This window comes from Juglans regia, chromosome 8 (assembly GCF_001411555.2).
Source record: "Juglans regia cultivar Chandler chromosome 8, Walnut 2.0, whole genome shotgun sequence".
In the NCBI taxonomy this organism is placed as follows: domain Eukaryota; kingdom Viridiplantae; phylum Streptophyta; class Magnoliopsida; order Fagales; family Juglandaceae; genus Juglans; species Juglans regia.
Window position 1 is genome coordinate 12,809,657 of NC_049908.1, and position 72,089 is coordinate 12,881,745.

The 72,089-nt window shown below is 36.3% G+C and overlaps 1 protein-coding gene across 2 annotated transcripts; it reads left to right on the forward strand.

The window, feature by feature from the left end:
- The first annotated feature begins 19,677 nt into the window (after positions 1–19,677).
- LOC109009869 (protein HUA2-LIKE 3-like) lies at positions 19,678–48,783 on the forward strand. 2 transcript variants are annotated; one of them, XM_018990514.2, is made up of 11 exons: positions 19,678–20,119; positions 20,613–20,695; positions 37,139–39,274; positions 39,781–40,237; positions 45,374–45,482; positions 45,592–45,704; positions 45,822–46,009; positions 46,088–46,562; positions 46,678–47,104; positions 47,220–47,399; positions 48,261–48,783. In XM_018990514.2, exons 1-11 carry the CDS (start codon positions 19,997–19,999, stop codon positions 48,284–48,286), a joined length of 4,317 nt encoding a protein of 1,438 aa, XP_018846059.2. In that variant the 5' UTR covers positions 19,678–19,996; the 3' UTR covers positions 48,287–48,783. The 2 variants fall into 2 exon arrangements, with proteins under 2 accessions (XP_018846059.2, XP_018846062.2); XM_018990517.2 differs by having other exon boundaries at positions 47,220–47,393.
- Positions 48,784–72,089: the final 23,306 nt, after the last annotated feature.

Genomic DNA, 72,089 nt, shown 5'->3' on the forward strand with positions numbered 1-72,089 from the left:
CCCTTAAACCGAACCGTCATGCTTATGCATTTGTCGAGACCTTCAGGAGGGCAGGGATACCTCAAGTCTTCCCCGGCGCTCCCCCTCTGCCCCAGTAGTCGCTATTATATGGGCTTCAAGCCCCTTTGTTGCTTCTCCTCTCTTTTTTTTTTTTTTTTTTAATCTGGGCTCCCTTTTTATGATGTAACTCCGACTTTCATGTATATACTGGATTTTTTTTTGCTTGTGTACTTCCTTATTCTTTCATGCCCCTTTTTTTTTCAGAGACTTGAATTCGAGTCAGAGCTCGGGACACTCTGGACCTGGGCTTAATCCCACTGCGAGTCTAGCTCGGCCTTAACCCTACGGCGAGTCTAGGGACTCAGCTTCACTGGACACGAGGGTCGGCAAGTCTAGAGACTTGTATCCGAGTGTCCAAGTGGGCATTGCTAGGATGCTCTAGGCCCAGTCTTATCCCTGTGGCGAGTCTAGGGCTCGGTTGTGTTGGACACGAGGCTCGAAAAGTCTAGGGACTTGTATCAGAGAGGCCATGTGGGCAACTCCGTGGCAGGTCTAGGGACTTGGCTTTGTTGAACAAGAGGATCGGCAAGTCTAAGGACTTGTATTCGAGAGGCCATGTGGGCAACCCAGTTGCGAGTCTAGGGACTCGGCTTTGCTGGACAAGAGGCTTGTCAAGTCTAGGGACTTGTATCCGAGAGGCTATGTGGGCAACCCCGCGACGAGTCTAGAGACTTAGCTTTGCTGGACACGAGGCTCGACAAGTCTAGGGACTTGTATCCGAGTGGCCGTGTGGGCAATCACGCGGCGAGTCTAGGGACTCGGCTTTGCTGGACACAAGGCTTAGCAAGTCTGGGGACCTGTATCCCAGTGGCCATGTGGGCAACCCCACGACGAGTCTAGGGACTCGACTTTATTGGACATGAGCCTCAGCAAGTCTAAAGACTTGTATTTGAGAGGCCATGTGGGCAGAGCTCGGGATACTCTGGGTCCGACCTTAACCCCGTGATGAGTCTAGGGACTCGGCTTTGTTGCCCACATGGCCTCTCACTGTTGATGTCGTGTTTCACAACCCGAGCAACTTTACGGGGACCCAGTTCGTCCACCTACAACTATGATGAAATGAGAGCTTTGGGGTGGTGGGGGACACCTCTGATGCCAAAGTCAGTATTCAATTTCCTTATGAGGATTATGAAATCAGAGTATCAAACTGTCTGAATATACCTAGTCGGGGGAGATCCTTGGGAAAGAGATTGCGGATGTGTCGCTCCGTACTCGGGCCGTGTGTCCTTGCCAGCTCCCTGTTGTGCAACAAATTTGCCAGACTCTATCGTGGCCACCACTAACAACCTAGAATGCACGTCGTGGCGTGCCTAGCCTCAGGCTTCATTAAATGCGGCGTGGCTCCCTATCGTGGCATGCCCATTTTCACCCTTCATTAAATGCAGCGTGGCCCCGGTCAGATGTGTCCAGTCCTTAGGCCTATCCAGATGCCGGGGTTTAGGGACAGGGACTGTCCTTACCCTCGTGCACTGGGGCTGTCAGCCAGTAGTGGCATCAGACAACTCTACCTTCCAGCCACTGGCCAGCGTGTGTTGCCCGACTGCTTCTCCTCTCGGGCCTCCTGGGCCAACCTGGCCTGGCCCACCCCTTATCCTTTGGCCTTGTGGGTCAGGCCTGTTCATCCTGGCTCGACCCTGGGGATCACTCCCCTCACACCTCCAATCTTTCTGAGGATGAAGATTGTGATGGGTGTCATCAGTGATTGGAGTTATTTGCCACAAAGGTGAAGGAGCTTCCTTTGTTATAGCGTCTATAAATATTTGAGCATCGCCTGCCAGGAGGGATGGTCTTTTTTGCAGTAGTTTTGCCATTCGTGTTGCCAGAAAAGCTGTTGAAGCTTCTACAAAGGTCGGGGTTGGTGTTTGGGATCTTTGAGGTCCATACCTCCACAATTTATCCTTTTGAGTCTCGGCATATTACTAAAGAAGTTGAGAAAAAATCCCTACCTCCACAAAAAATCCCTTATTGCTACGTCAAATGAGAGCTCCATTGATTTTATTTTATTTTCTTGATAAAAATGAACTTCATACATTAATCAACCCATATAAATACAATACTTAGTCCATCCCAAATCAGAGTAAACATCAAAACATTTACAACAAATAAGAGTCTAGTAATATCCTAGAAGATATAAAATCCGAATAAGAGTGCCACCATTGATTGGTATTTACAATCCATTTAGCATGCTGAGGAAGAAGGGGTGCGGCGTCACTTCCTTGTCTTCCTACATGAAGGACTTCAACCATCTGAAAGCAGTGCAACATGCGTTGAATCTCCATGATCAAACGCCCTTGAGAAGTAAAATTTCCATTCTTTGATTTTATGGCATCAATAACAACCATAGAATCCCCTCCCAATTGTAATCTCGAGTACCCCAAGTGAAGGATCATCTGTAAACCTTTTAACGCTGTTAATGCTTGAATATCATCCATAGAAAAATCTCCAACCTCCTTCCTGCTTAAGACAAATAACACAGCCCCTTTATCCTCCCGAAGAATTGCCCCCACACCAATAGCTCAACTCTCTCTACAAAGAGCCCCATCAAAATTCAATTTAACATAACATATGGGAGGAGGTTTCGATACCAAGATCTTTCCTTGTGACATCTCTTCTCTAGATTGCTTAAAACTATTATAGCTTGCTACATAATCAATACAATTATCAACACACACTTCAAGTGAATCAGGTTTTTGCTCAAACAAATTTTGATTTCTAAATTTCCATACACCCCAAGCAATAGTAAGGAATAATAAAACCAATGACATATTAGCTCCCATCAAAACACAAACTAGCCCATCAAAGCAATTTGTACTATCACAAAAAGGTAATACTTTTCTACCTCGAGTTTCCCATATCTGGTTTACCTTTGAACATAGGCATAAGGCATGAAATTGGTCTTCAAGTTGCATATGGCAATTACCACACCATCCATCTGACAAAAAACCCCTCTTCAATAAATTCACCTTCTGTAATACCATGCTCATTCCTTCTTACGTACGCTTCTTCTTTCTAACGTATGTTTTGTCTTTATGACGTAAGCAAATCCCGAGGGCAGAGATTTTGTAAATTGTCTGCCCCTTCTATCCAGCGACTGCGAGACTCGTCATGCGTGTTGAACCATGATGGCGTGTTTCGAAAGATATTTTGTGACTTCTAGGGCACGCCCAGTGTTTTAAATATGCTGGAAATATTTATAAGAAGTATTTCTATTATTATTGAATTAAGATTTATCTTAAATACGACAATCATAATATTCTTGAAGAGCTCCAAAAATATTATAATCGTCGGAAATCATTTTAATATTATTATTAAAATGATTTCAATTATTTAAGATATTATGAGATTTAAATTATGTTGAAAGTTTTTATTAATTAAATGATTTTATTCTCTTTAATATGTTAAGTGAGACTTCATCATTTTATTAATGATGAAGGAATATTATTTTATAAACTAAAGTTAGTTTAAAATAATATTCTACCTTAATTCCTCTAAGCGCTTTTAATTAAGTTAATAGTTAATGTTTTACGCATTTTCAAATCAGTGTTTTAATCCATCGTCATTAGATCATTGTGTAGATCCCCAGACGAAGGGACTGGGTTAAATACCCAGACCCCCCTCACTTTTCCCCAGCCCTCTATCTCTCTTCTTCTCCCCTTCAGCGTACGCAGTACTCGGACTTCCCTCACCCGATCCTTCCGTAGCTCAGCCCAGCGCCGCCGTGCGTCGCCAACCCTCACCGTAGGCACCACCAGCTGCACCTCACGCCTGCGAGCTCAACCAGCCCAGCCTCTCTTCCTCACGCTCTCTCTTCCTCTCCGCTGGAAGTGAAAGCCCGAATGGGCTTGGTGAGTGTAGCGCCGCCGTGCGCCGTCCTCCGGCACCACCACTCCCTCGACAGCTTCCTCTACCACCGGCCACCACTCCCCAGTGAGCTTGGCCCCTCCCATGCAGCCACCTTCCCTCTCCATCGCACACATGCACGCACAAGGAAACCCACGCACGGCTTCACCGTGCACGGCCTCTAGCACCGCCGTACACGGCACCCACGACCACCATGCGACGCCATGGACCTCCTCTCCCCTTTCCCTTCCTCCTCCACGTGACCCATGGCTAGAAGCCTCCCTCCACCTCACGGCTTCTCCCTCTCTTCACAAGCACGGGTTGCACACCGTGCACCACCACCCACGACAGATGACTGCCACATTCGGCCTCCTCAAGCCACCACTAAGCCATCCCAACCACCTATGGCCCCGATCTGCCACCCATGCATGCACACTCTCTCTCACTCTCCCACGGCCTCTCATCCACTTCACGGCCTTGAACCGCCACCTTGAGCCACCGTAGCGCCACCTCGATGCCACCACGAGATCCACCGCACCTCCCTTAGCCGAGCCTTAGGTCCAAACCACCACTTTATATGGTGAGTAACCACTCCACGTGATGGACAGTCACTGCGCGTGACTAACCGCCACTGTACACGGCTAGATACGCTGTGTACCGCCTTTCACCGTCATCATAATGCCACCACGAGCCCTTCCAAGACCACACCTAGCTATCTAAACGCCTAAACAGTTAACGTACGTGGGTTAACCGACACGTACGACACTTCCGACATCATCGGCTATGACGATCAACAAGCAACGCACTGGTTATCCCGTCGATGGTATAACCCTCTATCCCTCGTAATTATGTTAGATATTGATTAGTTGACTAGGTTGTGGACTATGCTGTTGGTATTTGTGGAGTTGTGGTATTGTGATGTGGTGTTGTGTAATGGAGTGTTGGGCATTCTGTGTAGTGAAGTGTTGGGCATATCTGTGTTGTATGGAGATGCATTATGCCGTGTAGTGCGCTGTGAAGTGTTGGGCGTAATTGGGAAGTGTGCTGTGTTGTGTTGTGATTTGTGTTGTAATGGTGGCGTGGCGTATGTGGAAAGGAAACAGTACACGTTGAGTGTACTCTGTGTGTGTGTGGCGTAGTGTGAGATAAGGAGAGTATATGTAAAATATACCCTCCTAGCGTACTGTGGAGCGGGATGAGTACGAGTGGAGTGTACTCTGTGGCGTAATGCGTGTAAAAAGAGTACACGTGGAGTGTACTCCATGTGGTGAGTACACGATGAGTGTACTCCATGTAGTATAGTGATGCACCATATAGCGGGTACGTCATAATGGTGATGTGGCGTGATGTGTACGAAAGGAGTACAATGTACTCCGTATGGCGGAGTGATACACCATGTGGAGGTATGCCATAATGGTGATGTAGTGCGTGTAAAAGGAGTACACGTGGAGTCTACTCCATGTGGTGGATTGATGTACCATATGGCGAGTAAACCATAATGGTGATGTAGCGTATGTAAAGGGAGTACACGTGGAGTGTACTCCATGTGATGGAGTAATGCACCATATGGAGGATATACCATAGTGGTGATGTGGCGTATGTGAAGGAAACATATGTGGAGTGTACTCCACGTGGCAACGACATTCCGTGTGGCGTGTCGTAGAGATAAGGATGGTTATATGATTTATGGGCGTGGAACGTGATGGATAGTGTCGAGAACTGTAGAACAATGTCCCGAAATAGTTATGGCGTAGCCTGTAGTCTGAGGTGGCAAGTGTCACTGTGATGGACTTATGGCTAGGAATAGGCGTGAAGTAGCAGAACAAGTATAAGAGTGCGCAGTGGAAGCATGATTGAGGAATGTCACGAAATGACATGACTACAGACAGTCGTGCTTGTGACAGGCGAAGTAGTAGAACAAGTGTAAGAGTATGCAGCAGAAGCATGACTGGGCAACGTCACGAAGTGACGTGGTTATTGGAAGTCATGCTTATGATGGGTGAAGTGTTAAAGTGTAGAAATGGCGTAATGGAAACGTGAAGAGATGTCACGATGTGACGGGAGTACGTGAGGAACCGTACTCGTGATGAGTTAGGAGTTGACGTAGCAGAATATTGGGTAAAGCGACAAGGTCACAGTGTAGCTCTGGAGCAATCTCGGGCTATGTGGCGTGACATAAAACGTAGTTGTGAATGGAGACTTGTCGTGTTAAGCGTTGAGATGAACTGTCAAAAGGAACAGGTAACATGAAGAGTCATGATAGCCAGGTTAAGAGAAGATTGGTATCGGAGTATGGCCCTTGTCCCTACGAGCAGGTGATCAACGTGTCATACGTTGATCTTAAGTGATGAAGGGGCAAGGTACATGTGTAATCTGGGTAGACACATGTGTCGGACGGATTCACCATATGTAATGGGTAATCTGTCATGAGGATAGTTGCACGGTGCTTAAGCCTTAGAGTTGGCTTAGAGCCATGTGGCTTGTTTGGATGGGAATGAGAATTTAGTGTGGGCTAGGATGCATGAAGGTAGTGATGGGTGCATCTTTAGGATTAAGATGTGTGATTCCATAGGTCGGAATCATGCGTCGAATGTGGTTGTAAGAAGAGTAAGACGAATGTCTTAATATCTTAATCCTAAGGTGAATCATGGGTTTATTTTAGTGGATGAGCACTCGAGACAAGACTTTAAGTTGGAAGTTGTGGTGACCGTAAGTGGTCCCCGAAGGGTTTAACATAGTAAAGGGCACCTAAGTGCATGGGATAGAAGGAGAGTGTTCTAAGTGATGTGTAGCTCTGTTTATAGTTCAAGCTGCTTATGCATTAGATAGAGAATGACGCTAAGGTATGTGTATGCATGTAGGTTGCCATCTGACAAGCACATGAATGGACTGAATGACATGCAAGTAGCATGGAGTCCAGGTAAGTGTTACGTTCATACTCTTCTAGAGTTTTCTTAAATTAAAGAAACAAAGACGAAAGCTTTTCTTTTAAGAAACGAAAGACGCTTTAAGAAAGAAAATGCTAAGTGTTCCAAGGTATAAGTATGTACGGCCCCTCCTTGGCAGCCCCTGTTTACACACCCAAAGTATTAATTGTACGCATGTGAATGGATGACTATACGCTGTATCTATTGTATGTATTTTCTAAGAAAATCCATAAACTGATGAAAATGCATGAAAGGCATGACAACAGATGCTTTTATGGATCCTACAAACCGACACTCTCATGTGCGCCACGGGGTGATACTCGTGGACGCCATGATTGACGACGTTCAAGGTGATACTTATGGATGCCACGAAAGCTGACGTTTAAGCCCATGTATGTTCTTAAATGACGTTTTCACGAACGAACTGTTAAAGAAAGGATAGAACTGAAATGAATTGAAAAAGGAAAAGACCATTTTTGGGCTTACGCCCCAAACGATATTTATCCATGAAAAGAAATATTTTCTCATGAAAAGGAATGTTAAATGAAAGAATGAACTGAACGAAAGCTCTAGCTCTTTTGAGCTGACATGAACGAATGAATGAAAGAATGAAAAGCAAGAAAGAAAAAAATGAAAACATGAATGTATGAAGATATGTAACGGCTACATGAATGAATGAAAAGGGTATCAATGAATGGGCAGATTGCAATACCGGGTAAATAGTACTAGAAGTGCACCCAGTGCTGCCCCTATGAAAGGGATTCCCAACTCGTGGCCACGGGAGGAATCCGAGTCCAAAGGAAGACCGCTAACCCCAAACACACGGGGCGTAACAGTGTGTACTGGCCTATGAAAATGATAAGAACGAATGGATGTATGCATGTATGTAAGAACGCACGAATGCACGAATCTTTAAGAAATGAAGGCACTGACGGGAGAAACGTTTTACGAAAAGGAAGCCCATGTTTAAAAGAGAAAAATCTCGTCCAGTGACGTTTTCAAAAGAACGCACGTATGCATGAACTCTTGAAGAAAAGAAGGCACTGACGGGAGAAACATTTTACGAAAAGGATGCCCATGTTTAAAAGAGAAAAAAAAACCCCCGTCCAGTGAAGTTTTCAAACGAGCGCACGTATGACACGTATGCATGCACGTAGTAGTATGTATGAATGATGAATGCATGAATGAAAATCTATATTGTTATATTTTAACTGTATGAAGTAATGCTTACGAGTCTTCGACTCATTTTAGTTTTTATGCATGTCCCTCCCCCCACAGGAACTGCATGATCAGGACGGACACGGCCCATGGAGAAGAGCACAGAAGTCTAGGCACGAGTTTTAAACGTACGAGAGACCTTTTTATTATAAGATTTATGTTTTCCGCTGTAAACCTCTTTTATTGTCAAAGCATATTTTAAATTATAAACGTGGAGTCTCGCACCCTGGGTATGCAAGTGAAAAGATTTAAATCGGACGGTAATTCCCGTCGTCCTTTATAAAAATATTTTGTAAAAAGTCCCACCACAAGGATGGGCGTTACACCTTCGTTGGGAGGCTGTTTTTACTAGTCCTCCATTCAAAGTTTTGTACTTTTGGAGGTAACGCTAAATGCCATAATTTTTCCAGTAGAGTGGACCCCTGTTTGAGTCTGTATTTTTCTCCAGTGCAGCATTGTATTTTAATCTCAAACTAAAATGGTATCCAGATTTTACAGTATATTGCCCAATCTTATGTTTACCCCAAACCAACTTATTCACTGCCAGAAATTCAAAGGAGTTGTTAAAATTGCTGCTGCTACAGCATAGGGAAAAACTTTTTGAATCAAGTCACAATTCCATTGCCTTGTTTATGCATTAAACAACATACTTACAGTAACTTCTGGAGATAACAATTCAGAATTTTGCACCCCAATCGAATCTACACCTTTTGGAATCCATTTGTCAGACCACACATTTATACTCTCACCACTCCCTATCCTCCAACAACACCCCTTCTTTAAGATATGTTTTGCTGAACATAAACTTCTCCGAACATATGAGGAATTTTTAGGAATATTAGATTGTAGGAAGAAAGTATGTGGATAATACCTTGCTTTCAGCACCTTTGCCACCAACGAATCTAGGTTAGACATGAGTCTCCACCCTTGTTTTGCAAGAAGAGCAATGATGAATTGTTCCAAATCCCTAAAGCCCATTCCTCTACACAATTTAGAAACACACATTTTACTCCAATTGTTCCTGTGCATTTTGTGTTTAGATCCTCTTTGACCCCATCAAAAACGAGCAAACATATGTTCCAAATCTGTACACAACACTTTAGGCAATTTGAAACAGCTCATCATGAATGTAGGGATAGCTTGTGCCACAACTTTAATCAGTATCTCCCTCTCCACTTGCCATAACAACTTTTCTTTCCACCCTTGTAACTTGTTCCAAATACAATACTTCAACTCCTTAAAATTTTCTGTTTTTGAACACCCCTCAACAGATGGCAAACCCAAAAAGCGATAATGTGCTTGTATAGAGGCCACACTCCATAAATCTTTGATAGTTTCAACATCTCTTGGGTCCACATTACTACTTAATAGCAATTCTGTTTTTCTAAATGTAATGGTTGACCCGAAGCTTGTTCATAAATCTGTTACAACCTCTTTCTAGCCTCATTTTTAGACACAATGGCTTTGCAAACAATAAACTATCGTCAACAAATAACAAATGACTAATTACTAGTTCAACATTGCAGACTTTTATTCTCAAAAATAACTCTTCTATTTACTGCATCTTGGAGAAGGGCAGATAAGCCTTTAGTACACAAGACAAACAAATAGGATGATAAATGATCACCTTGTCGTATCCCCCGTGATGGTACAAAAGAAGAAGAAGAAGGCACACCATTTATTAAAATCTGATAAGAAACTGAGGATGTACTTGACAAAACCATTGCCACCCACTGTGGGTCAAATCCCAACTTTAACAAAATCGTTTCAAGAAATCTCCACCCAACCCTATCATGTCTAGTTTTATTGACATGACACCACATTTTCCCCTCTTTCTTAGTTTAATGGTATAAACAGCCTCATATGCAAGAATAATATTGTCAGTAATAATTCTTCCTGGTACGAAAGTGATTGGCTCTGTGATATAATGTTGGGCATAATAAGTCTTTTTGGAAAGCTCCATTGATTTGAAGGCGATATCCAGCTTAAATTTTGGAAAGCTTTTGCCTTTGTTCCCATGCTTGTTTATAAGCTTGGTGTGTAGTTTCTAGCTGGATTGAATCCTTCATGAGCGATAGGGTTGAGTGATTGTGAACAATATCATTCATTTTCCTCCATATGAAATCCATAGCTATCACTACAAATATTTGGAATGGGTATATTTCTGATGTTGTTAAGCCAAGTTGAGAAGCTGGATTGATTTCCAATTGAATCCATTCATACATGGTGTTGATTGGCAGTAATGCAAGGTTCAAAGGCTAGCTACTTTGTTTCCATATTATTTGCACCACTGGACATTGAACGAATAGATGAAACAAAGTTTCTTTTGCCTTGTTACACAAAGGACAACTTTCATGTTGGAGATTTGGGATGATATTACTTAGTCTAGCCTTCGTTGGAAGTATATCCCATATTATTTTCCAAAGCAGCAGCTTATATCGATCGTGAATTTTCAAACTCCAAAGATTTTTTGAAGTAGGATGTTAGGAAACTTTGGGGGAGCTGTAATGCCTAAATTTTTTCCCGCTAGGTTGTAGGCTGGTTTAGCTATGAATTTCCCATTCTGATTTGAGTGCTAGATCACGGTGTCATTTCTTTGGCTATTTTGAGGAAGATGAATTTTTTGGATTTGTCCAATGCTATCTTGTTCAAATAGTGAAAGCATTTTCTCTATATTCCAAGATCGGAGATTGTTTGTTATAATGTCAGAAACTTTTAAAAAAAGGTATACCTCGTTCATGTTATGGTGAGGTTGGCTTCAAATCTTCCATAGCTGGGGTCTAAGGTTCTGTCCATACATTAATTGATAATCCATGGAAGATTTGGTAGCATGAGCCTTTTAATATCAATTCCCTCATCGTCTTTAGAATTCCCTTCCATAATCATGAATCAGAAGCTTTGGGAGTTACGCTAGCAAAATTAGTTGAGCTGAGGTATTTCTTTTATAGAATCTCATGTCATAGACCATTGCTTACTTGACTCAATTCCTAACCCGTTTTTGTTAAAAGTGCTAAGTTCATGTTCACCATTTGTCAGAGACCCAATCCACCAGAGTTTTTTGTAGGTTTTATTTGGGTAAACATAAAGTTGTTGTCCACATCATTATATGATAAACATTGTCTTGCAGTGCTTGTAATTTACAAGACTTGCAACTACATGCAAAAATCAATTCAATGTTTGGATAGTTTGAATTCCACTTCGATAAAGTTTTTAAATCGTCATAAGAATGTCTTTATTTAAAATAGAGTTGTGAAAAAAATTGTAAAAAATATTGCATATGTGTCGTATATGATCAAACTTGGGCATAATCAAAGTACAAGCACGTTGGATAGTAAATTACTTATATCACACGATTGGACCCACACTACATTGACTTTGGATTAAGTTGATGTCTAACACGTTATATTGAAAGCTCATTAGGAGACTTCCCAATCTTTACCTCTTGAATAAGTGACAATGGCAAAAGAAAATTTATTTTTTTAAATTGATGTGTAGAGTACGCTTAAAATGTATATATATATATATATATATATATTATATAATTTAATTTTGAAGATAAATTTTAAAATTTGAATATTATAAATTATATCTTACTATTTAAATTATGTATAAATATACTTTACACACCGACTTGATAAAATGGAGAACAGTTCTAACACTTTGATTAGTTACGTGTTGGATGATGGATACCAAATTCTGATTTGATGTTGAAATTATTCCATCTTCTTGGGATATGCAGGCAGATGTAATTACGTCTTTTTCAATTTAAATCAAATAGAGAGTATCCGATAATTATAAAACATAAAGCGTTTGAGATTATTTATGTTTTTGAAACAATTACATTGACGAAATCAAACTACTAAAAAAATTCATATTTCACATTTGAGATGGAGACGATGTATTTTATCAGTCTTAACAGATCGACTTTAACTTTATTTTTCTAATCACAACGCTAATACGATATATTTTAAATAATTTTATATATTTACCATTTAAAGTTAACAATCATTTAATATGTCACATAAATATATTACAAAGGGATGTTAATACCAATCAATCATATGAGAACAAGTTTTTCTCTTTCTTATTGTCTAAATATCTTCCAAATTCAAATTTTAATTCTACACTTTATTTCATTTAAGTTATTTGAATAAATTTTTTTCAAGATATTTTTTATATTAAGTGCATGTTTGTGATTGCAGTGGAAAATATGACTTATAACTTTAGAACTTATAACTTAAATAATAAGTTTTACTATTAAAAGTTATTTACTGTTTAGTAACTATATATTTAAAGTATTTTTAAACATGTTACTTTTGTTTGGACATAAATTAAAAAAATGTTTTTGATATAAAATTTACGATTATTTGAATTTTTAAAGATTATGATCATACTCTTAAAAGTTTGAAAGTTGTAATTATCTGAAAATTGTATGAGCATTTAAGTCCATTGAATTCGAATTACATTTCACATTATCCGAAAAAATACATTTAAAGAGTAATGCTACTCTTCATCCCAACTCCCATCATCCTTTCATCATCCTATGATGTGTTATTAGGTGATTGGAAATTATTAATTATATTTTACTTATAAACCTATCATTTGATGTCATATCATAAAATAATGAGAAGATAATGAAAGTTTAGATGATAAATTGATTTTTTTTAATATATAACACTCAATAACTTAATTTTTTTATTAAAAAACTTTTAAAATTATTTAAATATTTTTTAAGACTCTTACGTCAACCCAGACTGGCCCTTAGAAGTCGGTTACACTTTCGATTATTTGTGTGTCTTCTATTTAAGGTTTCACTTTTTGTTTCATGGTGAGGGACTTTTGAAATCATTGCACTGGTCCAAACAACGTTGCGGCTTCTTCTAAAAAACCCATCTGGTCGGACGCTCATGAAAATATTCCAAAATCGATTTCCCTGTTAGGGATGAAATTCTTTGCGGCAATGTTGGTGGTTTTAGTGGCCATCTCTTATCTTTAAAAAAAAAGTTGTTGCAACTGAAATTCTTCGTGCCAACCCCAACATCTAAAGTTGCATGTCTTTATGCTCTTTTTTTTTTTTTTTTTTTTTGGCATCTCTCGTAGCTTTGACTTTTGGATTACAAAATTTTTATTTATAGGGCATGTTTGTTTTTAGAGATAAGATGAGATGATATGAGATGAGTTGAAATTAAAATTAAAAAATTGAATAAAATATTATTAGAATATATTTTTTAATATTATTTTTATTTTAAGATTTGAAAAAGTTGAATTGTTTATTTTATTTTGTGTGGAGATTTGAAAAAATTGTAATAATGAGGTGAGATGAAATGAGATGTTTCCTGAAAACAAATGAGGCAATCATTTTTGTATATTTTATTGTATATTTTACTGATGTAATTGATTATGTCACTTTTTTTTAATATAAAATAATTGATTTGGCTAATCACATCAGTAGAATGCATAAAGAATACGTAAAAATGACTCTATCCAACATAAAATTTTATTTATTTGTTGAGCTTTTCCCTATTTCCATTTGTGGATAAATTGACAAATATGTCGGGTTTATAATGACTACGAGAGAGGCAAGAAAATATAATTAAATTAAGAATTTAATAACTTCATGTGAATCGCGCTGTTGTATGGCCAGTTCATAACGTGTTTTCAAATCCAACAGTTTGGGTATTTCTTTTTCCTATGTAATTTCATATTAGAATTAAAGGAGCCAGTAAAAATTAGTGAACCGGTAAAATCGATCGAACCCGTGTGTTTGGTCCAATTCAAGCTGGTCCGATTTGATTTTAATTCAGAATAATAATAATCGGTTAAAAATTTATTTGATTTCGGTTTTGATATTTAGATTTTTATATTATATATAAAATATAATTTATATAATTTTTTATATGATATTATATATATTATATGCTAATTACTAATTAATATAAAATAAAATTTTAATTTTATTATTCATGCCTATTAATTTGATATCATAAAATTAATATAACATTTGATATAATATAAAATTAATCTTATAAATTTTAATATAACACTTGATTATGATATAACATAAATTAATCTTATAATTTTGAATATAACATTTGAATTTTGTTATAACATATAAATTTTAATTTTATAACATAAAAATAATATAACATTAATATAATATAAAATAAGAGATATAGATGAATCATTTGTTAAAATTTTGTTGGACTATGATGTTATTTATTCATAAAATCAAAAAAATCAGACTGGATCGAATCAAAATTAAAAATTAAAAAAAAACTAGAAGATTTTATTTTGATAATAAATCAACCCGATATCAATTTTTAAATTTTTGAACTGATATATATGATTCAGTTTTAAAAATATCTAAAATCTAAATTTTAAAGCTCTTTTTAAAATGCTTTTTTTATTTTGTCCCTTTTACGCCAAATGCGGCGTCAAAGCATTCAAATTGGTCAAAAGCTACAACTGGCAGTCATAATATCCTTGTTATCAGTTTTTTTTTTTATTATTCTTAAAGTTGTAGTAGAATCATAACTCATGTTTGTCTTAAGAATGACAATCCGCTCTTTTCTCGAGTATCCTACTAAAAATGTAGGCATAGAGTCTTGAAGCATGTATTGCAAGGAAGATGATAGAACAACTTTTAAATATATCTATTAAATATGTATATATATATTTTTTAATTATTAAAAAGTGATTATTAATAAATTTATATTTTTAAATTTTTTTAAGAGTTAAGGATGCTTAAAAAAAAAAATCATTTGCATTGATATGCATATTTCTAGCATTGTTCATAGTAAAAATTTGAGAAAGATGCGCCTTCCGTGTGAGAATTTTATGGCAAGAGAATTGTTTTATAGGGGTGCTTAAGGGTGTGTATCCGGATACTATACGGATGCTCGTATTTTTAAAGCTGGATAGATACCCACCTAAGTAAAATCTGTTACAACTCGAACGAGTATCCGAAACCAGATACCAAGATTGTATCCGATATTCGGTTTAGCTCCACTTTTTTTTAACTCTAGTTTTTGTAGATGCAAAATAAAGTATGTAAAAAAAACGATATCATTTTAAAACAAAAGATTTATTTAAAAAAAAACCCGATTACAGATAATCGAATCTGTAACAAGATCCGGGCTGGTAGAATAATATTCTACCCACCCGGATTCACCTGGATTTTCTGGTTCTAGACCGGACCAAAAGAAAATATGTTCTGAATGCACACTCTTAGGGGTGTTAATCACACCCCTCAGAAGGGGACCCTTGGTCCCACCCCCACCCTCACATGGGTAATGGGACAGTTTGGGCCCCTATACCCTAGCATTGTCCTTCTGGGTGGGTGCCCCTGTCCGACTGTCGAGGGCAGATTGGCCCCCATGACTGTTCGCTAGCCCATTAGGCATCCAATGCAACTTTTTTTTTCTTCTTCTTCTTTTTTTTTTAATAAAAAAATGCTATAGGTAAGAAAAGTAAAACCAACAAAAACAAACAAAACCACCCAAAGTTACAGATTAGATAAAAAAACCATAACCAACAAAAAATTATAGATTGTATCAAATAAAGAATTCTAACATTTTTTTTATAAAGTTACAAAATCATCCATGCACAGACCCACGAGTCATGATTGTGGTCATGGGTCAACTAGATCTGAGGTCACAATAATCGTGGTCGTGAGTCATTAAACTCGAAGACCCCTCATGGCGTCATGGTGTCACCCATAGTTACAACTGTCAGTCATTACCCACGACAACGAAGTTACGAAGAGAAGGTCTCTCATCTTTGCTAGCTTAAAGGAAGAGGAAGAGAAAGAAAGAAGGAGAAGAAAAGAAATGAGAGAGAAGTCGAGAATGGTGGGCCATGGCCACTAACACTGAGGCGTGAAAGCCTGACGGACGAGATAGAAAAAAAGATGAGATGGCGAAGAATAAGGGGGGGGAATGGAGGCAATTGGAAAGTGGGAAGTCTAGAGTGAGGAGAGAGAGAAAATGTGATAATTATATGTAGAGTTTTATAAGCCTCTGTGTGTGTGCGCGAGCAGGCCAGACAAGTGATATCCCATATCTGTCCCACATGGCTTCACCATGCCGGCATATGCCCCGTAGCCCGTAGCCAACGGGGCCCCGAAGTGGGGGGAGGGTCCTACTGTCCACCCCTAGTTATACAGTAAATGCTGATTGTGCCATATGCCTAAATTATGATGCACGCACGCATTAAATATTATTTTGGTCTTGATCTGACTTTTTTAATAGTTAACTACTGAAACAGTGTAGAAATGATTCATTTGGAATTATACCATATAATGACGATGTATTTTATAAGTGCAACGAATCATTTCAAAACAGACATGGTCCGATTAGAAATTACCTTCAAATAAAAAGAAAGAACAAGTAGAAGAGTTAGTAGATGATGACTTTGCTATTTCTAAAAGTGGATTGAGAGAGAGGAAACTCATGTTTTAAAGGGTGTGGCAGCCAGCAGATCCAACTGCATGCTTTTAATTTTAATCTCTTTGCCCAATTTCCAAAAAATCTATGTTATCGATCCAACATGTTGCCTCTATCGTCACCAAATCGAGCCACCATATTCCACGGGGCCTCCTATTCTTCTTTATCTTCTTCTTTGTGTATGTGAGCTTATATATTAATTTATTCGTGATTTCTATGAAAGTAAAATAAATGTTCAAAAAGTAAAATAAGGTCACGTGTTCATTTATTTATTTTTAAAAAAAATTAAACTATAATTGAAATAAATCTACAATCTGACATGTCAATGCCACATAGACTTTACTAAGTCCGTGTAGCAAATCGACCTTGTGGCTTGCCAGCGAGAGTATCATAACTATTCAAATAATTCTCAGCATTACTCAAAGTTGTAATGTTGTTTGGATGGATGAATGAGACATGGACAAGCACATGTCATAACCTTTAGGTCTACGACCCTTTGGTGGGCACAAACATATATATTTTGCCGACACAAGGTGTTTACATGCAAAACAGTGATTCTCGATTTTCATATGAACCCTCTTCTTGCATTTGGATGTGTGTAGAATGAGCATATGTGACAAAGTCTAAGATGTTGTTAGGCATGATGGCATATGCCATATATTCTACGTTTTCCAGTCAAAGTTGATGACTTGAGAGTTCAGACTCTCTGGAAAAGTCCAAGCAGAGAGGCACATAACTTTATGCATAAAATTTTGGAAGGATTTCAAATTTCCATTGGGTTAGTCTATAATAGGTCGATCGCATGTGCTTTGAACTTGGCTTTTGGACTTGGGGATAAGCCGTAGATTCTTCCAAATACTCTCGGCCAAAAAAATTCCTTATATATTTTAAGAATAAATATAGATAGAAGTTATTATTTGGAGCATCCATTTTGCACACATAATATGACATCATTTAGACCATATATCTCCTCAAGTGAGTGTTGAGAATAACCAACTAGAAGCAGCTACGCAGTGAGTACAAAGTGTGCACTGCTATAGTGGATTCTCTCTAGTATTACTCATATTTTAATATTATTCATTATTTTAATACTCATCATTTTATAATGTGACATTAAATAATTAAAAATTATTTATTATATTTTATTTATGAACTTATCATCTAATATCACATTATAAGATGATGAAAAAATGAATAATGAATAGATTTTTTTTATTTTTAAATGTTTGGTATGAGAATTTAAGAAAATATTTTAGATTTATTTAGAATAATTTTTTTTTTTTTTTGAGAATGGGTTTTGTTTGAGAAAGGCCAGAACAAATTTGAATAATTTTAGAATTGTATTGAAAATTTTCAAAATAGATAAGTAAAATTGAAAAGTTGTTTAAATATAATTTTTTCAAAATATTTTTGTTTTTCAGTTTTTAAATTGGTATTGATTTTTGTTTTTAAATAATAATTGGATAATGACCGTTAGATGAAAGGTTGAAATGTCCTTTTTTTAAAAAATTTAAATATGTTTAGTTTTGTTCTAAAAAGTTTTTGAAAATTTTTTTTTATCTAGTTTTGTTAAACCGAACATATTCCCTAAAATTGACTTGATTGTCACATTATGATTGAGGGCACGAGATATGTTACCTCATCACCATTAGTTCTATCCACAATAATTTTTATTATTAAAAAATATAATTCATCATATTTGTGAGATTTAGCATTATTATACTGCAATAGTAAGTGATTGAAAACAATATATTATTTGAGAAGAGAAATGTTGTAACCATAAATGTTTTTAAAAAAAGTAAATTTGCAAATCGGCATAATTTAATGTGATATATTAAATTGTAAATTTATTTTTATTATGAAGTAGACTTAATGTGTGATATCCCATATGATAAGGATAATGATAGGTAGTGTATGAAATCTCACATTATTTGGGAAGAAGAAATTATTGCTCTTTATAAGGTTTCAATGATATTCTAATTATATCATTGACTAGTCCTTTTAAAATATAGATCATATGATTTGGGTCTTCTATTGGGACATTACAAACGGTATTAGAGACAGTCCCAATAAAAAATATTAGAATTGAGTTTGGCAAGTGAGAGTACCTCAAGTACTCTTACTACTATTTTTTATTTTATTATTACTTTTTATCTATTTTTTTACTATTCATTACTTTTCACCTACTTTTTACTACTATTTAATATTTTATTATTACTTTTTCATACTATTCACAAACATTCACAACACTTCTCAACACTTCTCACTACCCAAACGTACCCAGTCGTGCCATCTACAACGAACTGGTCCGATGGGACGTCGGGAATTAATGGAGGTAGATTGTGATATCCTAAATGATAAAGATAAGGGTACGTGGTGTATGTGATCTCATATTATTTGAGAAGAAGAAGTTCTTACTTTTTATAAAGTTTTAATTGAACTCCAACTGTATCATTAACTAGTCATTTTGGAATATAGACCATATGGCTTGAACCTTCCATTTGGATGTTACATAACGTATTATATGAAGTCATATCAGTTTATAAATTTATTTTTATGAAATTATTTTATAGCTGAAACACTTCTCATATTACGTCGATATGAAAGACACCCTCCACAATGTTGATATGATAAAGTTTTAATTTATAAAAAAACTGGAAATTAAATTATCAAGTAATTTTTTTTTTAATGGTATATCAAAGGCTTGTCCGTATACATCAACATAAAAAAAATTATTATTATTTTATTTATTAATCATTTAAAATAATTTGTATTTAATAAATAAAATAAAAATACGTTATACATTCTAAAATTATATCCAATCTTACTTATTAAAATAAGAAAAATTAAATTTATAATCTTAAATAGAGAACTATATATGTAGTTTCATTGATGAATATAGGTAAAATAGAAAAAATCATTATTTTAAAAATTATAATTAAATTTTTTTTTTAAAATATAACTATATGAACTTATATGAGCAATTTTATTTAGAGACTGTATATAGATTAACTCTTAAAATAATATAACAATTTAATTGACCGAGCTAATAAATTATATCCCACGCTGAAAAAAAAAATAAATTCTATTATAAAATTTTAAAGCGTTCAAAATTTAATAAAAATAAAAGTGAAAATGAGAATACAAAATATACACCCCGGCGTATCTTACCCTGCCCACCACCCAACCAAATCATATCTCTCTGTGAATCCCCTTCTTCCACCACATCACATCACATCACTCTTTCTCCCCGCGCCCCCCTATCTCTTTCCGTGTGCTCTAAATTAGGGTTTCCTACGTATTCAACTGTTTCCTGTGTCTTTCTCTCTCTCTCTGAAACCCTCTGTGATTCAATGCCTGCAAATCTCTTACTGGGATTCCGTAGCCAGTGCCGAACTGCTCTATTTAGAGGGCTGTTTTGGCGTGCCTCTGGAGTTTTCTTCTCTGTCGCGTTCGACTGAATCGACTCGGTTATCCTGATTTGATTGTTCAGGGCTCGAGTCTCTGATGGCGCCCAGCCGAAGGAAGGGGGTTAGCAAAGCAGCCGCGGCAGCTGCGGCGCGCCGGCAATGGAAGGTCGGTGATCTCGTACTCGCCAAAGTTAAAGGGTTTCCTGCGTGGCCTGCCAAGGTACGCCCTACTTTTTATTTCGCTGAAAAGTTTGTTTTTTTCCTGTGTAATTTCGCTGTTGAAGTACATGCCTTACTTAGGGTTTTGGATAGCATGTGATATATTATTATCTATTATATGCTTATTTGTGTGGTGCAGTTTTGGAATATTTTTGGGTGGTGGTGTGGATTTGAAGGGAAAGACATTAGAATTTTGATGTTTATGAGGTTTTAATTACTTTGTTATGGGTTTGATTAGTTTTAAACAATTGGATTGGGTGTGATTTCCAGGATAAGTTAGTATATGCCTCAGATTTTGGTTTTACCCGTATACAAAAGATCAAATCACTTAGATTCGTTAAAAAAAGTTGGGTTGAATTGTTTAACCATAAAAAAAAAAGTTTGTTTGAATTGTTTGATTCGGCTGTGAAGTTTGCTTGAAACAATTTCGGAAAGCCTTAAGCTTAGGGGGATGGCTATCTTATTTGGAATATTACGTTGACTTCTGATGGCAGGTAGGGGAGCCAAAGAGTTTGGGTTTTGCAGCTGATTGGAAAAAAGTAGTCGTCCACTTCTTTGGCACCAAGCCGGAACAGATGTAAGTACTCTGAGCAATACAGAATACCACTTGATATGATTTGATACCGTCATGAAGGGATTCTGGTATGATATGTTGTTGAATGTTATGTGATGTTAAATGCTATTTCCCACCCCCTTCTTGCCTTTTCAATTCCTGCTCTTTTCAGTTATGTGTAGCAGGGTGGAAAATTTCTTGGTCAGGATTCTAGACTTTACTTTTTTATCACTGTTAAATGAGAAGTAGAAGAGGTTTCAAAGTGAGGTGTAGTATTTTCATAGTGTTGCAATATAATTTGCGTATCTATACATATTAACAGCTTTAATCAAGCCTACGGCACTCATTTCCACCTTAACTTAAATGAATGGGTTCGTCACATCTTGAAGGTACCAATGAACTATAAAGGCGTATGATACTCATTTTCACCTTAACTGAAATGAATGGGTTCATCATATCTTGAAGGTACCATTGAACTATATATATTAAATGTAGTTTACCAATTTTGAATAGGCTATTTGTTTTTTGCTGGATTGTCAAAAGCTGTTCTAGGCCATTTAACTTCTAGTGGGAAAATAAATGGAGACTAGAAAAAAAAGATGGGTGCATCCCAAGCACATTGGGGGTTTACAATGGGGATGCCTATTTTAAGGATGGGTAATGTAGCAAGTACGAGGAAAATCTATAAAAGATGTAAAGCAGGGATTGTCATGGACCGGTCCCAATTCGCAACAAAGAACAAGACAACATGCTGGCTTTTCGTTTTATTATATAAAAAGCATTCCCCGGTCAAACTGGTCTGGAATCAATTAGTAGTATGTCCTGCGCTTGATTGGCGAAGGAATATCTGGAATTTTGAATCTGGATTGGTCTTTCGTTGTTTGCTTTGTGGTAGTTTGTTTATACAAAGACTTAAGTGAAAAATAGTTATTCTCATACCAAATACTTCGAAGTTTCAGCTGCTATCCTCCCTCCAAATACTTCACATTATGCACATACAAGACATCCTCGGTTCTCTTGACATCTATGTCCATGTTTCTGCTCGGTGTACCTCCCCAAGCAGCCATTAGATCCACCACTTGAATTGAAATTACCTATCTTGTCCCAAGAAGTTGGAAGATCATTGCTTTCATGGCCCTAGCAACTTTACAGTGAAGCAATAATTTTTCCGCACTTCTCACTCATGCAACACCAATCTATCACCATCATGTCCCCCTTCCTCAGGTTCTCCACCATTAGGATCTTCCCTATTTCTGTTGTCCATACAAAGAATGCTACTCTTGAGGGTTCCTTGTTCTGCCCATAGTTTTCAATTCCTTTCCATGGCTGGAATTTTCCATTCTGGTGTAGTACCTGGTACACTATACCTTCTCGTTTTGTTTCATTACAAATTCCGGTCTGTTTCGGTCAAATTCCGGCCGTAATTAGCATTCCAGGCACTATTCCGTTTTGGATTGTTTTAGTGGCTGTTTTGTAATTTTCTTTAGTATGGATGGAATTTTTGTAAATTTTAAATCTAGATGGTATTTAATTAATTCTAAAATCCAAAAGGTATTTATATAATTTTAATGTCTTTGTAACTTTAAATGTCTCCTCATTTTTTTTTTTAAAATATCATTATTTTTAATAATTTCTCTGCCCATGTATTTTTCTTCTTCTTTTTTTTTTTTTTTTGTATCTCAACTAAAATTTGTGAGTTTTTTAATATTATATTTTGACACTAATATCTCTATTTTTTTAATGTTTTCAACGTATATTCATTTTATAAATCGTTAATTCTTCCACATACACACACACGGTGTAGACTTACATATACATGTATTTATTTTATTATTTATCAATTTATATATACATATAAAAATATATATAGTTAATCCCGAAATAGTACACCGGAATGCACCAGTACCGAAATATTTCATTTCGTTGCTTAAACCAGAATAATCACAGGAATGGAATTTAAAAAATTGGTTTTGCCATATAATTTTCTAGGGAATGGAGCATACAACCATGAGGTATAGGTTATGATGACGTGTTCTCACCTCAAATTGCATTTCTCTTATGGAATGGATCATCCTACCCCCTTTTTTCCTCACATCTTCCTTCCATCCTTAGTTAATACAGGATGTTATGGAGTGAAATGATTGATTCCACTTCTCAATCATGCACTAATTTGATGCAAGAGATGCTCCCTTGTAGACTATCATTTGTAACGTGGACAAATTCAGTCACTGAAGTCTCTTGCAAGAAGAGTATTATGTAGTTCTGGGTAGATTTCTTTTAGGGCCTAACCTCCACACCGCATAACTTGATTCTAGACTTGTCTCTCACTTCTCTCATAGGTCCATATTAATATCTCCATCCTCCATGAATGTTTTTCCACACACTACTTTGAAAATGCCCATTGAACGAGTTAGAACACTGTTTCGTGGACAACATTGCCATACATGAGATTCAATCTTTTATGGATGCTTTCGCTTGAAATAGGTAGGCCAAGATGGCCAAGGAAGACAAAGTGAAAATGAACATCTCCAATCCGCTTCACAAACTCCCATACTTTGCTTCCACCACCAATTTTTGTAAAGACCCTCTTTTTTGTTGCATTATGCCACACAAATTTTACACAAACACATTTTTGATTTCCAAACCTCTAGAGGAATTAGAGCGCATATAATTGACCAATTGACCATGAAATTATTGTTTTGCTTATCTGATGTCACATGCGTGTTAATAGAGAAGCCAATATGACAAAAGAATGACCAAAGCTAGAGCCAACATTGTTTTTTTACAAAAGTGATTGGTGAAGCAAATAACATAAGGTACTAAGGAAGTAGCAGTCTTTCACATCGATATAAAGCCATGCTTTAAAATTAGCAATCAAGGACTCTAAGGTTAAGGGATTTGGATGGTTGAGAAAAATAGTGTATTGTATGTGGGAATGCATCTTTAGTCAAATGATGAGCTTTTGCCAAAGCTGCTGTTTCTTCCTTACCTGCTTGCCTTTTCAAAGTTATTTTCCGTATAATAGCTATGAAGGCTCACCCTCCATTCCACCCCATAGAAGCCTCTCTGAAGCCTCTCAATACACTTTGCCACACCTACTAGGATAGGAAAGAGGTACAAAAGTATGTACGCTAGATAGAGTACTCATTTCTTTTTTAATTAAAAAAAATACTACTCTTGAGCAAGCCTCTTTTGAAAAATATACACTTCCAATATGCTACACTTTTTTATATTTTCTATAATGCCATCCCATTTGAAGATACTAGCGAATGATCCAATGTCTATTGTGTCAGAACCATCTAGAAACACACCCAAACACAAGATATAAACAATATGTAAGTGGTTCGACAATTTGCCTATATCCACTGGAGCGGAAATAATAGATTTCAATGCGTTTGTACAAAATTACAAACACTTCAACAATAGTCTCTATCTCAAATTTTTTACACTTATTTTGTTACAAATGATATCCTTTTATACGAGAAGCCTTAGGAGACAAACAACTATCATTATTGACAATTGAGGGGCTGCAGCAGACAAGCTTGATATTTGGAGAGTGTTCAGCAGCTATCCAAGACATTTGAGGGGCTGCTGTAAATTTGTATTCACACTTGGGTTTTAGGAAGCTTAATGTATGCTATGATGTATACACAACCTGATATCTCCCAGGCCGTCAGCTTAGTCAGCCGATATATGCATAATCCTGGAAAGACACATTGGCATGCGACTAAATAGATTCTACGGTATATTCTAGGGACTGTAGATCTTGGTTTGAAGTTCGAGAAGAGTGAAGATAATCTAGTAACTGGATATGTTGACTCAGACTATGCTAGTGATCTTGACAAACGACGATCGACGACTGGATATGTGTTCACTATGGCTATAGGACCAGTTAGTTGGCAAACTATTTTGTAGTCAACAATTGCACTACCATCAACAGAGGCTGAATACATAGTTGTGATAGAAGCCGTGAAAGAAGCTATTTGGTTACAGGGACTGGTAACAGATTTGGGCTTTAGACAACATGAGGTTACCGTTTACTGTGACAATCAGAGTGCAATTCATCTGGCCAAGAATCAAGTGTATCATTCTCGAACAAAGTATATAGATGTTCATTTTCACTTTATACGTGAGATATTAGATGAAGGAGACATTCTACTTCAGAAGATTGGCACTGAAGACAACCCCAGCAGATATGTTGATGAAAGTCGTCACAGGGATCAAATTCCAACACTGTTTGGAATTGATCAATATCTCACATTGTTGAGCACCATCTGGTGCGTTGGTGCCTTAGGGCACATTTGATAGTGGAAATCTCTCATGGCAGATATAACGAGTATTTTGATGAGGGGGTGAAATCATTTGAAGGAAGCAATAGTTTGCAGCAGCCTAATATGACACACATGGGTGGAGGGGGTGAGTGTTGAATAGCAACCCAAGTGTGAATAAGAATTTACAGTAGTCCTTCAAATGTCTTGGATGGCTGCAACAATCTCTGCAAATATCAAGCTTGTCTGCTGCAGCCCCTCAATTGTCAATAATGATGGCTGCTTGTCTCCTGAGGCTTCTCCTATAAAAGGAGATAATTTGTAACGAAATGAAAGTGTGATGAAATTTGTGAGATAGAGATTGTATTGTTGAAGTGTTTGTAATTTTGTATAAACACATTGAAATCTATTGTTTCCGCTCCAGTGGACGTAGGCAAATTGCCGAACCACTTACATATTGTCTCTATCTTTGGTTTGGGTGTGTTTCTGGGTGGTTTTGGCACAACAATGTCTTCCACATCTATGTATCAAATTTCACATTGCTTGGGAAGAAAAAGTTCTTGCTCTTTATTCGTTCCAATGAGACTCCAATTGTACCATTGACTAGTCCTTTTGGAGTATAGGCCCAAATGTGGCTTGGGTTTTCCTTGGGGCATGACAAATGGTCTCAAAGCCTATCTGAACAAGAAATGTGGAACTTGATTTGTGCCACATAGGACGGATTGGCTCGACGAGGATATCGGGAATTTAAGGGGGAGAGATTGTGAATACTGAGTGATAAGGGTAGGTGGTGTATGAGATCCCATATTACTCTTGCTCTTTATAATGGTTCCAATGGAACTTCGGTTGTATTATTGACTAGTCCTTTTGGAGTATAGGCCCAAATGTGGCTTGGGCCTTTCCTGGGACGTTAGAACATCACCAACCAAAGCTAATTTTGGTTGGATATGTTAACTTTCAACCTTGATACATTTAAATCATAGAAAGAAGCGATGCAAACAATGAAAGTGCTTTGGTCATCCTTAAATAGTCGTACACCCATGCAATGCACGGGAAATTATTAAGTTTTTAATTCTATTGTATTCCTCTACCTCTCTCATAGTTATGAGAAACTCGACATACTTTGCCAATTTATTCAGAGGGGGCGGGGGGAGTTTAGAAGAGAAATGAACTGTCATGTTGCCTATTTATGTTGGTAATTAGACGTAAACCACTAGATCAAAAGAACAACCCGAGAGTCAAAGCTGCAAGAAATGCAAAGAAAGTGTATAAAAAGACGACAACTTTAGATGTTGGGCTTGGCATTGGAATCTTACTTGACGTAGTTTTTTGCAGAAAGAGATTGTCGCCAACACCACGAACATTGCCACAAAAAATTTCTTCTCTTAGAGGGAAACCAATTTTGGAACTTTTCACGACCACCCAATCAGAGAGGTTTTTTAATAGAAGCTGCAACGTTTTTTGGAGTAGCATTAATGAATTCAAAGATGACAATCGACTATCCCTCTCCAAGTTGACAACAAAACCAAAAATGACAACTTAAATAGAAGCCCAAGACTTGCATAGAAATAAGTGGAAGTGTAACATAATTCCAATTAAGCTTGAAAATGGAACAACTTGGAAACTGAATAGCTTGGAAAGTGAATAGTGTTTAAGGAAATAAATTAATGTTGATATGTTTATCCAATTGTTTAATAACCTTTAATAGCTTGGAAACCGAATAGTTTTGATAACTTGGTAAAATTGAACTTAAGAAAATAGAAAGCTGTAACTGACAGCAAGTGCAAGAGACAGGAAATGTAAGAGACAGCTAATGAAGTGGTAATAAAGAGTGGGAGTTGATGGGTAGTGTAAGAGACAGCTAATGAAGTTGTAATAAAGGGCAGAAGTTGAAAGGAAGTGCAGGAGACAGTGGTAAAGTGGTAATAATGGGTGGAATTGTAAATGTGCTTTTATAAAATTTAAACAATAAAATTATGGAGTAAAAATAATATTAAAATAGATGAAAGCTGAGGTGGCACAATATTTTACGATGAGGGTGCTTCAGCCTTATATATTGTAATTGATATTGAAGTATCATTTGCGAAAGAAGGTAAGACACAAGCAGCTTGTAGAGTCCATGGTCACCACAAATAGAAGGGTAAAGGATCCCCCTTGGTGCCCCATTACTACATATTAATCAAGATAGACTCACTCATTGCCCATCAATGGTATACAATGTACTATCTGTTCACAATGATTAAAAAAAAAAAAAAAAACAATGTACCATCTGTTCACACAATTTTGCCGGAAAACCAAATCTCAACATGTCCAGCAAAAAGTTCCAATGTGGTTGTAAGCCTTCTTCTCGAGTTCAGCTTACATAACACCTTTAGGATCCTTGAATGAATTACGTTGTCTAGACATTCATTAGCAAGTATAATTGGATCCAACTTCTATCTCCCACTAATGAAGCCATTTTGAATTTTTGTGCCTTAGATATCACCAATGCCATCGTGTTAGCTAGGACTTTTGGAATAATCTTGTAAATACCTCCTACGAGACTAATGGGATGAAAATCCTCCATTTACACATTCTCAATTTTTTTATGAAAGGAGTGCTATTAAAGGGGCACTAAGCCTTCTTTCGAACTTTCCTCAAAGGTGGGGTTTTTGTAAAACCGTTCATTAAGTTTTTCTTGATTACCTCCCTAAGACAATAGAGAAGCCATTTCGACCAATTACCTTGGCATTTAGAGCTTCCAAGACTTCATATTCCTCACTTTCCTTGAATTTTCGTTCCATATGCTAAGCTTCCTACACTAATGGCATCAAAACTAAGACCAATTAATTTGGTGTGCCAACTGAACTGGTTAGAGTGAAGACATTTGTAAACTTGTACAACATGCTCACTTAATTCTACGTGGTCAGTAGTTATTCCCCAAAAGTTTTTTATGACTAAGCCTTTGATGGAATAATCCCCCAATTTGAATTAGCCAATCAGTGGAAAAACTTTAGAGGATGTTTGGAATCTTTTGATGTAAGATTTTCTTGAAAATTTCTGAAAGTTTTGGAAAAAAAGTTCAAAGATGAGTTTTATGGGGTTTTAAGAGTATTTGTGGTTTGAAGTGTTTGTAAAAGCTGTATTGATTTTTGTGTTTAAATATTGATTGGGTAATAATTGGAGAAGTTGAAATAGAAATGTTGAAATTTAAAGATGTTTGGTTTGATTATAAAAAAAATTTTGAAAAATTTGAAAATGTTTGGTAAATCACACATGGCCTTTGGTTTCTGTTATGCAGTTGAGGTAAGAAGTTTTGGTTATTGAGATTGTTTTGGTGTAAGGTTGGTTGCATTTAGAGGAGATTTTCAAAAACTTTGATTTTGCCGAAACATGACCTTGGTGTTTCTGTGTGCCTCCCTCAACCAAAATGCACGTCTAATGAACTCACTTTCATAAAGAGCGGTTGTTTCAATTCTCTAACAATTTCCTCCTTTTGTGATGTCGACCTTTGAGCCTTAAGGTGCCCTCCTCAAGTAGGATGCTTAAACTATATTTTAAACATCTTTGAGAGACATGTAAGAGCACATACACCATAAAAATCATTAACTTTTAAACTTGTAATGGCCCGCACACATTAAACCTTTTGTGTCTAGGTTGTACACAGTTTCCATTGCTTGTGGATATCAAGGCGAATTGCTTTTCCTGGTGGATGTAAAACATCGTGGTGGACCATACATTCTCAACATCCTTTAATGCGGATTGAACATTCACCCACTTGTCTAGTACCATCTATAATACCCATATTGAGTGTAGAAATGTGGTGAATTGGATCTTACATTGCCTAGGAGGGAGAATTTATGGCCCTTCATAATGGTTTCAAGAGACTCCAATTGTTATCTTGACTAGTCCTTTGGGAGTATAAGCCTATATTTGGCTTTGGGTTTCTTTGGTCATTACAAATGGCTTTAGAGTCAAACCCTAGCTAGAAATCTGGTACTTGAGTTGTGCCACTTACAATGGAATGACTTAATAAGAACATCTAGAACTTAGAGCGAAAATATAATACTCCATATTGAATTGGATCTCATATATCTTTAAAGGGAAAAGTTATTGGCCTTTATAATGATTCCAAGACATTTTAGTTGTTACCTTGACTAGTTTTTTTGGAATATAGGTTCAAATGCGTCTTGGGCTTTGCTTAGGTTATTGCGCCGTCACATCCTCATCATATGGCCAAAAGAACAAAAACATACATGCATTGTATAACTTTCATAAAGTTAGAAATCATAAATTTCAAATAAAAAGCATGTGTTAAACTTTCATAACATAAATATATTCATTACATAATGTATAGCATATGTTTCATGCGAAAGCATTTGCAGAACCTCACCTTCATAACATATGTATAGAAAGGGGTTTAGAAGAAGAGACTGTTAACATATCATTTTTCTTTTGTTAAGTAAGAAAGACAATTTTATTAAAACGAATGAAATAGGTGATGCCCATGTACATAAGAAGTATACAAAAGAAAACACTAAAGCAATAATGAGTGCACAAAAAAATTCCGAAGTTCCTCCAAAGTACGTTCCTTATCATTGAAATACCGCACGTTCCTTTCCAACCAAATGCATCACATCAAACACAAAAGAACCATCTTCCATGCCACAACCACTTGAGAGCAACCGTATAGCCCGTTCCATTATGCAAGAAGATCAATCACTCTCAAAGACATCACCCAAGCCAACCTAGTTCTACTAAAAACTCCATCCCACAAAGCTCTTGCCACCTCACAATGCAAAAGTAATTGATCCACAAATTCCCCATGCTTCTTAGACATGAGCGCCAATCCATAACAATGAGACCGTGCTTCCTCAAATTATCCTTCGTCAGAATTTTCCTAAGAGAGGATGTCCTAAAAAAAAAAGTGACTTTGGAAGGCATGTGAAACCTCCAAATACGCTTCCAAGGAAAAGGACTATGCTGAACAATCAATAGCTTGTAATGCGAACGAACCTTACACTTTTTACTCCCCTTGGACTTCCACAACATCCTACCCCCATCATTACCACCAAGTCTCAAAGAGTATAAAAACTTGAAAAAAGCTGAAACTTCATCAATTTTCCAATTCTGTACAGCTCTAGTAAAACAAACATCCCACTGAAAGGATCCGTTATAATGGACTAGCAAATCATAAACATATGCATATTGATTAGAAACCAATGAAAAATTGCTGGAACACCCTATTAAGGGCTCGATCACCACACCAAATATTATATGACTTCAAAAATCATTTGAGAAAAGCTTAATATTTTATCTTCAAAATCAAGGGCATGATCCTATTACTTACCTGAGTAGCATTTTTTGAATAAGTTTGAAGTCTTGGGGCTCGTTTGGACACTTGGAGTATATTAGAATTCTGTGAATAGCAGTGAAATGGTTTGGTTTGAGTTAAGATGTTTTATTAGATTTTGGGAAAAGAGCGAGAAAAAATTAAATAAAAATATTATAAAATTAAAAAGTTGTTTTGAGTATAATTTTTTAATATAATTTGTGTTTTGAAGTTTGAATAAGTTGTATTGATTTTTGTGTTTTGTTATGTAGTTTGTAAAAGTTGTAATGATTAGATAAAGATTAGATGAAGAAGTTGAAGATTTGAAATTGAAAAGTGTTTTGTGTGTGAGAAGGTAATTGTGAGAAGCTTTGAGAATTTCTCATCTCATCTCATTTTTTTTTTATTTTTTATTACGGGGGAACCACTACATGACAGAGCCCTTAGGACTCACCCATGGAACCTAAAGCCCCGGGGAGACTAGCACAGCTACCCACCGCTATGACCTCCCACTTAAATCGTAGATTGATCCTAGGGTGAATTGAACTTGTGACATGGGGCACATGTACACAAGTTCGTACCAAACGTACATTTAATCTGTCATCATATAATTTCATTAGATATGGACAAATAGGGAATTGACTCAAACATTCATGAAATATCCATATTCAATTTGTAATTGTATCCTATAATCTATCCTTTGTTTCCTAAGGTAACACAGGTTAAACTCTTGAGAAATAGTACCTATAAAAATAAACACTTGAGAAATAGCAATTTTATACTGAAATACAGTTGTCATCTAAATTCATCTCTGTTGGTTTTCACTCTTTTATTCTCTTTAGACTTAAATAAAACTTGGAGATATGACAAAACAATTGTTGCATTTGGAAATTGTTTGATGCTTTAAGCTTTTACTCCAAACTCCTTGAGCCTATGGTCTTTGGGTCTGAATGGCATGTTCCTCAGAAAACAATAGATGAAGGGTGAGGTCATTGGAATACGTTATATTGTGACTTGTTACTCATAAAAACGTATTAGTGACAAGCTAAAAATTGCAATATGTATCTTTCTAAAGAATTTCGCAATTAGACCTTTGCTGCTTGAAAATTTTATATCTAATTCATTGTAACTCCAAATCATGTAAAAACTTGTAAAAAAAAAAAAAAAATTGGATCATACAATCTTTAACATATCAAAAGAACAAAGCTATTAATCTTTTTGCCAAAAAAATCAGGTTCAGTGGTTGTATAAATCTGTGAAATTTTCCAGTATAGCAGGATTCCTGACAGAATGCACTTTCATTGAATACAATTATAGTTGCATTGATTTAGCTCCTCAATTTTTTATTTTAAGTTTGAATTAACATGTGAATTCTTGCTCTATCGTAATATGAAGAACTTGACGCATCAAACACTAAGAATGGTTATGACCAAAATATTCAATAACCTTTTTTAAATAAATTTCTTAAAATGCTTAGCATATGTGTGGATAAAAACTCGTTGCAGATATCTCCTAAATTTTCTCTCTACGTACACACCTTTTCCTCTGGTTTTTGGTGGAAGTCCGTAATGGTGATTATTCCCAGTGGAGATTAGCGAGATGTGGGTTTCTACGTACAGTTTTCTTTTGTTATAATCTCTAGTGAAGTCTTTGTTTTAGCACGAATGCACGAGGTGGTGATAGAATCCAAGTTATTTTTGTTAGGTAAGGAAGGTGGTCTGCTGCGTATAACTGAGAAAGGATAGAAGGAGGAACACTTGGTGTTGTTGGGTCCAACATCAGTGCAATGGCTTGGAAAAGTGTTGGAGGAGAGTTTGAGAGGGGGGAAGGAGGAGGTGTACTCAGCAACCAGGGATGGATACTGTAGCTTTACTGCACAATGTTGCTCGAATAGCCGTGGCCGTTACTTAGCAGTGTCTGAGTACAACTAGGGAGGGAGGAAGAGTCTTTTGTGCATTCCAGAAGGGGAGTGAGGTTGGGGATGGAGGAAGATGAGAGATGTGTTGTCGGACTTAGGCCAGGAGAGGAAGAGCAGGGGTGGAATGCTTGGTAGAGTTCAGTCGTGCATGTGGAGGGGTGAGATGAGGTCGTTTTCTCGGTCCTATAGGGAGGTGCTTTCTCCGACGGAGCCTGGCCATGCACAGAAGGAGGCCGAAGGCGGCGAGAGGTACATTGACAGAGGCTCTTGGTGGCGTGCAAACCCGTACTTTGCGTCGAGCCACTCCAATGGCAGGAAGATTGTCGTGAGTCAGGAGGCCTAGGACATTCCCAGATTGCTGTTGGAGATGTAGGGACAGCTGAGGAAATTGCAGAAGGATATGGCTGAGATGATGTCTTGTGTCGGGCTGTTTAAGGAAGGAGAAAGACAGGGGAAAGGCAGGGGGAAAAGGGAAAGGGGAAGTGGGCTGGGCTTTGGCCTAGTAAAGCCTAGGTCGAAAAGGAGTGTAAAAGGGGTGGGCAGAAGATTGGATTGGTCTGGAGGAATGTGGGTGACCCGGGGCCCAAAACCAAGAAGGTAGCTTGTCCGGGGGTGGGCCTGGGCCGGGGCCTGGGCCTGGATTATCCCAACCCAGGGCCTTTCTGCGCAACAAAGATTGAGCGAGAGCAAGCACGCCCATCGGCGAGTTGCCTCCTGCGACCGTGTCGAGTCGCTTGGCGACGGAGGATGCACCAATGTTGGGTGCACAGACAATGCCTTCGGAGGTGGTAGAGACCTCCGATGACATCCTGCCGATGCTAGGTGATCAGAACGCAATGGTGGAGTTAGGGAAGGGCTTTCTGACATCGATGGGTGCTTGTTCTTAGTCGAGGGTGGCTAGAAACTGCCGATGAGGTGCGACGACAAGGGTTTGTCTTCGACGAACGAGTCTACTCACCTGTTTGTGGACTTTGAGCCGGACATCGAGAATGGGGAGGGTTCGGAGGACCTAATGCATTTAGTGGAAGATGAATTGTTTCTTCTTGAGGTCTGTGGGCAGAATGGGTTGGAAGAGATTTCGCTGGGAGAGGAGATGCAGATTGTACAGAAGGATAGTAGGATGGGCAATCCCACTCCACTGAATTTCTTCTTTCCAGCTCAAGCCTCAGAGTGGGTTTTCCATAAGGTGGAAGAGATCCAAAAAGTGGTGGGGATTGAGTGTGAAGGGTATGAAGAGCAGTTCATGGCTCTACTTACAACTATTGAAGTGGGGCACCGACAAAAAAGGAAAGGGGAATCAAAGAAACTGCGGGTGCTTAAAAGATTGACTTGGTTAATGAACTCGGAGGGTAGTTCCAGTAGGGTAAGGCCGATAGGGAAAGGGTTGGATTTTCCCCAATGAAACTCAAAATTGTGTCGTGGAATGTTCGTGGGCTCAATGAGGTAAACAAACGGGATTAGGCACTTGCTTTGTGAGTGGAAGGCAGACATCGTGTTTATAGGAGACAAAGTTGAAGACGATTAATAGGAAAATAATACGCAGTTTGTGGAGTGGTTCTCATGTGGATTGGGTGTATATGGCCTCTAATGGGGTGTTAGTAGGGGTTGTGGTGATGTGGGATAAGAGGGTGGTGGAGAAAATGGAGGATTTTATTGGGCAGTATATGGTAGCATGCTCGTTCAAAAGTGTGTCGGACAACTTTTTGTGGGCTTTTGTAGGTGTTTATGGGAGCCTAATCTAGACTCTGACAGAAGATTATTGTGGGAAGAATTAGCAGGGTTGCACAGTTGGTGGGACCTCCCTTGGTGTATTGGGGGTGATTTCAATGTTGTTAGATTCCCAAGCGAAAGTTTTGGAAGTAGAAGAGTAAGACCTGAAATGGTGGAGTTCTCGGAGTGCAGCTTTGACTTGAACCTGGTAGATTTGCCACTTGTAGGGGGTCCTGGCACATGGTCGAATAACCAGACTTGGTCCAAGTTGGACCCGTTCCTAATTTCTTCAGAGTGGGAAAGCCATTTTCCGGATGTGTGGCAAAAAGCGTTTGGCTCTCTTATCTTCGGATCATTGACCTATTTTGCTTGATTGTGGAGGTTTACATAGTGGCTGACAGTATTTCAAGTTTGAGAATACGTGGTTGAAAATGCACCTCTATGTTGTTATTTATCGTATGGGAATTTGCATTTCTATGGAAAAACTTCGTACTTTGGTCGCCTTCCTTTAACTACAAAGCTCTTGGGTTTTGACGCTAAGACACTTCTTCTAGTAAAATCATCCTTTCAAGATCTGCAACCAACGATGGCTTTTGCACGTATTCTTCCTGTGTAAGAGGCCACCTCTCTTGCGGCCTCTCTATCTCCAGAATTTCCATCATCTTGATTTTCTTGTTTTCCCCTATGTTTCTTAGAGACTACATATTCCACAACTTCAAATCTCTTTTTAAAGCTTTCAATTTCCTTGCAAAAATGAAACTAGGAGTACCTTGGAACTGGTAGGAAGATTATCACTAAACCTCAAAATGCCTGTGTAATAGGGAGACATATTCTTGATGCGGTCCTTATTGCTAATGAATGTCTTGACAACAGACTGAAGGATGGAACCACAGGGATCTTGTGCAAATTAGATATGAAGAAGGCGTATGATCACGTTAACTGGAATTTCCTTCTCTATTTACTTGGGAGATGTGGTTTTAGGGAAAAGTGGAAGACATGGATCTGTTGGTGTATATCTACGGTGAGATTTTCTGTGTTGATAAATGGTAGTTTAGAGGGCTTCTTTCAGAGTTCACGGGATTTGAGACAAGGGGATTCATTATCACGTTTACTATTTGTTATTGTTATGGAGGCGCTAAGCAGGATGATTTCGACTTTGGTGGATAATGGTTTTGTAGATGGTTTCCCGATTGGAGCCCCGAATAGGGTTATTATTACTATTTATCAACTTAGGAACTCATCTTTTCCATCATATATTGCTATTATTGATCAAAGTCCAAGCAAGAGGGTTTAGGCAATCGGTCGTCACAAGGAGAACCAAGGCGAGGACAACCCGATGTTTAGGGACTAGACCGAGGTCCCTAACACATCAGAGGTATGCAGCAGATCAAAGCGATTTGGAAGATGATTCTTATATGCATCATGTGGTGTTTGTGGCAGGAGCTAAACGAGCAGACGTTCGAGGACAAGGAGAGATCGGTGGAGGAGCTAAAAGTTTTATTCTTTAGAACTCTTTGTACTTGGGTTATTGCTGTGGACTTTGATGGCATGGATCTACATGATTTCCTTGCTTCTAATGCTTCTACTTAGCTAGGGCCTAGGAGTTTTGTAATTGGCATTTTGCCCATTCTTTTGTTAATAAAAGTTGTTTTATTTATTAAAAAAAAATTCTTAAATTACCTTTTTTTTTAGTGTTGAAGAGCTGTTTAAATGGTATGGCTGATTAACATTATAACACTTAAATTGCATTGATTCTTAAATTCTGTAACAAATTTCTACATTCATTGGCATAATTGTACATTCTGTTTACTGTTCATTGAATGTATTGGTACAGATCCAAAATTGAGTTGCATCTTTCAAATTTCTAATTGTAAAGTGTTCTTTCAATGGGAAATGATTAACTTATTTTCCAGTGGAATATATGGCCTTTAGTTTTGCTTTAACGTTGAAGACCTAATAAAATATGCTTGTCTTCTACTTATTCTTGCTTCTTTTTATTTAATCTTCTATTTGAAACATTCTAATTTGTTATTTTTATAATATCTGTGTTATTTGGCCTGACATATTGAAAATTTATTTCGTGTTGGGAATGTTAAGATATATATGTATATCTAATTTGCTGAAATGTATTTAACAAAGTAAAATTATATATTTGCTGAAATGCATCTTGTTGTATTTATAGGTCATCCTATTGGACTTTCATCTATGAGCTTTTCATCGTACTGGTCCCTCCCACCGTTTATCTTTCTTGTACTTTTATCAACATTTTCACTTGGTGGCTAGTTTGGTTTTCACCTTGTACGTTCATTTTGTTTGGTTGATTATATGTGACGATTTTGGGAAAGCGCTAGCCACATCTATGTTATAACCTCATAAGACTATTAAAGTTTTAGCTTGCTTAGAATTACATTTTAAGCCCAGTTTCACCCAGTAAGTAGCCATTACACCCATGACTACCTTTATAATCTATCCACTCTATGTGGGTTATTCATATTCCCAGTGTGTTATTGGTTGTTACAAACTCTGTCCTCTTGAGTTCTTGACGTTCTCATCAGGTCTATCTCATGCAATTCTCCAGTTTGCATGACTAACCTTCATAGGTGACTTTGATACCATATGTAATGACCTTGTGAAAGCACTAGCCACATATATGCTATAATCCCAAAAGATTAGTCAATTTGAAACTTTCTTAAAATCACTTGTGATGCTCGGTTTCACTTAGTGGCCAATTTGGGACTTAGCACTATGACTACCTTTATAACCTACCAATTGATTTCTGCTCTGTCTATAGCAGCCGTATCTTGGGCTGGAACAAACATACTCCTCTGTTGAGATCATGCACATCGACGACAAATGGGAACTCTTCTGCATCCCGGGTGTTATCGAAGAAGTCAATTAGTTTCCTAAAGAAAGAGAGTCCATTGGGTTCCTCATGGAGGATTTGGGGGTGGCTCTCGGAAATGAAATCTTGCATTAGATGTGCACAGCTGTGGCGCAGTTCACTGATCCCAAATCCCTCAACTCAAACTCCAGTCGATCAACGTGGGATCGGGGATTTACATTTTATGTATTTTTAATCTGTGTCAACATTTTCTCTTGGTTGGATCCATTGTGATGGTGAATTTGCATGTTTGCCTTGGACATCCATTGTTTGTTTATTGTAATAACCACTGTGCTTCTTATTAGTGTTCTTTATGTAAGTCTAATTTGAATTTAGATTTTGACTTTCACTCATTCTGATGAATATTTTTTTAATTCAGAGGCTTTTGCAATCCTGCTGATGTTGAAGAATTTACTGAAGAGAAGAAGCACTCTCTTTTGGTCAAACGTCATGGCAGGAGTTCTGATTTTCTACGGGCAGTACAAGAGATCATTGATAGTTATGAGAATATAAAGAAGCAGGTCCAAGTCAACACTTTGAACTCTGGTGATCAAGTGACACCAGTAAATGGCGGGGATTCAGTTGATTTATCGGTCAATATTAGAGCAAATGATCAGACAGAAGCTCCTGAAGTGACTCTTAATTCCGAGTTAAAAACTTCTTATTCTACTACATATGAAAATGAGCCATGTCTTCCAATTGAGGATACCTTGGATCAAACACCTACCCTTATTGTACTTAATAAAGCAGCCTTAGAGGAGGAATCTACCGATACCGTGGTGGGTACAGAAACACCTTTGTTGAGTACTTACTCTTCAAAGAAAAGATCTAGTCTCTCACAAGCACAGAGCTGTGTTACACAAATAAAGGCTCAAAGGTCTAGAAGCTCATCAAGGCTGGAATCCCGTCGATCACGAAGCTTCATGATGCCATGTAAGGATGATGGAAAGACTGCTGGAGAAATATTAGCTAATGTAGTTCGAGATGGTTCTTTAAGAAGTAATAAGAGAATCAGAAAATCACCAAATGTGTGTGAGTCTGCTGCTGTTGATTCTGCTGCACATGTTTCATATGGTAGCATTGAAGAAAATGGCTCTGAAGTTGTCACAGTTGACTCCGACACCTTTAGTCTAAATGAAGGCAGTACTATAGAGTCTGGTTGTAAACTTGAGCACTCTGACACGGTTGTTGAATGTTTGGATGGAGATGTTGAGTTGAGCAAGGGGCTTGATCTCCAAATAAAGTCAGTTTTCATTAAGAAGAAAAGGAAACCAAACAGAAAGCGAGTAACCAATGGTACAGCTGGGCCTCCGGTTACATTGGACAAGGAGATAGGTTTGGAGGTTGAGCTGCAGAATGCTAGTCTAAATTCGCAAGGAGGTGGACAGGTGAAGGAAGGTTGCTCAAAGGATGATGGAGATGAGCACCTGCCTTTGGTGAAACGAGCAAGGGTCCGGATGGGAAAATCATCTTCTGTGGAGGAGCTCAGTAGCTGTTCACACACAGAAGAGAAGACTATGAAGGAAGCTAAAGTTAGTCTATCAAGGCAGATTAGCATGGATATAAAAGTTGAAAACAATAGTTTTGCTGGTAGAGAATCACTTGTGGCCAATGAACCTCTGGATAATATGTTGTCAACTTCAAAACATTGCACCCATGATTCGACAAATAGAACTGAGTCTTGGAGAGGCAGGAATGAACAATCATTTGGCTGCTCAGTAGATGGTGAAGCTGCTTTACCTCCATCTAAACGCCTTCATCGTGCTCTGGAAGCCATGTCGGCTAATGCTGCTGAAGACGGTCAAGCATGTGATGAAGCATCACCAACCTTGAAGACTCTAGTTGGTGGGTGTTGTAGTTCCTCTATGAAGAGAAGCCCTCATATGGCTGTGGAAAGCAAAGTAGGGAATGGTCTGGGTTCGTTGAGTACGGAATCTCTTGACATTGTTTCTACTCAGGTCAGTGATTCTGGATTCTCTACGAGCCTAAATCCAATTATCTCAGAGGAAAGTGTTAAATCATCAATGAAGGTGGACTTTTGCAATCAAGCTGTGGATATTTTTAAGACCAAAAATTATGAGGTTTCCAAGGATGTCTTCCCTGATGCCAGAGAGCACCATATTGATGCTATAAATATTTCTAATTCTTTTGGTGGTCACGCGGTTAGAACTGCAGATCCAACTCAAATCCCAGGATATTTGTCTGATAACCTTGATAAAAGACAGGTTAATCCTTTATGCCATGAAGCCTCATCAGATACTTTGTCACCTCCAAAGGATGGAGATACGAAAAATATTGAGTCGAGCAATTGTGAACCCAGAATTTCTGATAAAGAGGTTAATGCTTCAGAAAACAATGGGATTAGTTTGAGTCTTGTCTCCTGCTCCAATGAGATTGTTAAAACTTCACCTAGAAACAGTACCATTGGGCTTCAGTGCAGTGTGGAGGGTGTTGGTTGTGAGGATAACAAGCGTTTGGAGCCTATACTGGATGACAAAAGTGAAGTAAAGGGCATGTAAGCATATGTTTTATACTTACAAGTGTAGCTTTACAAAAATTTTCTTTTTCTATCTGCACTTTGACCCTTGCCCTGATCATAAATTAGGCTTTCCTCCACTGTTTTTTGGGGATGGGGGCGATGGGGGATAACAAATAGTTCATTGTTAGGTGAAGTCTTCAATGAATATGAAAACTTAGGGGAGATTTGGATTGTGAGATGAGATGAAAGTTGAATAAAATATTTTTAGAATATAATTTTTTAATATAATTTTTGTTTTGGGATTTGAAAATTGAAAGTTTGGAAAAGTTGTAATGATTAGATGAGTTGAGTTGAGATGATTTTTGAATTTAAACAAGGCCTTAGAAGAGGACCGTTGACCCAAGTATTAAATGTCATCTAAACTCTATTTTTTCTTCTTAAAACTGGATCTAACCTTTTTTAGTATTTCCTGCTCGTATTTACTTATGAAAAAAGTATTTCCTGCTCTTATTGTTTATCACTTTTGTACTTATTTGTTTTAGGTGTGATGATGTGAAAGCAGTAAAAAATTATACACAGGAGGGTCCAAGTTCTAATTGTTTTTCAGATGATCGCTTTGGTGAAAAGGATGTCTCTGGTGTTAGGTCAAGTCCATCTACAGATGCTGGAGATTCTCTTGCTCAAGCTTCTCCTCCCCATACCTCAAACTACCAGATTTCTACTTCAGATAGTAGTAATTTTGTTCGCAATAATGGCAGTTGTAGTCCTGATGTGAATTTGCACTACAAGAAAATTTTTTCTGCTTCACTTGGTGATGAAGAAGAGAAAATAGAATCGTTGACGACTCAAAGACCAAAATCTGTAGGCAAGCATGGAGAAGCACATATTGCACTTTCATCATTTGAGGTAATGCTTGGAACATTGACAAGGATGAAGGAGAGCATTGGTCGAGCAACCCGCATAGCTATTGACTGTGCAAAGTTTGGTGTGGCTGCTAAGGTAGGATGATGACATTCTAAATCTCCTATCTAATTTTTCATTTCAGTTCTTGGTTAAATTGTTCATATTTCAAACTTTTTTTGACGAGTGATATTTCAATTGAATTTGAAAGGATATTATTTAAAAAGTGTATCCTGTGGTTTTTTTTTTTTTTGCCTGCCAACTTATGGCAATTGTGTCTGGGATGGGGTAAACAAATTAGTTTTTACATTATAGTTTGAATAATTCAGCATTGGAATGTAGTTGCTAGAAGTAGATAATTGGATGCTATGCTTTTGATGAACTACAATTATCTTGTGTGTCTTGATATCATGTCTATGCAAAAATTAGCTTGAAGATTTGATCAGCCCTGGTTTTTTTTAATTGATTTGAAAAATTATTAGATGGGATGATGACCCAAAATGTAACAAAAAGGGAAGGGGGGATGCAAAAATATTCCAAAAGGGAAGAATAGTTTTAGCATGTTGTGGAAGTAAAATGTGATATGTATTGTTGCATGACATCAATCCAGGGTTCTTGCATGTAACTTGAGGATAATAGGGACAAAAAACCTATTTGGTTTACTGCCATATGGGCCCTCTTCTGCTTCACTCTTCATTAGTGGGGAGTTTTAGTCCATGTGTATTTCTTTGTTAAGTGTGAGTCGAGTGATGCATAGGGAAAGTTCTAGTTTGTCAAAGGGGCCATTTCACTTGGGAGATTATACTGTTTGCTGGACAGTATTTTATTGGAAGAGTTATCTTGAAAGTCAGAGTTGGTTTCAGAATTAGAGGGTTATCTTATTGGAGATCTCTTGGAGCAAAAAATTTAGAGCATTGTGGTTGAAAGAAGGGGATCAAAGCATGGAAGTTCTTTTATAGAGTGGCCAATTCTCATAGGAGAACGAATACTGTTGAGATGCTGAACATAGATGAGATGCTGAACATAGATGGCATGGCTTGTACGGAGGCCCCTGTGATCCAAGAACATGTTGCTGATTGTTTTGAACACTTGCTTACCGAGCAAGTGGGGTGGCGGCCAAAGCTTGATGGACTAGTTTTTGAGTCTGTTGAGCTGCAAAATGCCTCTTAGTTGGAGAGGCCCTTTGAGGAGACGGAGGTTCATGGTGTGGTGAGGAGAATGGTCAAAGACAAAGCACCTAGTTCAGATGGATTTTCTATGGGATTCTCCAATCATGTTGGGATGTGGTGAAGGAGGATCTAATGAAGGTGTTCCAGGAATCGTTCTTGGTTGGAAAATTTGAGAAAAGCCTCAATGCCACTTTTATTGCACTGGTTCCTAATAAGATTGGGGTATTGGAGGTAAAGGATTATCGGCCCAGCAGTCTTGTGAATGTAGAAGTTTATCTCTGAGGTGCTTGCAAACTGCCTAGGGGAGGGAGGTATTGGGGAAGATTATTACAAAATCCTAAAATGCATTTGTAAGGGGTAGGCAAATTCTGGACTTAGTTCTCATCACCAATGAATGCCTAGATAGTAGACTAAAATCTAGCAATTTTGGGATCCTATGTAAGTGGGATATGGAGAAGGGATCATGTTAATTGGGAGTTCCTAGTTTACTTGCTTGAGAGGGGTGGATTTGTGGATCAGATGGTGCATATCAACGGTGAAGTTTTCAATTTGGGTGAATGACAATCTAGTTGGCTTCTTTAATAGCTCCCGAGGCTTAAGACAAAGGGGTCATTTGTCCCCACTCCTCTTTGTCATTGTTATGGAGGCGCTTAGCAGAATGATCTCATCTTTGGTTAGCAGTGGCTTTGTGGTTGGATTCTCGGTTGGTGACCCCAATAGGGGTACTCTTTAACATTTCTCACTTGTTGTTTGCAGATGATACATTGATATTTTGTGAGGCAGAACAAAATAAAATTTGGCCATTGAGGGCACTTCTACTCTGTTCTGAAGTGGCATCAGGTTTGTAAGTGAACTTTGACAAATCAGAGTTGGTGCCAGTTGGTAATGTTCGCAACATTCAGCAGTTGGCTAACACTCTTGAATGTAAGATTCCTCTCTTCCCAAGAATTACCTTGGTCTTCCGTTGGGGGCTGCCTCAAGGGCTAAATCAATCTGGGATACAGTGATTGAGAGATTGAACGTAGATTGGCAGGTTGGAAGAGACTGTACTTGTCGAAAGGTGCTAGGATCACCTTAATCAAAAGTATTGTCTAATTTACCGACGTATTTCTTATCTTTATTCCCAATTCCAGCAAGTGTGGCGACTTGGATTGAGAAACTTCATCGTGATTTCCTTTGGAGTGACGTGGGGGATGATTTCAAATTTTATCTGTTCAAGTGGGATAAGGTATGCTCCCCAATCTCTTATGGTGGGTGGGGAATTAGAAATCTAAAGATTTTCAATTGGGCCTTACTCAGGAAATGGTTGTGGCGATATAATATTTTTTTATAAGTAATGGCGATATAATATGGAACCGGAAGCCTTATGAAAGTTAGGGATTGACTGCAAATATGGAGGTTTTTTTTTTTTTTTGGGGGGGGGGGGGGGGGTTGGTTGGTGCACTAGAGGTAAGTGGATCTTATGGAGTGGGAGTCTGGAAGCATATTAGACATGGCTGGGGGTTTTTTACTTGTCATACTAAACTCGTGTTGGGAGATGGCTCTAGAATAAAATTTTGGAGCAATCTATGGTGTGGAAACAATGCCCTAAAAGACTCGCTCCCTTCGGTTTTTCGGGTTGCATGCAAGAAAGAAGCTTCAGTGGCTGATTTTATGGTGATATTCGGTGATCAAGTCCAATGGAACACAACTTCAGTAGGGTGGCCCAAGATTGGGAAGTTGGCAGGTTTGAGGACTTTTTTAGTCTTATGTACTCCATGAGACCGAGCACTTAAGGACTTGACACGTTGTGGTGGGTACCCGTAGGTAAAGGTAAGTCTCACACGTTCGTAGAACAATCAGTTTCCATGGAGAAGGATTTGGCAAAATAAGGTGCCTCCCAAAGAGGCATTTTTTGCTTGGATAGCTTCTCTGGGTAAGATTTTGATGATGGATAACTTACAGTAACATAGGGTGATCATAGTAGATTGGTGGTGCATGTGCAAGAAAAGTGGTGAGATTGTGGATCATCTTCTACTTCATTGTGAGATTGCTAGAGAGCATTAAGGGATGGTGTGTTCTGCAGATTAGAGATAGCTTGGGTTATGCCTGACATAGTGGTTGCACTTTTGGCCAGTTGGACAAATCTATGAGGTATTCCACAAATCACAACCGTGTGGAAGATGATTCTGATTTGTATTTTGTGGTGCTTATGGCAGAAGCGAAATGACCTGACGGTTGAAGACAAGGAGCGCTCATTAGAGGAACTTAGATCTCCTTTTGTTAGAACTTTATTTCTATGGGGCCATAGCTGTAGATTTTAATGGCCTCGTTTTTCATGAGTTTCTTGTTTCCATTTCTTCTTCCTAGATAGGTGTTACCTCTTGTATACCATCTTGTGTATTTGGATTATGCCTATTCTTATTAATACAATCGTTTACTTATAAAAAAATAAAAAAATAAAAAAAAAAGAAAAAAAAGGTTGCTTCCAGGAAAGGGAAATTCTTTGTCTGCTCATTCTGTGAGGTCTCACTAGTCAACACAACAGTTCTTTTCCTTGGAGGAGTATTTAAGGAGTAAGGCGCCTTTTAAGGCTGCTTTCTTCATTTGGACTGCTTCTTTAGGGAAAATTCTGACCATGGATAACTTAAGAAAAGACAGATCATAGTAACTGACTGGTGTTGGAGGTTTAGGAGAAGTGGAGAGAGAGTGGATCATTTGCTTCTTCACTGTGAGGTGGCTAGGGCCCTATGGGATGACATATTCAGTAGAGTGGGGCTAGCATGGGTTATGCCTTGGACAGTGGTTGATCTCCTTGCCAGCTGGAAAGGTCTACATGACATCCCTCAAATTGTTGCAATATGGAAGATAGTTCCCATATGTCTGCTGCAGTGCATTTGGAGGGAAAGGAATGATCGGAACTCTGAATACAAGGAACGCTCATTGGATGAACTTAGAGATATAAAGCTAACTACTCTGCCATCTATGTTGAAAACCAGATTACAAACCAATAAGCTCTCTGAAATCATTTCTTACAGGTGTTCTATGCCAAATACTTTAGTTCTGTGTGAGTAGTCAATTGGTATGTCAGTTTTGAGTTTAAGTTATGAGGGTTAAGTGGAGTTTTGGTTTACATGTCGGCTCTCTAGTTTTATGGGTGCATTTGTATGTGTATGGACATACACTGCATAGGCCCAGGTTCACGTGAACTGCCATTGAATAGATAGGCTTTAAATCTACTTAGTTATGTCTTTAGTAAGGAGGCAAGTGCATTGGAATCTTAAATGGAGACAAGGTTAGGTGGTTGAGATATATTGCATTTTCTTGGAGTAATTTAATACACTTGTTGGGCATCTGGTATATGAGATATATTTACGTATTGAAATCATTGCTCTTTTCATGTTTTGGTTATTCTCTTTCCTCCAGCAGAGGATGCTAGGATTATCAATGAAGAGGGATTTATGTGGGAGAGATATTGTAGGTGATCACTTGTAGCTTTCCAAAGCTTTTAATTATTAGTTTATTATCCTATATGCCTGTAAATTGGGATAACACCTTTTTCTATTCAATAAAACTTATGTTACTTGTCAAAATGGCTGATAAGGTCTCTGAGATTGACCAGCTTGCTGGGCTGTTTTGGCTATTTCTTTCTATTGAATAATTTACCATCACTATCAAATGTATTGCCCCCTGATTTTGTTTACTGATTTTTCTCTTTACAGCTTGTTGCTTGAGCATATTCTTGTTGAATGCTTTTTCAGCCTTACTTTTATGTGGACTAAGAATTTTTACGTGAATTTTATGAAGTGCACCTAGATTGTTAAATACATTGAACCCTTTCTAGAGGACGAAAACGAAGATGACATTTCATGTTTACACCATTGATCAAGTTTGTCTGCTTTCACAACTGTGCTTCTTTAAAATTCATCATGTGGTGTCTGAAGGGTTCTCTTGACCTTGGGCTAACCACTGCATGGTCTTTCTTTGCATTAATTTTAGGTTGCATTTGAGGTTTAAGCATGTACTGTGTGCTTTTTTTTTAATAAATTTCTTGTATATGTGTATATATATATTTTTTATTTATTAGGTGGTGGAAATTCTTGTCCTTAATTTGGAGACAGAGTCAAGCTTACATCGAAGAGTGGACTTATTCTTCCTTGTAGATTCTATTACACAATGCTCTCGAAGTTTGAAAGGTAATTATCAATCTATTGTTATCTTACACTATCCTTAAGAAAACTGATTAACAAGATGCAATTATCTGTGTGGGATTCATTGGTGTTACAACTCACTCCGAATTTTCAGGTGATGTTGGTGGTATTTACCCTTCTGCTTTCCAAGCAGTGCTGCCACGCTTATTGTCAGCTGCCGCTCCTCCTGGAAATATGGCTCATGAAAATCGCAAGCAGTGTCTTAGGGCAAGTGAAATTCTTTTGAAATAAGAAGAAAAGAGTCGTGTTAAATGGCATCCTTATCTTTTTTTCTTGGTGGTGCATTTTTGGTTTACTGCTTTAGCCCTTCCTCTTTTGGTTTAGGTTTTGAGACTTTGGTTGGAAAGGAAGATTCTTCCAGAATCCATTGTACGTCACCATTTGCGAGAATTGGAATCTCTTAGCAGTTCATCATCTGCTGGTCCCTACTCTCGGCGCTCTTCAAGGACAGAAAGGGCTTTAGATGATCCTGTTCGAGAAATGGAGGGTATGCTTGTCGACGAATATGGAAGGTTTGAATTTGCTTTATCTGTTTTATTTCCATCCTAATCTTATAAATACTCTATTTTGAGATTTTTCATGATGTGCAGCAATTCAAGCTTTCAGCTTCCCGGGTTTTGTATGCCCCGTATGCTTAAGGATGACAATGAAGGAAGTGATTCTGATGGAGAACGTTTTGAGGCGGTCACTCCCGAGCATAATTTTGAATCCCATGAAGAACGTGAATCAATCCCTGCAATTGAAAAACATAGACATATCTTGGAAGAAGTTGATGGTGAGCTTGAAATGGAAGATGTGGCTCCTGCTTGTGAAGTCGAAACAAGTTCGTCTTACCATGTTGCTGAAGTCATTGCTGTACAGACTTTGCATGATCCGTGTGACCAGCATGTTCCACTGCCCTTTGCTCCCCCACTACCTCAGGATTTGCCGCCTTCATCGCCACCATTACCGTCGTCCCCTCCACCTCCACCTCCACCGCCTCCTCCGCCCCCTATCCCCCCTCCATCTGTTATGTCTGATCCCTATACCAGTGGCGCTGATTCACAGCTTTACATGGAGACACATGTGCATCCCTGTTCTTGGTTGTCTTTTCTTTTGTTTGGATTTTAATATAGAAGAAGTTAACTCACTATGTGCTCTTTTGTTTTTTGGTTTTTTTAATTTGTGTATGAGCAAGCAGAATATGCGAGACAACTTAGTCCAATCTGGGTCTCTGCAACCTGTTCCACCAAGAGTTGATCAAACAATACGTTATTGTTCTCCTGATTTTAGAGATCCTCAAATGCAGATGCCTGAGTCCACCTCTTGCTCTTTCAGCAATTTTTCTATACAACCAGTGAATAATGGTCGACAAACTAATGGTGATACCTTGTGTGATAAGGGCTACACTGTACATCCACCTCATCCTGCACCATCAAATCAGTTTTCTTATTTTCAAGGAGACCAGCGTGTAAGGCCTCGGAGGGATGACCTGCCGCCTTCCTACTCCAACAGATTCCATGTGCAGAATTTTGATAGAGAAAATTCATATAATAACCATGAGAGAACGAAACCGCCCCTGCATGAGCTTCATGAGCGCTGGAGGTTTGCTGCACCTCCTTTTTCTGGTAAGGTTCTAAAGTGCAGTTGCTGGAAGCAGGGTTCTGTGGGCAATGCTATTTTCTGCTTTGACATTTTCTTGAAATCTTTTGATTAACATTTCATGCTCTTCCTTCCACGTAGGTCCAAGATATCCTGACAAAGGCAAAATGTCTTATGCACCTGCTCCATTTGATGGTCCTCTATGTGAGCCCACAGGACTGCCAGGCCAAGGATGGAGATTTCCCCCTCGGACAATGAACCACAGAAATGCCATACCTTTTAGACCTCCATTTGATGGTCCAATTCCAGTGGCAGGTAGAGGTGTGTTATTATTTTTTTGAAACATATTTAATTAGAGTAAGCAAAAGGTAAACGGTTGTTGACGTAGGTGACAAAGGGTTATGTTGAGATGGGGGAGGGTGTTTGGTTAAAATCTTGCCAGATATAAGCATTGATAGTGGGCTTGGTTGAACTTGTGATAAAGTAATGTTATAGTATGGGTGTGGCTGTTTTGTTTTAGGGCAACGATTAGACGTTAACAGTTATATTGGTGTCGCCAATGGGGTTTGGTATGAGTGTCTGGGTGTGCTGGCTAGAGGCGATTTTTGCTGCAGTGAGGGGTGATGGCCAAGACGACTGGTCAAGGGTGGGGGTGGAGTATGCAGTGACTGGCTGAGAGGGAGAGAGTGAGATTGGCTTGTCAAGTGAGGAGATCAGCCAGGGAAGGGCTGGGATGGGGACAGTAAGGGTCGCACTGGCATGGCAATGGCTGAATTGGGTGGCTGGCAACTGCTTGGGTGAGTGGGGTGTTACGCGAAGAGAGTAAGGAGAAAAATAAAGAAGAAAAAGCTACTTTTTTAACAATATTATGACAATTAATTCTTTTGCCCACTCAGAAAGCGGAGGATACTCAAAATGACTTTTACCTACATGCCTTGAATCTTAATTGTACAGACAAAAGGGAATACAAAAAATACCTTTTTGGAAGTGAAGAACCCTAAGTGGCTGATAGGTTGAGTTTAAATTGGGGCTCAGCTTTTTTATTTGGCATTTGCATCTCTTTGCCAGTGCTATCAGCTTTACCATAACTGGATTGCCAGTTACTGATACAGCATTGTATTGTATGTAGGTCGGTTGCTAATTTCTGTGGAATGGATATTCTCATTATGTTTTGTTTTTCAGGTCCAAGCTTTTGGCAGCCAAGATGAAATTTGATCTAGCTACTGAGACTGGTATGCCATTGTCATATCTCCATCTCTGTGACTAATGTTACATAGGAGTGCTCACATTCTGGTCATAGCTGTTAGGCATGACCCATTTTTTATCTGGGTTGTCGGATCGCCCGAAAGCCTTCATCATTTACTTTACTACAAGGCAGAGATCTTCAGAAGAGGGTTTAGTACAGAAGAATGGCATGTTGGCATGCTCAATATGTATATAATGTAAACTGTTCTCCCTTCTGCAAATGCAGAGCAGAAGACGGTCATTGTAGAGACTTTGGAGAGCTGTAACATACTATAGGCAGTCATTTTTCTTTTGTTTTTTTGTTTTTTTCCCCATCCTATTCAAAATTTATAGCTATTTTTTTTTTTTTCTTGGAAGCCCGTCATAGGAATTTTATCAATATATAATTTTGGGCCAGTTGCAAAATACCCAAAAAAATTTCCTTTTTCTGCAATTAGTACTAATTTCTTACACTGAGGTATTCCTTTGCTCATCCTATACTGTTTCATTGCCTTCGGTGGGCGCAGGCTGATGTCAAGAAAGCATTGTGAAATTGCCAGTAGACTTCTATTGTCAGTTCTGATGGAATATGAGCACAATCCTTTTTATAGTCCTTTTACAGTTTTGTTTTAAATTAAGCATATTTTTACAAAATAATAATGCTCTTATAACTATTTTTTAACTTGTTTTATAAAAAAATATCCTTAATTTAAAATAGAGCTACAAAAGAGGTAAAATCTATATTGTTACTCGACGACCTTTGGTTAAAAATCTGCCACGTATATTTTCAGGTTAATTTTAAAATCAGTGCTTGGCTTTTTACCTTCTTTTGGAAAGTTAGATGAGTTTTCAACTTTCATAAGAGTAGTCTTTAGTTTTAGAAATGGTAGTTATACGGGCAATTTATTTTTTAATTCTTTATATAATCATGTTTTCAATTGAGAGTATTTTAGTAAAACGATGCTATTTTTATGAGTTATTAAATAAAATAAAAAATCTTTGGGGGAGAGGAAACCACTTGTCGTGGATTGGTTGCGAACCACCTTGCTAGGTGCTGATCTTGATCTGCACCTACGAGTGGATTTGGGGCCATTTGCAGAGTGGCTGCAGCGAAAAAACTGGTCATGAGGTGGCTGGAAGCTATCTTGTGATGCTAAATCTGATCGCGGGTGTCTGCAATTTACATTACAAACATATCTACAATGTTTGCCGGATGGCTTGCACCACCTCACTAGTAGATCTGATACTCATAAGATGGCCGTGAGGTACCTTGAGAAGCCAAGATCCGCTTGCTGGATGGCTCGCGGCTACCTCGAGAGTAGATTTGCTAGAACAATGCAGATATGCTCATGGGATTTTAGCAAATTTGCTCCTAGGGTGTCTTCTTGTCCCCTCGCAAACACTCTAAATCCATTTAATGCCATCTCATGAGGGGCTCGACGCCCTATTGTGTGGTTGCGGGCCCCCCCTCAAGATGGGTGAGGTAGATGTTCCCTCCCATGCGGGTGGATGCAACCACACTGCAGTCTCCTCAAATCTGCTCACGACCTCCTTGTGAGTGGCTCAATGCCTTACGGCCACCCTGCGAGGAGGGTGAGGAATGTGTTCGCTGGTTGGTGGGTGCAACCACTTTAGGGGGAGAAGAAATCTCCCTTTAACTTCTTTTTTACTTAACTATTTATATAAACTAATTTAATAGTTTTCAAGTTTTAAAATATAATTTTAAGTTTTATTAGTATTTTTTAAAATATATTAGCTGATCTATTATAAATGTTACATGTATAGTTTTTTGAGCTTTACTAGGTACAAGCGGTTTGGCACACCAAACCGCGTACCAACGCTGATATGGCTTTTTTTATTGAAAAGAAAAACAAAAGAAAAAAATCTTGAGAAAAGAAGGTCATATGTCTCACAAAAATCATTTTCATCTCCAATTCTCACCATTTCATTAAACATTACATGTCAGCATCGGTGCGTGGTTTGGTATGTGAATTCGCTTGTAAGAAGACTTTTCCTACTTTTTTATTGGCTGACACATGTCATATTTACCATGTTGCTTATTATGATGTTAAAAACTTAAAATAAGAGGAAATCTATGATAAATTATGCTTTCACTCTCTCGAGTTGTGTCATTAGTTGGAGTGCATCATTATAGTCAGACATTTATTATGTCATGGTTTGCAAAATCAAGTAAAGGAGTTGAGCTCGTCGGATCAAGAAATTTAGGCATTTTTTATTTAGAGGTGGATGAATATATTTAAGAGCCTTATTACTCATTATCCCCATACACTATATTTATTTTTATTGTTTATTCTTCCTAAACTAATAGATTTCTTCTACTCATAATTTATACACTATACATTTGATAAGAGAAAAAAATATAAAAAATATAAAAAAATTACATATGATGTATGGTGTGAGAATGATGAGTAGATTTTTTCTTATGCAAAATAGCGAAAATGCAAGGATTTATTTTTTGTTGATTTATTTTTTTTGTCCTAGAAACTATTCTACCACGCCATAAGAAATCTTCCCCCCGACAGCTTGGATTTATATTGTTTCATCTCACGAAACGGTTAAGGTTGCAAAAACACACCATTTTGTACCCAAAACATAATGTTATGATCTCCTCTCTTGTACGTGTTCCTTCACAGCTATCTATGCATTCCATACCGATCTCCCACCAAGTGTACGTGTACGGCATAGAACCTTGAAACCCATCCCTCAAAACTCAGACCCTAATTAATATTAATGCCACATTGTTCCAACACAAACATTATCTCTCTGATTTTTGTTTAATTTCCCATCATAAATTATGAAAATGATTTACAAGTGGGTCTGACCCAGAAATTGAATATCATTCGTGTGGGGTGCCATGGACAGTGACTAGGACTAGGAGGAGCATACGTATTTCAACCCAAACCCACTTAAATCGAATAGGGGTGGCTCAACTTGGCCAAACATGTCGACCTTTAAGGTCACATATGGCTGAGTGCTCAACTCACTGTGCTGGCTTAAAGATGAATTAGGTAGGGCTTGACACTTGTGGTTCAATGAGATAGAGATGCTTGGAAATGACTTTGAACTGCTTTGTCCCTGCCGGCAAGCTGGCAATGATATGTGGCCGGCATCATGTTGGAATAATATTGACTTGGACTCATACTTACGCTTCTACTTTGCATGAAATGGACGAAATTTTGAGAAATTTTTTTTGTGATTCTTCTGATGAATGAGGAATCAATTTCTATGAACAACTTCAAATTTTGATTTAGACAATGAGAGGATGAAGTTTTTCAATTGAAATATACACGTGTGAGTACGAGTGTTTGATGTTGGCAATAACCGTATTATATATCATACAATAGTAATTGAAGAGGCCATAATAATATTATTGAGTTCAAAGCCTCAAAAACTCATGACCTAGCTTGTAAAATTGAACACCCAGTTTGGTTTTTTAATTTCTAAGGAAAAGAAAATCTATTTTTTGGATAATCGATTGAGTTCGTTCTCATGTTTCGCTTCTCTAATTTTAATTAAATAAAAGGATTGGGTTATATATATATATATATATATATATATTTGGTTGCCTATGATCTTATCTTTGAAATTAGAGTTATGCTACGTATAATCACTTTTACGTATTCTTTGTGCATTTCATTGATATGATTAGTCAAAACAGTTATTTTATATTAAAAAAAAATGACGCAACTAATCACATTAGTCGAGTGTAGTGCACAAAAAGTACGTAAAAGTGAAGTGCATAAAGAATACGCAAAAGTGATTGTATATATGTAGCCTAACTCGTTGAAATTATACCTAGCTAATTGTCATGAATGAAAATACCTAAAATTTTGTGCTAATATTTTCAATCAATATCATAATATTTAATTACATGTCCGCATTTTTATTAATGTTTATATATATATATATATATGTGTGTGTGTGTGTTTAACATCACGACTTCTAATATTAAAATTTTAAAATTTATATTCTAAATCAAATCATTGCCATACGTAAAATTGAATGTTATTTACACTTATTTGTAAATAGAATTTTGTAATATTAAATATTAATGAAATATGGTTTGGGTCTACGTAGGAACAGCTTGGCACTTAAAATCAAGTGATCACAACAGCCACTCACCCACTCAATGCAATATAATATGTGACCCCACTGTGTTTCCTCTAATTAAAAATGCCAATAATTTTGGATGTAGATGCATGGGCGCTTGATATATACGGGAAAATAATATATATGTTTCATAATAAATAATCTCAAATAATATTTAATAATAATATATTATATATATCATAATCAATAATAATTTAGTCCAAAGTTGTTTTTATTTTATTTTGCTACACACACACACATAATATATATATATATAAATATATATATCATTCGCATACTTATTTTTTATTATTTAATTATTTGATAATATAATAACGTAATATTTATTTTTTAAAATATTTTTCTATTTAGTAAATTTGGATACGACTTTATATATGAATAAATATATATGACTAGCTTTGCATTTTATTTGTTGTCTTATAAAACTTTTTATTAATTGTATAAACTACATTAATTAAAAATTAAACTATTTTTTTTTCAAAATGGAGGAATAATCAACTCCAAACAACGAATGGCCTATAAGCTTCCAAGATTTATCATATAGAGTTAAAAAGTAAATAAGTGGTCATAGCTGCTGAATTTAAACTTTAATTAACTTGAGATTTATTAATTTGAGAGTTGAGAAAGGATGAAGAGATCATAGTACTCCCAAGCGTACATAGTCCAGTACTGATATTTCTCTAAAATAATCAAGTATGAATAATTGCTGATATTATTGGATTTTAAAAAATCAGAATAATTCTAAAGAAATACTGTAATGTTTTTAGAAAAATGCAGTAAGTTGTATTTTTTTTTTTCCATCAAGAGTACGTTAGGTTTACACATTCTAAAACTGTAAATATCATTTCTCATTAAAAAAAAAAATTCTAAAAACAAATCTCGGTATTTTTGTTTCTTTTTAGAAAAAAAAAAAAAGAAAAGAAAAAGAATACATTAATGCATGCATGCATTGCAATAATATTTGTGGTAGCCAGGGATGAACTTCAATGAGAAGAAGTTGATGGAAAGTCCTTCTCAGGGTGGGTTGGAATGGAGACAACCTCATAGTCAATAGGTCTGGTTTGTCATCTTTCTTAGAAAGTGGGACCCACCCCATTAAGCTCAACCCAGAGGCCCACAATATTTGTCATCCACCACTCAGTATTGATTCTCTCTTATCTTTCCCTCATCTATCTGATCCCTATATATATTATATATAAATGCTCTCAAACCAACAGCACATGAAGTACTCCTGCATGCAAAAACTTCACCCACCAACATTAGAATTACTGCACAAAGTCTCTGATTCGAGAGAGAGAAATGGGAGATAGTAGCAGCACATTCTCGACAAGAAGTTTGAAGCTCCGGTCATGGCCGAGGGGTTCGAAGCAAATTAGAGAGCAGAGGGCTCGGCTTTATATCATATGGAGATGCACAGTGATTCTGCTGTGTTGGCATGACTAAATTATATATATATGCTTGCTATTGGAGTTGGAGTACTGATCAGATCTTCCTTCATCATCAGCTAAGCTAAGCTAGCTAGAGTACTAAAACCAGAGATTAATTAATGTAGTATTTACAACTTAATTAGGTTATACGATGACATGAGATTTATATATAGTAAATTAATGCATGTACTTCAGGAACAGACCTGAATTTGTTTCCATTTTTTCCTTTTAGTTTTATTTTTCTCCCAAAAAATCTATTTATAAGTCTGGTTATTGACATACCAAATATATATATATATATATATATGTATATGTATATGTCACGAGTGACCACTGAAAAAGGTCACTAGTGCAAGAAAATTGTATTAACGAAGCCTTTGGCTAATGAGCAAATTGATTTGTTTGTCATATCAGTGAAGTAAAGATGTAATTATTTGCTCTTTTTGGGGAATGGCAATTTGTTTAAGAAAGAATTAGCTCCAACTGATCCATGTCCTCACCATTATATTTCTTTCTTACATGATTTGGAGGATAAGGAATTAATGGCAAAAGACATCTTAAAAGAACTGAAGAAGAATTTGCATCAGTTTTTGAAGTTAATTTCCAGGTCCAATAAATCCCATTTAGATATATTTAATTTTGGATAAATATTTAATTTATATAAAAGTTAGCAATTAAATAATAGAAATAATAGAAATCAATAATTAATTTAGAAAAGACAAAAAATATTTAATTCATAATTAAATTAAATTTACAAAACACCAAATATTTTCTATACCAAAAATAAAAAAATGTAAATAAAAAATAGAAAATACTAAGATCTCAACTCTCTCCACAAATCTTCAACTGCAGCTAGGCGTGTCTCTACCTGTGTCAGTCGAGTACTAATTGTGACCTAACTTGCAAACATGACATCAATCTTTGTACGTAAGTCACAGATACTAGCATTAATCTCTATACATAAGTCAGACATGGCAGTACGAATATCTGTACGCATTGCATCAATCACCGTTGATGTATGTCTGCTAATCTCTACATGCATTATATCAGTCATCTCCTCACGAGTAGTTATGCGTGATGCCTCGGTCTGCTTGGATGTCTCACCGACCGATACTCCACGATCTCCTAGGTGTCCATCTTTTTTAGTATCGATCTGGTCTGGAATAGGATCACGAAGACGAAGTTTCGAGTGTCTCATGCTTCATAATAGGGTGGAGTTGTTGATCGGTCCTATCGGCTCCCAGACTTGCTCGACAATATCTGGTAAGACCTTGGCATGTAGCAGAAATTGGATGATTAGGATCCCGAATGACAATATATTTGTCGTAATGTACCGGACCTCTGATCGATTCTTATTGAATATATAACGCACTATGGTGATAGGAACGCTACGAGTGACGCGTATCATAAACTTCGCCCAATCCATGCCAACCTCTGTCTTGTGTTGCTGATGATCAATATTGTTGACGATGATCAAATTCATGATCTTGAAGAAAGCAGATAGATTTGTTTGCTTGATGCTCTTTGTCCCATCATACAGAGGAGTATCAAGACCAACAACCAACTCCCTCACCTCATGATCAACGTGGGTAACAAGCTCATCTATATAAGTTTATCCCTCATCCTCAGTCGTCTCCCCATCACCTGAAGCCAGAGATTCTCTAGGCACTACATTCGGATATGCAATACACAATTTGGGAATACCGATAAAATTAAAGAGTTTGTCCGCTAAAAATACAACTGAAGCTCCTCGAATAGAGATCGGGTATGCCCCTCCGTCATCTGGGCTGGCACCACCGAGATAGAACTCATAGACGATGTCAATATAAGACACGAGATCCTGTGCTTCGTCCTTCTGATCGAGGATTGGTGTCTAACCACAATCATTGAAGACTGATGTCAAGGAATGACCCTCCCAAATATGAGTAAGAAATCTTCACCTGACGCTCAAATAAGATAGTCCTCTCTCGAACTGTTTCGATGGAAGGTTGTCCTGATCTGCCACGCTTACGTCTCCTATAAGACATTATCAACCTAAAATTTAAAAAATAAAATATCTCTGCAACATTAGTTATAAAATATAATACATAAATATTCAAAAAATTATATACTAATTAAATAATTAGAAACTATTTTTTGTTATACCGTTTGATCGAATACCCATTCGAATATTAAAATTTTTACATCCCCGTTTGAACGTGAATTATATACGTTCTAACACAGACATTAAATTCGATTTGAATGTATGGTGAACCGATCAAACGTTTGACGTTTGAGTTCATACTGTTTGAATGAATAGAACATCGTTCGAGCGGTATCTGGATCGAACTCAGGCATGACTGAGTCAACTCAACGGTCATGGAAACGAAAGGAATCCACCGATTCCTTTTGTTTCTTCCACAAATAACAACTACACAATGATGGGTAAACAACCTATGATGGATTTCCAGCCACCTATGGTGGCTATAGACCGAAAAATAAAATTTTCCTACTTTTTACAAATAATCTAACAAAACTTACTTAGAATAACCCAAACGAGGTATATAAGGAGTGTAGCACTTGACAAGAAGGAGTCTTCGATGGTGGTGGCAACGACGGCGTTCGACTGTATACGGGGTTAGTTCGATGAGAGTATGAATGGTTGTATTGGGGGCAACGATGGCGTTGAAAAGTCTCCCCCGACACCTTATATGTACAGAACCATTTGAACGATAAGTTATATGTTCGAATAGTTTTGACTTACAGTTCGAATAATATTATTTATTGTTCAAGTTTGTTCATTTTAAATTTAGTAAATTAATTGATTTTTTATATTTAATATATTATATACTATGATATTATATGTATGATATATCATATAGTATATTAGTATATACTATATGATAGTATATTATATGATATATTATTATAATATCATACAGTATATACCATAGTATATCATATGTATGTATGTATAGTATATCAAATATACCATAGTATAGTCCTTTCCGATTTGGGTAAGATGTAGTCCTTTCCTTTTTAGGGTGAGGCGGTGGAGGAAGATTACTAGAATTTCAGAGAAGGTGACGAGTGTTGCACACAGTGAAGGAATGGCAGAGGAATTAACAAAGCTTTGGTAAGGATTTAAATTCACAAATATTGAGAAAGAAGAGGTGGAAATCAATGTAGAAGAAATCAAACAAGCAGATGTTAGAGTTCATAATTGCTTGCTTCTACTATTTTTGATGGATAAAAGCTTCAACAAAGAGGTTTTTAAAGCAACTCTGACCAAAGTTTAGAACCTTGAGGTATCAATCAGCTCTAGAGAAGTTGGACATCACATGTTCTTGGTTGAATTTCAAAGAATGATAGATATTGAACGTGTGATGAAGGGAAGACCTTGGCCATTTGATAAACACTTAATTTGTCTCCAGACAATTGACTGAAGTACTCCCCCTACTGAGGTGAATTTCTATCAAGAACCATTTTGGATTCAATTACATGGGTTACCTTTAGCATCAATGACCTATAAAGGAAGAGAGAAAATTGGATCCAAGATAGGAGAAATACTAACTATAGACGTGGATGGGGAAAATTTCTCAGGATTAGAGTCAAAATGGATATCACTAAACCTATCCCCCGAGGAACAATAGTTAATATTGAAGGCAAACAGAGTTGGGTGGAATTCAAATATGAAAGGATGCCTCTATTCTGCTTTACTTGTGGGGTTACCAAACATGTTGGCAGAGTTTGTGGAGAGGGGAAATCAAAAGTTTACAACTCAGGAACTGAACAATCTCAATATGGCCAATGGTTAAGGGCCACTACTTTCAACTTATTCAATAATGGAAACAAGAAACAAGGGGGGAGAGGGACCAAGACTCAGGTAAGTAATCAAGGCTAGGAGAAGGGTCCTAGCAAAATAGAAGCACTTAATATCCAGGGTACCTTTGCAAACCAAGAAAATGATCCATCATAATATAGTCAAAAGCAGCAGCTTGGTAATAATAAGTTATCTGGAGGAGATTTTGATAAAGGAAAACAAATAGTTGAATGGGATGATTATAGTGAAAAACATATAGATAAATCTTCAACAGAGGAAATTCAGAACATTGAGGCTCAGGAAAGGAAGCAGTTCAGAATTAGTAATCCTAACCTAAGTCTCTATGGAACTCAAAAGGTAGCTAATACAATTCATATACAGATAGAGGAAGAGGTATTAGATACATTTCCAGTGCAGATTATGGAGGTTATACAGAAGCCAATGGGATGAAAAAGAAGGGCCAAGATAACAAATTCACCAATGACAGATGACATAGAAGGAGAAATCACCCATAGAGTTGAAACAAGAGGGAGGAAAAGAGACAAGGAATTCATAGGTAGGGATAAACAGAAAATATCTTACAAAAAAATGAAAGAGGGGCTCAATCCTGCAAGGAGCAAAACTCAGGAATCAAAGGTGGAGGCTGCTGAGCAACCCCACCAACCTCAATGAAATGCATAGCATGGAACTGTCGAGGGCTTGGGAACTCTCGAATAGTTCGAGAGCTTAATTTTTTAGTGAAGCAAAAGTGCCCAGAAATTCTCTTCCTCATGGAAGCAAAGTGCTCGAGGGAGATGATTGAAAAAATCAGAAATGGAATTGGTTATGAAAGGAGTTTTACACTCAATGCCAAAGGGAGTAATGGAGGGTTGGCAATGATGTGGAAATCAGACAGTGACATAGAAGTTGAAACCTATACTAATTTTCACATCTCTATTAAAGTGGTTGATGGTAAAACTAGGAAGGTTTGGACTCTAACAAGTTATTATGGCAATCCAGTTATAGCAAAAAGAGAGGGCAGTTGGCAATTACTTAGAATTTTACAACCTTCAGATCACATGCCTTGGTTATGTTTGGGAGATTTCAACGAGATACTCCACCAAAATGAAAAATGGGGAGGTTCACAAAGACTTTTTAATCAAATGCAAGGCTTCAGATAAGTTCTACAGGATACTGATTTGAGTGATATGGGGTATAGTGGCCTTAAATATACTTGGTCTAATAGAAGAGAAGGTCAAGATTTCACTAATGAAAGATTAGGCAAAGTTTGTGCTAACATAGAATGAATGAATATGTTTCAAGATATTTCAATCAATGTACTGGCAACATGCTCCTCAGATCACAATCTTATCCTAGCTATAATGAGTAATCAACAACAACCTATAAGGAAAAGAGAAAGATTGTTCAGATATGAATATAGCTGGGGCCTAATCAATGAATGTCAAGAATTGATTTTAGCTAAATGGAAGGGTCAGGACAGAAATGATATTTCAGTAGCTGGTTTCTCTAACAAACAAAATTGCAAAGCACAATTACTAAACTGGAACAAGAAGCAAAGGAAAGAAACAAATTGAGCAATTATAAGAACGATGGAACAAGTATCACAGGTACAAGACAGGAACCAAGGATCAGATTAGCATCTTATCAATCAGCCTTGGTTTATATTAGCATCTTATCAATCAGCTTTAGAGGCAAATCAATTTTACTATGGAACAAGAGGAAGTGAGATGGAAGCAAAGATCAAAGCAAAGATCAAAACAAAGATGGCTTAAAGAGGGGGACAAAAACACAAGTTATTTTCACAAATGTGCTAATTAGAGGCACAAGACCAACACAATTCACAGAATTAGTGATGAAGAAGGTCATATTCTTACCTCACTAAAAGAGATAGAGCAAAGTTTTCAGAGGTTCTTCACAAATTTGTATGTTGCTTCTAATCCAGTGGGATAATCTCATTGTCTTGAATCCATGCCACATCTGGTCACAAAGGAAATGAATAATAAGTTGATCAGAAAGTTTGAATACTCAGAAATACAAGAGACTGTCTTGAGCATTCATCATATGAGTTCCCCAAGACTAGATGGATTCTTAGCTGGCTTCTTTCAACAATATTGGAAAATTCTAGACAAAGATTTATGTGAAACAATTATGAATGCTCTCAATACCAACAGCTTGGACAACTCCATCTATGAAACTCACATAGTCTTAATCCCAAAGGCAAAAATCCCTCAACAATTTCTGAATTTAGACCAATAAACCTGTGCAATGTAATGTATAAGGTGATGGCAAAGGTTTTAGCTAAGAGATTGAAGAAAATATTGTCAACCATCATCTCACCAAATCAAAGTGATTTTGTACAAGGAAGACTTATAGCAGATAATGTAATTATTGTATTTGAAGCCTTGCACTCAATGAAATGTAGAATGAAAGGGACTAAATGTTATATGGCTCTAAAGATGGATATGATTAAAGCATTTGACAGATTGGAGTGGTCTTTTATAAAAAGTACAATGGAAAAGATGGGTTTCAATAGAAGATGGATCAAGCTTATCATTAAATGTGTATCCGTAGTATCATACTCACTGTTAATCAATGGAACCCCATAACCAGCTTTCATACCATCAAGAAGAATTAGACAAGGTGATCCTCTATCACCCTATCTATTCATCATATGCTCAGAGGCATTAACTCAAATGCTCAACAAAGCTGAAAGAACAAAGTAGCTAAATAGTCTTCCAATAGGCAGAAGGAAAATACATATCAGTCATATGTTCTTTGCAGATGATTGCTTAATTTTCTGTCAAGCTACAAACAAGGAATGGAGGAGGATGATGGAACTTATAGGTCATTATGAGGCAGCACCAGGTTAAAAATTAAACAAAGACGAATCATCTATATTTTTTAGTCAAAAGACCAACTCATCATTGAGGGACATCATAACAAGTATAACAGGGGTCAGAGCAACATATTCTTGTGAGAAATATCTTAGACTTCCAGCATTGATAGAGAGATCAAGGAATAAAGAGTTTAGAGCAATTCTTGACAAAATTAGTGCAAAAATGGGGAACTGGAAACAAAAATTTCTATCACAAGTAGGGAGAGAAATTATGTTGAAAGTTGTTATTCAAGCCATTCCCTTGTATACAATGGGAGTGTTTAGACTTCCTAAAGTTTTGTTGAAACAAATGAACAAGATGATGAGAGGATATTGGTGGGGTCAAGCAAACTAAGAAAAGAAAATGAATTGGTTAAGCTGGGATCAAATGGGGAAATCAAAAGGTAAAGGAGGGCTTGGCTTCAGACAATTTGAAAACTTCAATGTTGCTTTGCTAGCTAAGCAAGGCTAGAGGATTCTAACATACCCAAACTCTCTTACTTCTTGGGTTTTACAGTTCAAATGCTTCCCTAGATCTGAATTCCTAGCTGCAAAGATGGGAAGCAATCCATCATTCATATGGAGAAGTATACTAGCTATTAGAGATTTACTTAAAGAAGCGATCAATTGGAGAATAGGCAATGAGAAATGAGTAAGAATCTGGCAAGACTCATGGTTGCATCAACCTTCATCCTACAAACCTCAAATTGACAGAAATATATTGGGGACTGAGACCAAGGTGGAGTTACTCATTCAACCAGAAACCAAGGAAAGGAATACTTCTTTAATTCAAGCAGTTTTCAACAAAGAGGAAGCAAAGCTCATTAGACAAGTTCCACTCAGTCAAAGCAATCAACAAGCTAGAATAATATGGAGAAGTAATGCAGATGGGAACTTCACAGTAAGAAGTGCATATCATTTATTAGGGGAGATGCAGGATAGAGATAAAGGACAAAACTCCTACAACAATGAACACAAAGAAGGTTGGACCAAAATATGGAAACTTAACATACCTCCAGTAGCAAAGAATTTTCTTTGGAGAGTATGAGAAATATTTTGCCCACCAAATTCAATTTGCACAAAAGGAAGATCTTGAATGATCCCAATTGCCCCATGTGTCTCAAGGAGCCAAAAACTATAAAACATATCCTTTGGGAATGTATATTAGCCAATGACATATTGAGCCAATCTTCTAGAAAAATTCAGAAAAGCATGTGCTGCTAGAAGAATGTGAAGGAGCTGGTGCAAGACATGTTCAACAAACTCGAAATGGAAGAAATGCAAGAGTTGTCATTAATTCTCTGGAACCTATGGTGGAGAAGGAATGAGTTTGTGTTCAAGAATATTGTCATAGACCCTAAGTCAGTGCTTCTCAGAGTAAATCAGATGAGATTGGATATATATTCTATACAAATGACACAAGAACAGAACAATGTAGCAGACAATAAAAGGTCAGTAACATGGTAGTCTCCTCCTCAAGGCTTTTGTAAAACCAACTGGGATGTAGCAGTTAATAAAAGACAATGTATAATAGGAATATGTGTTGCTGTGAGAGATGAAGAATGCAACATTTTGGCAACCTTGAGGAAAAAATAGACATCAATACCTGACCCTCTATTAGAAGAGGCAATTGCAGCCTACACAACAGTCAGTTTTGGACTTGAACTGGGTATAAGAAAAGTGATCCTAGAAGGGGACTCAAAGATAGTTGTTGATGTTCTCAGATTGAACAGTCAGAAAGGATCTTATTTTGGGATGATTATTTTTTATACTCGACAAAATGAGAAACTTTGAAGCATGCACAGTTTGTCATGTTCACCGTGAGTGTAATTCTGTAACTCATGGTCTAGGAAAAAATGCATTACATGTATCTGACTGTATTGTGGAATTAGAGGAAACTCCAACTTTTTCTCAAACCATGTAACATGAAATGGTATCAATGAAGGAAGATTTTATCCATATATATATATATATATAAATATATATATACACACACACACTATAGTATATTATATTTATGTATAGTATATCACTATATGATGATATGTAGTATATATCAGTATAGTATATATCATATATCACTGTAGTATATATCATATATATCAATATAGTACTATATATATTATAGTATTATATAGTATAGTATATATATATATATATATATATATATATATATATATAGCATACCACTATATGATATGTAGTATATATCCCTATATGATATATAGTATATGCTTGTATATAATACTATACACTATATAACTTGTTATATATAATACTATAGTACACTATACTATATATTACTATATACTGTATATATGATACTATAGTATACTATACTATATATTATATAATATATGATATTAAATGTAAGATATACCATATAGTGATTTCATATATAAATATTATAGTATATAGTATTAGTATATTCTAATTATAATATCGTATATTATCATATAGTATATTATCATATAGTATATTAGCATATAGCACTATATATATTAGCATATGCTAATTATAATATAGTATATATTATCAACTCATGGTTATGATTTGTGTGGAAGAGAGTTCAAGAAAGCTCAATGGTATGTGCTAAACAATTGTCCTGAGATAGAGAGTCACTTGAAGTAAGTTGTCATTATTTGTTAATTAATATTGTAATTTACTTAAAAATATTGTAATTTACTTAAAAATAATTATATGAAGATAAATTATTTGGTAATTTTTAATTTCAGTGATCATATAAATGTGCTCAAAGAACTAAGAATAAATAATATAAACCAAAAATATGAAGAGGAGTGTTCCCGTAATGGTTTGAACAATGGGTAATGACATTATAAATGTGAGTTTAAATTACCAAAAAAATATATTTATTGTATTTTTTTGTATGTTTATGTTTTATTCAATATATAGGTTGTACAAATTCATGTGATTAATCCAAACGATATATCGGACGAATTGTATGCATTGGCGCGTGGCCCTTCGAGACGCATTGATTGATATTCTACATGTATTTTTCGAGAAAGTGGTATCACACAATGGATCGAGAATGCTATAGGAAAACACTAAATAGTGGTGTCCTAGTCGAATGAAGTCATGACGGAGAAAATATTGATTTCTATGGAGTTATTGTTGATATAATTGAAATGAGATATTTGGGGGAGTTTGTGGTGTATTTCTTTAAGTGTGATTGGTGGAATTTAAGCAATTCGAAGGGGAAATGCGATAGTGAATATTTTGTTAGTATTAATACATAAAAAAAATGGTATGAAAATAATCATTTTATTTTGGCTTCCCAAGCATCTCAAATATTCTATTTAAATGATCCTGAGCTAGGAAATCAATTGTGAGTAGAGTACACAATTTTTCTCTAAGAAATATATATGATGTTGTCACCGAGGCGAAGGGACAAGATCAATAAGCATACCAAGAGAGTCAACCCGTCTTTAACTTATTTGTTGATTTGAGCCAGTATGAAACGATTCAATTATATAGGAAAGATATTGAGGCTAGAATTGTCGATGCGATAGTTGAGCAAAATGTTGAGTCATCTGAAGTATCTACAGATGATGAAGGAGAATCTACAAATGAAACTCATACAGATAATTAATCGGTTTTGTGTTCACATTGACACATTATGACAAATCTCTTTTATGTAATGAATGTATCAGTGTTTCGAAATTATGCCACCGAAAATGAAAGAAGTTCTCATCCCATCTCCACTTGTTCCTAGCTCTTCATCTGACTCACCACTTGAGATTGACTATATAGAATAAGGTAAAAATCTAACAGTCATTTTGTTTCAATTAAGGTCATTCATACATATTATATTGTTTCTAACCATCATTTACTTTGTTTCTACAATGAACTAAATATTTTATAAAGTTAACAGTACAATCTTGTCAAAGTCAAAGTACTAATAGAGGTGTGACATTGGAAAAATATTGTAAAATGGGTAAGATTAAGGTTAACAATCCCGACGAACATACCGGAGGCGAAGGACAACAAGCAGCTTGGCTTGCAACGCATGTGGGTGCTCTTACACGAATTTATGCATCTTTGACTATGAGTTCATGGCAGAAAGTCTCTAAAGATGTGAAAGAGTTTATCAAGAAGCGTTGTTTGGTAATATTTAAATAATTCATTTATATTATATTATTTAATATATATGCAAAATTTAGAATATTCTGGGTAATAATATCTTTGTGTATATATTTTTTCAAAGATGACTTCGAACTAAATTTTAATCGGAGAGAGGAGTGTAAGACTGTCGATGTGCTTATGTGTAATGCATTCCGCAAATATAAGATGAGGTGTCATATGCATTACAATAAGTTTGAGAACAAAGAAGAATCCTGCCAGAATCCTTTTCAGGATGTCCAACCTTCCGATTGGGAAAAATTTTGTGATATGTTTGAGGATCCGTCATATAAGGTAAGTTAAATGAATTTTTTTCCATTTCCTATTTATAATTCTCCCTTCCTAATATGTACAACTTGTATGCAGGAGCGAAATTTTATAAACAAAACAAATAGATCGAAATTAAAGATTTATCATCATACATGCTTAAGATCTTTCCATTGCCTCTTTAAGATATTGGTAATGCTATTTTATTTATTTTGATTGTATATAGTTTTTTATTTGGAAGTATTCTATTGACTTTATATCTCAACAAATGTCTCTTATAGCAAGAGTCAGTTACCAATTATGATCTGACAAAATTATATATTGCATCACATACTGATCGTAATGGAGAGTGGCTTCATCCCGATGCTCGTGAAAATTATGTAAGCATTATAATTTATTTTAATTAAACATATTTGAACATTTGTGACGATATTAATTCTTTCTCTTGTATGTAGGATAAAATGGTTACCCTACGTGTTAAATCTGCGTCAGATCAAAATTGCTCAACAAGTGATGTTGAATATTTTACACAAGTTTTGGATCAACGTTCAAGATATTTGAAGGGTTTGGGAAGTTGTGTAAAGCCTTCTCGCTCTTCTTTATCATCCAAGTTTGCCTATAATATCTTTTATAGCGTTAGACAAAGCGAATTCCAAAATCGAAGAATTGACTGCAAAACAACATGAATTTGATGCTCAGTTGGTGAAACAAGCAGACATGAAGATGCATATGAAACAACAAGAACAACAACAAGAAGAGTTTAGGAGAGATGTGCAACTTCAAATGCAGATGCTTATGCAACAGTTCAAGCCTCAAAACAATTGATTTACATTATATGTACATATTTTGTGATCTATTTCTATACGAAGGACATTAGTACTACTACTGTTTTATTTATTTAGTTCATATTATTAGACTAGTTTTATGGGTATTGAACAAATTGTAATGTATTTTTTTAAAATATTATATATATCCATTTGGTTTTTAATTGTTGAGTAAAATAAAATAGTTACCGTTCTAACGAGAAAAAACCGTCCGAATAAGATGAGTAAAATCATTAGAACATTGATACAGAATATGCAAATGTAATCGGAATTAAAAGTTTGAACAGTACGTGAAACCGTTCGAATGAATCATCAAACGTGAAATAAACGTTCGAACGTCTACTAATATGAAATCGTTTGATCCTATCATGATCTGTTCGAACATCCTACTCAATCCGTTCAAACATAATTTACTGTTCGACCATCAAATTGTTTGTTCGAACATTTTCTCATGCCTATTTGGTCGAACAGACTGGTATCGATCAACCACTTATAAAGGATGCGTTCGAACATACAATACGTTCTAATGTCAATTTTGTACTGTTTGAACGTGATTTTGGAACGAAATTCAAGTGCCCCAAAAAAATATTCCATTTGAACGTGATGGAATGTTTTGCTCAATTTTGTCCCAGAATATATTTTTTGGAATTAAGTTGATAATTTTGTCTCAAAATACTTTTTGGGATACTATTATTAAACAACCTTGAAATGCTCTTTTTTTTTTTTTTTCACCCCAAGATGTATTTTGGGACAAAATCTCAATTTTTTAGGACAAAAATTGTCGATCCAAAAAATCAGTTATGTTTGGGAACTCATTCCTCTTAATGGCAGGGATGCCCTCTTAATTTTCTTTTTTAAATACAAACTTATATATATATTTTGATGAGATTTGATGGCATAGGCTGGTTCTCCAAATTAAAATTATTGGAAATTAAAAATATTCTACAAACAACTAATTATATCGATCCCAACTGTAACAACGAATTATATTTTCAAATTTCGATGTTGATTAGAGTACTATTTATTAAAACAGTACTTTTAAACAGTTGAATTGTAGGGAAAAAAAATAATAAATTAATGTGTTAATACTTACAACTGTTTCAGATTCATAAAGTGGAGAGTTCGAGCCTATTATATATTCGTTCAGCTAACTGTCCATGAAAAGGAACGATAACTCTCAATTTATTTAGATAGGACCCATGATTTCCATAATATGCCCAAATTTTATTTGGGTATTTGAATAATAATTTTTTAAAAATAAATCATAATGTATTTAGGTAGGATTAATGGTCCATATTAAGTCACCGATTTATTTGGTTAGTTGGAATGAAGAATGGTGCATTGGTGGGCTTTCTTTACTCTAAATGATTGGAATTGATGAAATTTCTATTGAAAAACACTCTTTTTGCTTCTTAGTTTGATTATAAAAAATATTTGGAAATATACGATGATTCTGGGAATTTGTTTGAGATTAGGTTTTTGAAAATGAAAGAAATTTTTTTGAATAATTTTATATTTAAAATAAGTATTGTATTGGAGTTTGTGAAAGTAGACAGATAAAGTAAAAAATATGTTGGAATATAATTTTTTAAGATTATTTTTTATTTTAGAGTTTGTAAAAATTGTATTAATTTTTATATTTAAGTAATGATTAGATGAAAATTTGAAATAGAAAAATTTTGTGTTTGAGAGTATACTCTGAAGCTTTAATTTTCAGAGTATAAGCTTTAATTATATAAAACTAATTCATCAATTATCTCACTTTCATCATTACAAAATAATAATCATTAGTTCTCAATTGTTATAATAATAAATACTACTAAATAAATAACTACTACTACTACTATTGTTATTATTATTGTTATTGTTATTATTAATAAATGATATATGTAATTAAGTTAGACTTTATTGAACAAACAATAATATATCAAATTAAAGCTATAACCTTATTTGGGTAGAGGTTCAGTTTTAGAAATGTTGAAAGAGATCTCACGGCTGCAAGAGGTTAACGAGGGAGAATATGGAACTATTATAAAAATGAGATGGAAGGAAAATGGCTACTTCAACTACAGAGATTTCAGTTTTGTTCCAAAAGTTCTACCAAGACCTTTTCTGCTCTTCCAATCCCACTAGCATTTCAGAATGCATCAATGCTTTAAAGCTCAAAGTAACAGAAGATATGAATGCAAAGCTTACTAAGGATTTCATGGCAGAAGAGGTTAGAGCAGCTCTTTTTTAGATGAATCCCATGAGTTCACCTAGACTAGATGGCTTTAATGCTGGTTTTTACCAGACTCAATGGCATATAGTGGGGCAGGAGGTTAGTAGAGTAGTTCTTGGTTTTCTAAACAATACAGAAGGAGATTTGAGCCTAATCAATGACACTTACATAGTGTTAATTCCAAAGAAGAAGATTTCAAAGAAGGTACTAGATTATATAGACCTATCCCTCTTTGTAATGTTATTTACAAAATAATCTCTAAAGTTTTGGCAAATAGACTGAAAAAATATTGCCTGAGATTATATCCCCTACTCAGAGTGCATTTATACCAGGAAGATTAATTCTTGACAATGTTATGGTGGCTTATGAAACCATGCATTCAATGAACTCAAGGATGAAGGGGAAGATAGGTTACATGGCTTTGAAGCTAGATATGAGTAAGGCTTATAACAAGGTGGAGTGGGAGTTTCTTAAAGCAGTTATGGCCAAGCTACGGTTCAATAAAAAATGGATTAATTTGATTATAAGCTGTCTAAGTTCAGTTACATACTCTATTTTGATAAATGGCTCTCCTTAGATTAAAATTAAATTTTCTAGAGGACTGAGGCAGGATGATCCATTATTACCATACCTCTTCATTTTTTGCTCTGAAGCTTTGAGTGCTTTGCTGAATCAAGTTGAGATGACAATAGTTATCACTGGTTTTCCACTTGCCCGAGGACAGATCTGTATTAACCATTTATTTTTTACAGATGACAGTTTGTTATTTTGCAAAGCGAACTCATGGAATGGAGCTATATGATTAGCTTGTTGGACAATTATGAAAAAGCATCAGGACAAAGACTCAATAACGAGAAGACTTCAATTCATTTCAGCAAAAACGCAAGGAGCAAAGCCAAAGAGTTTATTTTGAACATAGCAGGAGTAAGATCTTCTTCCTCTTATGAGAAATATTTGGGATTGCCTGCTCTTATAGGTAGATCTCGTTTTAAGGCTTTCTCTGGAATATTGGATAGAGTCAAAAGTAGAGTGAGATGTTGGAAAACAAAGTTGTTGTCTAAAGTAGGTAAAGAGATACTATTGAAGGCAGTGATCCAAGCACTACCTACCTACTGCATGAGAATTTTTAAATTACCTAGATCTCTTCTCCTTAAAATTAACCAGATTATGAGTCAGTTTTGGTGGAGCCAACAGGAGAATGAGAGAAAGGTTCATTGGGTGTTATGGTTTCAAATGGGGAAAACCAAGTCTAATGGAGGTCTGGGTTTCAGGGATTTGGAAAGTTTCAATTTGGCTCTACTTGCAAAACAAGGTTGGAGGTTTCTGCAGAATCCAGAGCCCAACTAAAGTTTTCAAACTTAAATATTTTCCAACTACTTCTTTAAATTGGTGCTAACCCATCATTTATATGGAGAAGTCTATTTGCAGCCAAGAAGCTTGTGGAATAGGGCTTATTATGGAGATTGGGATTGGGAATCAGGTAAGGATATGGCAAGATCGATGGATTCAACAGCCTAACCTTTTAAGATTCAAACTATGCTTGCAGGTTTGGACTTAAATACAAGGGTGAGTGCTATCATAGATCCAGATACCAAAAGTTGGAATGTCACTTTGATTCGGGAGTAGTTCTTAACTAAGGAAGGGGAATTGATTCTAAAAATGCCACTAAGTTGCTCAAACTACCCATACAAGCTTGTTTGGAGATGTAGCCAGAATGATATGTTTACATTGAGAAGTGCATATTATCTGCAGAAGGAGTTGAATGACAGAGAGAAAGGGCAAGGTTCAAATCCAAATGCAGATAAACAACTTTGGTCTTTTTTTATAGAAGTTAAATGTGCGTACTGCAGTAAAGATTTTTATATGGAGAGCTTGTTTAGAGTCTCTACCAACAAGTTCAAATCTTTTTAAGATGAGAGTTTTGGATTCACCACTATGTTCACCGTGTCAGTTAGAGGAAGAATCAAGTATACATGTGATATGAGAATGTCAACTGCGAGGGATGTTTGGTGTATGGGATTTAAAAAGTTGCAGGAGGCTAGTTTTCCAACAGGTTGGTTACTGAAGTGGTTTGCAGCTATTATTGAATTGTTTGAACAAGAACAAGTGGAGAAAATAGTAGTTATAGCTCAGAAGATATGGCAGAGAAGAAACAACTTTATGTTCAAAGGCATATTTACTCATCCAATAGAAGTCATGGTATCAGCAATTAAGGCAACAATTGAATTTAAAGATGCAAACAAGAAGGCAAGCAGAACTGAATGCAAATACTGTCAACTAGACTCCACCTTCTCAGGGGCTTTACAAAGTGAATTGGAATGCATCTTTGAGCAAGAGAAACAACAAGGTTGGCATTGGGATTATTGTGAAAGATCATGAAGGTCGTGTCATTGCTACAAAGAGGATGAGGTGAGTTATGCTCAAGACTCTCATACAGCTTAATCATTGGGGGCTTATCAAGTAGTACAATTTGGATTGAAGATTGGTATTAGGAAGATAATCCTTGAGGGTGATGCTTTAAATGTCGTTAACTACATAAAATAGAGAGGATTCTTGCCATTACTTGAGGGCCATTATTTGGGATATCAAAAATGTTTTTGCTCAGTTAGATTATTGGGAAATGGTTCATATAAGAAGGGGGTCAAACATTTAGCAGATGTACTAGCAAAAAGTGCATTAAGCATTTATGAAGATATAGTCGAGTTAGAGAGTTGTACCTCTTGTATTGTTTCCCTCATTTGGGATACTTTGATCAATGAAGAGTTTTATTCTTCTTTCAAAAAAAAAAAAGAAGCTATAACCTTGTTTAAAACTAAACTTATTAAATAAAAATAATATATCTAACCAAGTTACTCACTATAATTTAAAATTAATAGTCTTTTAGTTTTTGAAACACGTTTCTTTTTTAAATGACAAAATGGAATTTAGAAAAAGTATAGAGAAACATTACTAGCCTCATTTTTTTATGATATTGCATTAAAAAAATGGGTCTATATGGATGGATTCCTTAACCCTTTTCTTGATTTTTGGTGGTAGATCATATAAAATAGATATAAAATATTTATACATCTTAAAAATATTTTAAAAATTATATATTGTCTTGAATTAATTATCTTATAGTATTCTTGCACAAAACACCGGTATCCAACTAGGACATATAATAAATGAATAATGCTAGATATAGTCTTAGGATATTGAAGATTCGAGTATTGTTTTTAAAAAATAGTGAGGTTTACTATTAAAAAATTATATTTTTCATTTACACCTCAAATTTACTCTTTTAAAAAAGAGTGCAGGAAACTTACACAACTTTCTAAGACTGTACAAATTATTTCTCATAATAAATATGGCTTTGATTTAGCCAAGTCAATGATTTGCAATATTCGAATAATTCCGATCGCAACCTTTTTAGTTCAGTTGGAGAAGTTTGGATTCAAAACTCACCCCAACTCATCTCATCTCATCATTACAACTTTCTCAGATTTCCACACAAAATATAATAAACAATTCAAAATTTTCAAATCTCAAAACAACTTTCCCAAATTTCCATACCAAATATAATAAATAATTTAACTTTTTTTCTACTATTTACAAACCATCTTAACCTATCTCAACTCATCTCTCCAAACCTCTCCTAATGAATGAAAGTCGTTAGGTTTATTCCTCAAACTTGTGTAATTCACTGAACCACTAATACTATTAATTCTCGTTTGAGGAATGAGATGAAAAATCTAAGAATAATAATAAAATTATTTGAATTTAAATTGTTTTATTAAATTTTGAAAAATGAAAAAGAAAAAATTGAATAAATATATTATGAAGTTAAAAATATTATTAGAATATTATTTTTATTTTAAAATTTAAAAAAACTAAATTATTTATTGTATTTTTTAGAAGTTTGAAAATATTGTAATAATTATTATTACAATATGTAACGAAGGCTTAGTTGCCTTCTTTGTCCGTTCTTTTGTTTTTTACTTTAAAACCTTTTACTGTTATATTATTTTACATCCTTCTAGAAAAACATTTTCCTTATTTAAGGCTTCCTGCAGAGTAATGGAAAATTAGGTATGGTCTCTGCTGGCAATCTCAGTTTTTTG

Coding starts and splice junctions, on each gene's coding strand:
- LOC109009869 (XM_018990514.2), top strand. CDS start 19,997: ATGGCGCCCAGCCGAAGGAAGGGGGTTAGCAAAGCAGCCGCGGCAGCT. Junction 20,120..20,612: donor TTCCTGCGTGGCCTGCCAAG/GTACGCCCTACT, acceptor TTCTGATGGCAG/GTAGGGGAGCCAAAGAGTTT. Junction 47,105..47,219: donor TGCTGCACCTCCTTTTTCTG/GTAAGGTTCTAA, acceptor CCTTCCACGTAG/GTCCAAGATATCCTGACAAA.